This window comes from Brachyistius frenatus, unplaced genomic scaffold, assembly GCF_029030835.1.
Source record: "Brachyistius frenatus isolate BFR_SWC_R1_liver_20210118 unplaced genomic scaffold, ASM2903083v1 Contig_67, whole genome shotgun sequence".
Lineage (NCBI taxonomy): Eukaryota > Metazoa > Chordata > Actinopteri > Embiotocidae > Brachyistius > Brachyistius frenatus.
This window is the reverse complement of record NW_027210666.1, coordinates 717,950-778,897: the sequence shown is the minus strand read 5'-3', so window position 1 is coordinate 778,897 and position 60,948 is coordinate 717,950. Positions and strand designations below refer to the sequence as shown.

Genomic DNA, 60,948 nt, shown 5'->3' with positions numbered 1-60,948 from the left:
TGCACTGCAATAGTGTGTTAGAGACATGCATCCATTTACTGCACTGCACTATATATCTTGATTACAGTGAGTAATGCTACCTGGCATTATGACACACTTATGCAGCAAAACATTACACGATTGTGGGGAATTTGAAACTGTGGCTGACTATATTTTCCATCGAACATGCTTGCAAACATGTTTAGGCAGACAAGAGTGCTCTGTACAAAAAAAAAAAAAAGGCAATGTAACATCATTAGTTGATCATTAGGACGTTGGCTGATTGTTGTAATGTTATTTGTGGAGCCTGTTTCTGCTGTTTACCTTGTGAGTGGGATGATACAAGATAAAATTATCGTGGCCATTTTACAAATAACTGTCACATACAAAAGTCCAGCCAGCCTCTCACAGGCTCAAGGTTATAGATCATGGGTATTTTGTTGTGATTACTGAAACTGGTTAAACTGAACAAGAGATAAAATATTCTGGAAGTTCTGGGTGTATGTTGGTGTCTAATGAGCCTTCAGTCTCTGTTACTGTTGTTGTTCCTGGGTCAGTTACTCCAGATGGTTTTCCTGGATCATCAATAAATGTGTCACCAGCACTTTACAAAACAGGATTAAACTTTTGCACTAAAGAGAAACAAAAACTTTGACATTGCTGCTGCTTTCATGCACCAGCTCAGCCATTTCAAGGTTAAACATAGGCTACAATTCTTTTTTTAAAAAACATCCACCGAACACGCTGCCAACCTATAAGAGCCTTCTGCATGTTGCATGTTTAATGTCCCTGTTTGTCCTTGTTTCCCAAGGTCTGACTCACCCAGAACCCCTGGATCAGTCTCGTGATCAACTAAGCAACGCAACATCTTCCTACACTGATGGCAGCTGTTTTGGCTGGTAAGGTTTTTCAGTCAGCTCTTGTCTTCATGTAGGTATGGTGTTATTTTATCACTGGAAAGGGCAAAGTCCTCAGTTGTTGCACAGTCCCCAAAAAAATTGTTATCCATTGTTGCTGCTGGTGTAATGACACAGGACCCTTCTCCTCTGTGGGATGTAACCCTCCAGTCTCTTCCTACACTCACATTAATCTTTCAAACTAACCAGATTTTACAATCTGGTCACAGAAAGGCATGTGTGTCTATAATTGTGTGTTTGTGCCTTTGATTGTAAGCTTTACTCTGAGCACTGACAGTTTCATTTATCACAGAGATAGCATATGGATGCACAAATTATGTAATTTGAGAAATATTAAGGAATCACTGTGCAGCTAAATATGGAGAAATAGAATAGAATAGAATAGAATAGAAAAATACATTCAGAGCTGTTAATAATGTGAAAACTGATCTGGGATGTCATAGTTATATGATTAATGTGCAGTAGATGCGTGACCATAAGGAAGTCAGAAAGGCACATGATAATAAATTTAGAATCTTCCTCTGCATTAGTGTCGCAATGAGGCCTTTCAGTTCCTCACATCATGTTGGTCATAGATCACTGATTAATCCCCTCATAATTCTTCTGTATTGTTTACTTTGTATTGTAACTGTTATAATAGTGATTGATGAGCAATGACCTCAGATTCACCTCCAGCAGCTGTAATCCCTAGAGGCAGAGTAAAGCAGTTAGCATTCAGTTGTAGATATCCAGCTGGTGCTGGTGTTGATCTCCTGCCCACCATTAGTTTCCCATGAACGGATGAAGCAAGTTGTCTGTTGTACAATCTAATAACAGCAAACTAATTAGACTTTCTGGAGTTGCCACAAATAGCGTTCCCTCTTTTCACAATCAGCGTTTCCTTGTTTCCTGAAATGATAAGAACCAAAATAAGATGTCTTATTTGATGCATGTTTTTATTCACTTCCATGATTGATTAGTCCATGTTCCAGGGAGTGTATTGTATTAACTTTCTGCTGACAACCATCCAAAACAGGAAAATGATTTTCAAAAAATAGAACAAAAGTAGTTATGTAAGACCTTCATTACAAACAATGGGTGCCCTAATGACTGAGGCTGATACAGAAATATTTACTCATTCAAATACAATTAAGTTATTTAAGTACCCGATCAATATTGATTGAGGGAAATTCAATGTTGTTGTGCCAACTCATCCAACTTTCATTTGCAGCACACTTGTTGTCATGACCTTTGCACAGAATACTTGGTCCTCTGCCAGCATTTTTCCAGAACTTCATGCCACCAGTTTGTTTCTTTAGTTTTTGTATGGGTGTGACATTCTCAGTTCCCTATTATAAGTCCTAACTTGAAGAGAATTGCATGAATAGATTTAATCTATTTAAATTTAATTTAAAGGAGATTGGAAACTAAGTGATTAAATAAAATATCCCCATGTAAAATGTTAGCAAATTACTATTGTTGCACTTAAAGGTAAAAAGCACTTCTAATTATTGTTTGGGCCATGAAATCAATTGTAAAAACTGTCAAGTTAAAGACTATATAATATGGCTTGCTAAGAAAAATAACTTTATTTATTGTGCTGTATTTACAGAGTGGTCTGCACTGTTGCTGCTCAGAAATAGTTCCTATCATGGTTTGGGTTCACCAACAATTCAGTAACAATAGTAAAGCACTGCCAATGAAAACACTGATATAAGGAGTTTTACAGTTTGTCATGAAGTTGTTACTGGTTCTTGCCACAGAGTATTATGGGCTGGTGGAAAACTAAACTTCAGGGAAAATGATGCAGTTTTTCTCCATTGTTTCGTAAATAGTTTAGATTTTAAACTATTTTCTTCTGAAAATATCTTTTCTGAAAAAAATAAATCTGTGAACACTGTTTATCCTGGCTAGCAAACATGGTTTCTGGGAACTGCTTTGAGGTTTTCAAAGGTAATTTTTCCAATGATATGAGTACCACAAACAATTTTAGTCACCTCCATTGTTTTGGGGTTGTAAGTCTCAGTGTCAGAAGTGGTTATTTTCAAACCTTAGCAAATGAAATCTGCATGAAAGGTACAAAAATACAAATTGTTGTTATGTGATCCATTAAAGTATGCCTATGATAAATATTAATGTGTACATTTTAACAGTGTTGTCAGTTTAGAAAAACATCTACCCTTGCCCAATTCGGCAAAGGTTTATAGAGACACCCTCCATGAATCCTTTAGATTACAAATATATGAAGTGATATGTTATAGACGAGTAATCATAAAAAAGGACTACAACTCCGTGCGGTGCTGTTAGCTATGTCTCAGTGGTGTGCAATGAGGTATATAACAAATGTCTGGACATGGGGGCGGCAAAGCTCATGCTCCTCTTCAAAAATAATTCCGCTCACTTCCCGTCTCCTTCTGTCTGTCTCGTAATGTTTTTTTACAGACTGTGAGCTCGGTGAGATCCCACCCCTGTTTCCTCTTTCATAATTCCTCACAGATTTAAGGCAGCTCCTCACAAGTTAATGTATTGTTTTCACAGCTGTCTCGTACTAACAAGGCCTTTGTAAGGAAAGCCAGTGAAACTTCATAAGAGGTGGAATCAAACCAAACCCAGGGCCTGATGCGGGGAGCGGCCCCAGGCCTGAGCTAATGTCTGAGGCCACTAATGCAACTTTGACGAGCGCTGTGTGATACCACGCAGATGCAGCCAGCCAACACAAAGACAATTCTTCAAAAATCACAAATTTAACTAGTGATGCTCAAATGTTCCTGCAAGGAAGACACAGACCACCCAATTCTGCTGTTTTTGCTGTTGCTCTTCAATTCAAAATGTCTCATATTATTTCTATCTTGCTTTCTAATGAAGCAACAGAAAATGTCCAAATCGGTGTGCAACAAACCAGCCGTCAATAGACATGAAAATATTTTGAGTCAGCAGCCAATGGGCTGCCGTAACTCAAACATGTGTAGTTACAACACAGAAATCACCATTTATGGTTATATAAAGACCAAGCTGCATTTTTGGACTGAGTTACAATTTAGAGTAAAACAAGGGGGAAGTAAACAATATCGGAGAGAGACTCCTAACTGTGGATAAATATTAGATTTTTTTTCGGTGCTTGCTGAGTGCGTAATTATGATTCCGAATGTTTTTAATCAAACTACCGAACTTCTTAATGACCATCTTTTACCAATGTCTGCAAACGCAATTGAGCAATAACAGATTTTTGTGCTCCCATTTGTGCAATGCATCAGACCTGTTAAGTTTTTATACAGAGCATCTGAGCAACCTATTTAGTCTTACAATCAATGTGACCACAGTTTTCTTTAAAAAAAACAAAAAAAACAACCACCCTCTTTTAAGAGACCACAGTGTGCAATATTACACAGTACTAACTGCTATACAGACACGTTTATGTTTTCCAGTATTAAAATAACATCTGATCAATAATAACTCAACTTTAATGTAAGACAAGCAAATTTCTAGTCTTGACAGTTGTATATTGTCTTTTGCAAATATACACAGACTCAACTAGTCCCCAAACCTTAGACACACAGGAAACATCACTGTAGCGCCCTCATGTCTCTTTCTACTTGTTCATTCTGGTCAGCACCACGGAGAACTGTGCATCAAAACATACAGACAGAACATGTTTGTCATTTTGCCCTCACAGTGATGAACCGTAGTATGTACATGATATCAATTTAATGTAAAACATTAGCTCTTCTATGAACTCACTCCTCTGATTTACATATCTTACTGTGTACTTTGACTGTGTTGACTTAAAACTAATATCAGATTCCTAATTTTCTTTCAATAGAGCTTATTTTGACTTTAAAGAATGCATTAAGTAATGCATGTACTGTATTGCTTAATCCTCCTTGTTTGGGAAAACCAGCATCTGAATTTTTTTTATTTGGAGCCATCTACTGGGCAATATATGTAGTGTTCTGTGCCTTGGAAATTTGACATATTAAAAAAATCCTGTATGAAAGAAGACAGCTGGCCCTCCTTTGAAAACACATTAGAATGTGGACGGAAATAATGCACACATTTTGTGTCCATGTGACTGTCAGACAGTAACTCCAACTGAAACAGTAAGAGGCAGAAGTAGTACTCAGATCTTTTATTTAAACAAAAGTAGAAATACCACAGTTCAAAAATACTCTCAAGAGCTTGTAAGCATTCCAAATTTGACTCAAGTAAAAGTGCAAAGCACTAGCTTTAAATTAAAGATCAAATCCTCACTACACAAGAGCAGGAATTGATAAAATATCAACGCAATAGGTGTGAAATTTCAAAATACAACAGCAAACCCAAAATAAAAAGCAGAACCATGACAGGAGTTTGGTAAAAAGTGCAATGTGTGCTTTTGAGTTGTAGAGGACTGCAGCAGAAAATGAAAATACTCATGTACGTCAACATTGTATTTAAGTACTGTAAATGAGTAAAGTATCTTCACTTATATAACTTTAACATTTGCATTGTCCATTCTCCATCACAAGCACTTTTAATAGAGATGCCTTCAATACATTTTGCTGATAACACTCGTACTTTACTTAGGAAATGTTTTAAATGCAAACCCTTCATTCGTAACAGTATTTTACACCGTAGTATTGCTCGTTTAAGTATCCTATATACTGTTGCCTTTGAGTCACACAGAAACAACCTTACAGGTGCCATAAATCATAACTAAGATGGTGGATATAGGAATTTCTACAAACAGAAAACAGGCTCGCCGGCAAACTTGTCATTGTTTTAGAGTGAGCTGGAGATGACAGGGATCAGCGTCGATCAGTCTCTGGTCTGGTTTGAGAGAACACCTGTCAGACATTCATCACAGCACAGAGAAATGGACAGGGGCGTCCACTGTTAATCCCGATACTTTTCCTTCCCATTCTCTGGCATTTTTGCTGATCTCAATCATCCCGTCATTTCCCCTCAGCCTGTCCATCTGTCTCTCTATGTGTCTCTCTCTCTCCATTTACTGGATCCTCCATTAGCCCCTGGAGTGGTTTCCACTTTCAATTTTGGCCAGCAACCACGTCGGTGAGAGTCAGCTGTGTCTGCCAGTGGGTGCATCAGGCAGCTGGAGTGAAACATGTCAGTCTCCATGGTGACAGTCTGCATGTTCTGCATGCTGATATCCAGTCATATTCATTGTAGTGTCACAGCTGTGGGAGTCCAGTACAATACTCTTGAGAGTCACATTTAATGTCACATTATCTACATGAAGTCGTCACCTGGAAGAGTTTGCATTCAAAAGGTGTGCCTTGTACAAAGTTAATTGGTTGAATTTGTTGTCTTCTGTTGTGTTGTGTCGAGGTATTGTTGGTAGAATGTAATAAGCTCTATTCGACTGCTGTAGTAATCCATATTCTGGAAAGAGCCGCTCAACTTGGCAGTCCATCATTACTCTAACACATGAAGGTCAGTGAATCTAGAAAATTATAAGAACTTTGAGAGTTTCCCCATGAACACCCTCAAAAAAAAAAAAGAAAGTCAAACGCTGTGATGAAACTGGCTCTAATGAGGAACACCCCAGAAATGACAGTCTAAGAATTGTCTCGGCTGTATGAGGAAAAGATTATGAGAGTTACCAACCTCACAAATTGGCAATTAACGGCCCCTCAGATTAGAGCTCACATCAATGCTGCCCAGAGTGGACACTTTGTGTCTTTGTGAGACACAGAGAAAGTGAACCGGGGTTATCTGCACGTGTGGCTCCCATTGTGAAGCTCGAAGGAGGTGTGATGGTGCGAGGGCGATTTATTCTGAATTCAAGGCACCACTTCACCAGCACGGTTACCACGACATTTGGCAGTGACACATGATTCCATCTAGTTTGAGCTCAGTGCTTGATTTCCAGCAAGACAGTGACGCGAGGCACACGCTGAATTTTCCTACCATTAGTTCAGCATGTTTGCTGAGTAAAATGTCTCAGCAGCCGATTGGATCGGCTCTAAATCTGGCATCTTTACATCCAGCACCACGAGATTAAGTTTTCATACATTTTAATTTATCCGGACTATAGACCAGGAATTTTGGATATAATCCTCTCAGAAGACTGGATTATAATTCATTCCTACCAACTATTTTATTGTTTTCTTTTATATTTTATCTTAAAGCCTTTATGGGTCTTGTGTAAAAGATGCTCTACGAGATGCTGCACAGCACAAATATATTTACCTTGCCATAACTTTTCATCTATAGTGCAAACATAAGGTCAAAATTATAATTTCTCTAAAGCAGATCCCTTAAAAACAAATGAAAGTCCTTTTAGCTTAGCTATAGCCTGTGTTGCTAATTAACAAATATTAGCATGATAAACAAAGATGGAGAACATGGTAAATGTGATGACACCACGATGCCTCAGCACAGCTTTACAGAGATATTAACATGGCTGTGGACTGTAGTTTATACTGTCCTGAACTACAAACTGAATGCACTGTCAGCAGTATATGTCATAAAAATGAAAGTAATGTCAAAGCATATTAACAGTAATAGGCTTAATATGTTTGGGAGATTTGGCTGAGGACACAGGTGCGTCCGGGCTGCATCCATCTTGTTCAAAGGGCAGCGTCCTCATAAATTCCCTGCTCTTTCTAGGAATATTTTCTATGTGAGATGACAGGCCTATGCAGATAATAGGTCTGTCACCCTGCCTCATAGAAGAGTGAGAAAGAGAGAGAGAAATCCAGCCATCCACTCAGCAGCTATACTAAATCATAAGAATAGGGCTCCTGCCTTTTGGATGACGGGCGATGCTGAGCTCCCATCATGGAGTAACAGTAATGAAGCATTTTCAGTGAGGCTGCAGCAGCATCAGGGGGTGGTGGAGCTGCCGGGATTGCATTAAGACACTCTGTTCCCTGTCACACTTGGCACACTATTTACCATCCCATGTGAGTGGAGGTAGAAACGAGAGCTTAATGCAGAAATGGATTACACGTGGCTTCTTTTACATTTCGTCTGCATCTTGTGTCCCCACAAATGACAGCAAGGCTAAACTTATCAATTGGGAGAGCTTTCGATAATTACTTTTTCAGGGAAATTATCAAATTGAAAGTTATTGAGGATGCACGTCATCAGTTGAGTACTCTCTGTCACTTTTTGCAGGATTGTTAATGCAAACCCATCAAGAATGATTCTGTTTACAGAGATTATACTATCTTTTTTTTAATCACTCTGATTAAACAAGGTGAAAAGATGTTCTGTGCGTTGCTCATCAGATGATATTAGCTGAATTTAGAAGCATCTCTAATGAACATCATCATTAGCGAGGATATTTGTGGGTGGATTTGTGTGAGAAAGAGAAGCAGCAAAAAGAAGAGCCCACCTGAACCTGTTTTTTACCCACCTGTCTTCCTTCTTATAAGATATCAAGAGGCAATTGGACAATGGCGTCAATGATGACAGCTGCCAGTCAGTTACTTACACAGTCATTGGACCAGAGAATATAATTCCATCCTGCTTGTGCACTCAAGCGGTTGTCATCAAAAGTATATATGATTCCAGTGTCAGAGTCAGTAATAGATGATGCAAACGCAGCACAACTCATGTTATGCTCTGATGCTCGCGCCATATCAGTGCCTCTTTCAATCAGCGTTGAACAAATCCAGCGCGTTGTGGAGTAGAAGCAGGCTGTAGATCTGACAAGAACAAGCACTCTTTATTCCTCTTTGGAAGTGTGTGCGAGCAGGAAACCATGTGATCAAAAGCTCATTATTGATTCTAGTTACGACTTAATCTTATGAGTCAGAACAACGAATTAACATTAACCTGCAGAAAACCATTGTATCTCCATTAAGCTCCTTTTATTGTGGTCTGCTGCCACAGAAAAAAAAAATCATTCCCCTGGTGAACTCATTGCTGCACAGCCAAGTCCATGACTTCATACTCAGTGCTGGTAACATCATTGTAACGATTTCAGAAGAAGAAGATTCTAATCTGATTAGACACAAATGTTATAACGTTTTAAAATCACCTTAGAGCCTCAGCAAACTGGTGCCAGTGTTTGTTGCCTTTTTATAACCAGGTCTGGAACTAAATATATCAAAATTATTAGTGTTTTTAGTTGTTAGTTGCACACATTTTACACACAATCTCAATATTTGAGTGTTAAATGGAAGTAAAGTCTCATTGCGTTTCCAAATAATTGAGGCTGTATTAAGCTGATAACATATGAGGTGTTTACTGTAATCATTTTATTGACCGTTGCATGTATTATTTTCAAAGTAAATAAAATCCACTAACTCCTACAGTATGAGGTATACTGACAGTAGCCAAAATATATAACCTGGAGTGAATCACATTATTAAAATCAAATTGCAAAAAATATGATTTGCAGTAAAGTTTGTCCATCTACTAACCAAACAGCTGCAGCAAGGAACAGTATTTAGAGCCTAATGTTAACAGGCTAACATGCGCTGTCTACTCTTCGAGTCTGTTACATGAATGAATCTGGCGAGCCTTGAATTTCCAGAGTGTTCTCATTTGCATTCTTCAGGATATGCATGTACTGTAAATCATGTATAAGCATGTAATACGTCCGTCAGTCCACTAGAGGGAAGCGTCTCAGTGTCAAGTGCTTTAAAGAAATTCTTGTCACCTTCTACCAGACTTGGATCTGGGCCTCCTTGGCAAAAGTCCTCGACCTATGCCAACAGACCAGCCCTCCTGCCTTCAGCCTCATGACCTGTCTTTCACGCAGAGGCAAAGAAAACACCATAAATACACACTGCCCTCTAGTGGACTGGCGGGTTTGTTGCCTGCTTTGCAGTGATTCTGTGCTAGTTTAGTAGCCTATATGAGAATGTTGAGAGCAGTGAGTCGAGTATTCAGGCTTCAAGTACTACATATCGCTTGCAGTGCTCAGCAGTAAGCAGACATCTACATAAGCCCTGAATGGAAAACATGATTCAGTCAGTCACCACTGACACCAACTTTTTTTCCTTTCTTTTTCGCTGTAATACTATTGGGCAGTACCTGGTGAATGTGTGTGTAAAGCTGCAGAATTTTAATTTCTGTATGATACACATATTAGATACTGTGTACACAGACACTTGAACGCAGTGACAAATATTTTCTTGGACCTCCCCTCCTGGAATTACAATGACCTTCTCACACACACAACACTTTGCTGTTATGAGCACTTTTATGAGACACATTATACAGATGATGACCTTTGCCAATAGCCTTTGTTCAGGCATGGGGAAACTGTAGACACAATATTGTACATCCCCTTGTGTCTCTGAAGTGACAGTTTGATAAGATGTGTCTAAGCAGCTTGGCATATTTTAGCATATCCGGCACCTCATCACCAAGCTGTCACTCTCGACTGGACAGGACCCGAGCTGAAGTGTTACATTCTGTGAGACTGCGGGGCAACAGAGGAGGCGCGAGACAACCTCTCCATGGATCCTCTTTCACACATTTTCCTTTCCTTTCCTTTCCTTTCCTTTCCTTTCCTTTCCTTTCCTTTCCTTTCCTTTCCTTTCCTTTCCTTTCCTTTCCTTTCCTTTCCTTTCCTTTCCTTTCCTTTCAGACTGATTAATCTTTTCCTGGGTTAAAATTAATGACACTATCATTACTCAAAGGCAAAGTCAGCCTCATCTTGCTCAGACATTATAAATTAAGTCTTAGTCAATGTGGATTTCTCACAAAACCATCACCTGAAAGTCTATAATTACCATGAATTAGCATAGATTAGCCCAGCCAAGGTCAATAGTTTTCTAATTCAATCTGCCGTTCTAAGAATAGGGGGCTTTGCAAGTGGTACAGATTGTTAAACCCTCTGAGGCATATTTGGGATTTTGGGCTATATGGATAAAATGGACTTGACTTGACTTCTAGCTCTTCCTGAAGGATTGTTTGAGGCTCGAGTCAGTGGCTGTAGTGAAGCCCGTACAAGTTTTTGGTTTTCCCAACCTAGTTGCTTGATCAGATCCAAAGGAAAGGCACAATTTTGCGGGAGCAATGTGAAGGTTGTTCGAAGATCATGTGCAGTCGACTTCACTTCCAGCTTTTTCGCATCTGCTGAGGGGGATAAGAAAGGCCTGTGGCAAATTTGAAGGGAGCTGATCCACACATTATCAAACCGAGCTGTCTTTTCAGTTGGGAAAGGGCTGATTCAGTCTGTATGATAGCGTAAAGGTTGAGCAGTGCATGGAATTGTAAATGTGATCTCTAAATGTTTCTGACACCACCTTTCCCCGGGGTGAAAGGGATATGCTACCTCAAAATCCTGGAGGCAAGCTTCAATATGTAATTGTTATGGTTATAAAAGCACCTATGAAGCTGAGGCTCTCAGTAAAAGTGTAAATTTAAACTATATTATTATTGTGAGATGAGCTCACTTTTTATCAATCCACTAAAAAGTAGCCAATGCGAATTGGTTAAAGGCTGCTCTAGTTGTTTTAGAATTAACCCGAAGTCTACATCCAATAGTTAATGACTGGAAACAATCCTTAACGGAGAGCACTCAGACCCATACTTTGAAGCATTGAATTTGGGTCCAGTAACATCAGGCTAAGTTAGTCCTTAGTCTTAGTACAGTACTTAAGTTAGTAGCCTACCATTTTTTGTTACAATAAAAATACATTTCAGCAGTTAAGCCTAATTTGGGTTTCCATGGATTTCAGGTTTAATTATACTTACCTTTTCATGTAGACCCTTGTACAAGTCATTTCTGTTTAAAGTGTAAAACTTTCTGTCCAGTCTTCCTGTTTGTTCAGCACAACAAGTATGAAGACAGAGAGCGAGATGGAGCAGTGCAAGAGTGCACAGAGGAGTGAATCCAGGTGGTTTCTAAACAACTGCTGCCTGTGTCAAAATGACAGATGGTGCAATTTAAGTTAAGCATCAATCTCACCTGAAGGCTTAGCAGTGAATGGGGATGTCTGCCAGTGGGTTGGCTGTACCGAGAACAATGCCAGGTGATTCAGGTGGAAAAAAATGGAGCTAAAACACCTTTGACCGCTGTGTACAAAATCAAAAGTTTACATTTAGCCACTAAGGTTTCCAGTGAATAATTATTTGCTTGACACTTAAGCACCTGTTGAGCTGACTCTCTAAGAAGTGTGCCACTTAAGTAAAAATAAAATGTACATTAATACAGAAATTTTAATAGTAGCATATGTCTTTACAAAAGGAGCATTGTGTGTATGTGGTTTACAACATGTCTAAATATTTCTACATCAACCATTTATTAAAAATAACAGGCTTAAAAAGTCCCTCTTTGAACAATGTAAAAGTACACTCATAATAACAGATTATTGTGTCTCAATTTCTCTTTACATGGTACAGTAGATACAGTACACAAGTATTGTTTTTTTTTCCCAGTGTATGAACGGTTATGGTGTTTACAAGACAAGTTTATATCATTATAACATATTGGTATTATTTTCTAAATCCCAGGAGAAATATTAGTCCACTGAGCTAAGAGCTATCATCTCTATTTCTTTCTGTCTAAACCCTCAGACTAAAAATGGGAATCACTTAGTTTATCACTTAAAAAAAAGACCAAATGACAGATACTACAACTAAAACTAACATTTTGAAAAACAAAAGTATTAGTCTATTTATGAATGTTTTCTTTGTTGCTAAAAAAAAGGGACATAAAGCATTTGAAGCAAAGCACAAACATCAATTAGCAGACTTTAAACAAAGCTCAAAGCCTACCAGCTGTAACATTTGTGTAAATGCAGTGCATTGTATACCATGTTTAATGTGAAAAGCATTAATTGCGTCTTTGGCTGAAGGATAATGCTCGAGTCTCAGGGTAAAATTACTGTATCACACAAGGACTAGTTGCCACGGAGACAGCTGCCTCTAGCATCCACAGTAACACAAAACTAATTAACTGAACAGGGAACATTTAAAGGTACAACTTGATATCTATAAAACTAAATTTCAATCCAAAATTAGGAATCACTGCCCCACTCACAATAGTATAATTTTTTCTCCAAGTTCAATAGAAATCCAGTCCATGTTAGATAACTTTCCGATGAATACAGTTACTGTTTTTCTACCTCTGCCTGTTTGTATCTGTGACATAAGGACCTTCCACTCCTGCTGCTGAAGAAAATTCATTTACAGGCAGTGTGTAATGAGAAAAAAAAAATCAACTATGAAAATAGCAGGATAAGGAAAGAAGGCTACGTGTCTTTAATTTGTGCTTCTAATTCTATTGTGTTAATATCTGTCGAGATATGTCATCATAACTGAACTGATCAAGATGATCAAGATGTTGGATATAAGTGTGAGCATTTGACAATAAGTAAATAAAGTTTGTATTTAAGGTAGCACTGCAGAAACCATTTGAATGAGATTTTAAGTAGGTTTAATGAATTCAGTGTCATGCTCTCTTTTTCCTGTCAGTAAAATTGTTTATAAACATATACTTATGATTAATGTCCATACAATTCTTCATTTTCATAAATTAGCTCTAATCTCCTGGGCCTCAGCACTGCCTGACAAAAAAATAAAAAAATAAAATCCCAGTACTTTGTAAATTTTTTAACATTCACCATCTTAGTTCAGCCGCATAATTAAGCAGCATTGCTCTAAATTGCTTAGCAACTATCTGGTGGATGTTTCAGATGACCTGGTTCAACCCGAATCTTAAGCCCCATTTAATCTCTATTCTCCTTTCTACATGTGGAGTGAGAGAGAGAGAGCGAGAGAGAGAGTGTGTTGTCTGAGCAGAAACACGGAAACAAACTTAGGCTATAAAAAGTTCCTTTGATTAATGGTTGAGAGTGCAGGTTTGCTGTTCCTGTGCTTAACTAAAGAGCTGCCATGCACACAAGCTTCTCCTCAAACTTCCCATTGTAGCATTGAAAAGTGCTTGTTGCTGACAAATGCAGCCAAACTCCCATCTTTCCCTTTGATGAAGAAATATAGTAGTCTATATGTCATTGTCAAGTATCACAACTTTGACACCCTCAGGTCAAAAACCAAAAGTGAAAGAAAGAAAGAAAGAAAGAAAGAAAGAAAGAAAGAAAGAAAGAAAGAAAGAAAGAAAGAAAGAAAGAAAGAAAGAAAGAAAGAAAGAAAGAAAGAAAGAAAGAAAGAAAGAAAGAAAGGATGTGTCTACAAAGCCAAGTTCAGGGGTCCAGAGATCCAGAAAACGCAGGACAAGTGAGTGTGCGGGTTGTCTTTGTTGGCATGTGTTCATCAGAAAGTGCAGGCGTAGACAACGCCCACCACCACAATGTTTCCGATAGTGGCGACGATGGCAATCCAGAGCCAGATGGCATCGCTGGACATGGACTGCGAGTCGTCCGGCTGGCCGTGTACTGAGGCAACTGAGGCTGCGGCGTGGACGCTGGCCGTGGAGTTGAAGAGAGAGTGCTCACCGCTGTAGTCGTCATTGGGTGAGGAGTCCATGAAGGCTCCTGTCATAACTGGGATCTAGAAGGGGAGGAGATAAAGTGAGGAGAAAGTTTAAAACATACTTTTACTTTAGGCCTTGTAGACACCATGTGTTCGAAAAGTTAGAGGAGAAAAAAAGGGACATGCCGCATCAGGCTGTGCTTTTCCATTTAGCTACTGCTGAGGACACAAACATTATCTCTTCTGGACTTTATCTGGGAAATTGGGGGTTGAGGCAACCTGGAGGGAATCACATTTTACTGTGCATGTGATTGGTAATGGTCCAGTACATTTCGAACATATTAAAAACACCATCCTATAAATGGCAATATTGGTCATCAACCCAACGCTTTGGTCCAGAATGAAATATCTCAACTACTGAATAGATTGTCATCGCAGCTTGTTTGTGGCACCGGATGATAAATCCTACTGAATTTATTGATCTTTCATGGAACTTATCTCAACAACTATTGCATTAAGACGGACTGATCATTTCACCTAGATAAAAACAAACCCCTTTTACAGTCAGTGTAGTGATTCAAACCTCAGAGCAAGACCTTCCGTTTCCTGACAATCACAGCGTGCCTCATTTGCTCCTATTGGTCACGCATTAACAAGTTTGAGTGCCACATTAAAAGAAACGAGAAGTAACTGCTCACGACATCATTAGTAAGTGATTACAAGGTTTCCCACACAGGCATCCAGGGTCCCACTCTGTCTCACACGCCACGGTGTGTGTGCCTTTGTATGTGTGTATTCAGGAAGTAATGCTTGATTAACAAGGAATAAATATTTCAGATGTGGCAAAGGAAAATGATTTATTGCTTGGGACAATCTGAGCCCTGTGAATGTTAGCCGTGAATGTGCGTGCATGCGCGCGTGTGTGTGTGTGTGTGTGTGTGTGTGTGTGTGTGTGTGTGTGTGTGTGTGTGTGTGTGTGTGTGTGTGTGTGTGTGTGTGTTTCTCTGTAGCAGGGTATATGATTAAGAAATGCATGACAGACCCTTACCACACTCTGACTGGAAAAAACAATGCTAAAAATACCTCGGAGGGATGTTGAGCTCTCTCATACACAGAAATTCTCTCTTGCTTGCTCATTTGCTCACCTTTGCTTTCTCTCTCTCTCTCTCTCTCTCTCTCTCTCTCTCTCTCTCTCTCTCTCTCTCTCTCTCTCTCTCTCTCATGGACACAGCCTAATGCACAAAGACCTTAACACACATACAAGCACATACACACACATCCTCCTGGTCTTCCCTCACACAGGGGAAAACACTGTTTAGAAAGCATTCTGCTGCTCTCCATTCATTGGCCCCTGGTGGTGAATAATGACATGACACATCCTGTGGAGCGCCTGCTGTTTGCCTGCTGTTTACATAAGTATGATGAGGGCAGACAGGTATGCATGAAGTCCAGCAACCTGGGTCTCCCTGACCCCCCCCCCCCCTCCACACACACACACACACACACACACACACAGTAACAGTAATTGCTGATTCGACTATAGCATCTTATATGTACCTCATCCATTTGAACATTTCCTTTTATATTAGTTGGTTAAACGCAAACAGCATTTGGGTACAACACAACTGGGAATCATCATCAGTGAGAACTATGTAACAAATATTGTATACGATACTGTATGTCTAAGTATAGGTTCAGTAAATCAACACTTACAAGAAATGTTTTCTTTGTGCATGACACAGTAAATTATATAACCATCATAATTATTTAACTATATGACATTTAAACTACGTTCGGGTTGTAAATTCCTGAAGAGGTTGCATTCTGCAAAGAGGTGGCAGTAAGAATTAAATCTTCAGATGAATACATTTATCTGTCTGCAGAATTTAAGCTGGAAAGCAGGTGCACCTTTAACCTCTGTCATCAACATATGGCTGATTTGATTTCTTCTTTTTTTTTTTTTTTTTTTAAATCAATCCATTCTGTGATCTCTGGACACTGCAATCTTGAAAACCTTATCTTGCATTCAAAACTGCATCTTGCCTAATCTAACGTTCAGTCAGACGATAACTGAGGCTTTCAACCCCGTGTTCATTCTTTATATGTATGTTTTATTTATAAGTAACTCATTGTCCACAGGAGTGAGCTGTTTGCATAAATGGGGAAGTGTACCGAATAAAATGAAGTGGATACTGGGAGTGTGTGGAACAATATTCCAGTAGTAAGCCTTAATCTAAATATTTGATCGCCCAAGTTGGTTATTTTTGGCATTGATGGTGAATGAAAATGTATGAAGGTGTCTCAATTATATGCCAGTATATCATCATGTTTCCCAGTACTGCCTCTAAGCGGTTAAGGACTAATGGAGCAATGGGACGTAGAGACCTCGAGAAGTAGCATCCCAAAGTATCTGAACACTTAGGCAGGCCATGAGGGTCATTCCCCTAAGAATTACAACCAGGTTTGTTGACGTACATGGATGAGTAACTCCAGTAATATAGTTATACTGCAAACCAAAGTTTCTTGGAAACTGTAAACATTTACCGCTGCAGCATAACAGTAAAGTAGTGGCTAAATGGCTTCAACAACCACATCCAGACCAACAGCTTGGTACCCTCAGGGAGTACCACACCCTAGCAAAGGAGAAAGTGGTCTCATTTCCCAGGTTGCCTAAGATAACTTCAGTATTTCTTTTGTGTGTTGTTAAAAAGTAAAAAATAAACTGGTTCAAACATAAAGTAAGCAATATCATACATTTTCTGTATCTTTAATCTTTTGCGATGCCGAAAAGTAATTAGCATAAACCTTTTCTTCCTCTGGATCTGAAGCACCAGCCAAAGCATTCGTTCTTGGTTCCTTTTCTGAATTGGAAAAGAGTAAAGATACAGCAAATGAAAACTTCAAGAGACTATTTTTTTTACTGTGCGACCCAGTTTATATCAGTTGGAATTGCAGATCTCACTGGCTTAAATGTAAGAGCACAGTTCTTCCTTAGATCAAACAAACACCCCAGATTTTCTAAACAGAGACTATCTTGTGCTCTGTCGCTATAACTGACTATGAAACATTTACTTATTCTGCTGAGGCCCAATTTAAACATGTCATTCAAAGTGTCTCATATTCTGATCATTCGGATGAGATGTGACATCTCAGTTTCCCCAGTTAGATTCTCCAGTATTTATACCACCAGTTGACCATAGTGTCTTTGCCAGATTGTCTTCGTGCTCTCAGCCTAAGATTACTGTTGTTCCACAGCTTGTTTCTTTTCACTGCCTGTTTTTGACCCCGTCTGAACTCTGTTTTTGCCTGTTTCCTTCTTCTGCTTACTGCTCAGTTTTTACTCTTCCCTGCCTTGTTCTGACCCGTGACAATAATTCACCTGTTTGGTTCAAACAATAAGAGTTTAGTTAGCTACAGAAGCTAATGAGTACCCATAAATTTAGACAAACCTATTGATGATTTAGGGACCATTTAACCAGTCTTCACATCTACTTCCTGAAGTGGTCTTGAATGCTTCTCGGATGATTTTACATGCCTAGTGAATATCTAATATATCACATAAACTATGAAATGCATGAAGTGACTATGTGTAAATGGCTTCATCCCGTGAGGCGAAGCAGAGAAAACAGAAAGTGGTTAAAATTAAAGCGATTGAGAGTGAGGTCTGGATTATTCAAAACAACTAGTACATTGTTTTTGGAAAGACATGCAGTCACTGAATTTTTCAAGCGTCATTTTCTGTGCTTGGAGCGGCATAAGTTAACCCCTGTCAATTGGGAGGGTTGCAGAAGTCTCAGCAGAACTCTCTGGATGGCTAGATATCAGCATGGCATTATGGATAACATATTTGGGTGAATTGGCCCTTTAAAAATGCAACTATTTTGATGTTTACATCCTCAACCCACTCATATTTTCTGAGTTTCCATTTGATATCTTAAATGATGAGTGAAATCAACAAGATTAAGGTGCAATAGGAACAGCTGGAAAATAACTTCACTCCACTAACCAAAAATCTCCCAACTTGCATATTCCACACCTTCTTGGCTCTGAGTGATGGTTACACCTGTGCAGCACTCCACACAGCAAAAAAAACAACCTACAGCAGATGATACAGTGACAATTCCACCTGCTCTGCTCTTACAGCTTTGATTTATTCATCCCAGCTGTTCCTCGAGCTCTGCCATCCTACATGGATGATCACAGTAATTGTGAAATAGAATGGACAGTAATTGCCTCCTGTGGGATGTCGCCACCAGTAAATGCCCAAGAAATAGTTTTGCGACAAATAAGAAAAGCCCAAATAAATGTTTCTGGATTGTAGAGAAGCCAAAACCTATAAGTAAGCACAGAACCACTCCAGCCTGATCGTTCAGACAAAATGAGACAGAAAAGGTTGTTTTTCTGTGCTCATTGATCATGGCTGGTCTCAAATCTAAGTCGATTCTTGTGTCCTTGTGAAGGACAAACTCCAAGGTGTACTCCAGCTAACAAACAGGCACAGAGGTGGATCCCTGCTGTGTAAAGAATGGACTTTTTGCTTGACACTGCACGCACAATCAATGAAAACGTTTGATTTTCACTGCTGTCACAGTCATCTCAGCCCTCTTAACGACAGTTTCTACTTGGATATGGCATTTTTATAATGCAGTATGGAGCATATGAGGACATGTTTGGAGAATCTGTCTGTCCTTGTATTCTTTTAGATTGAAATCCAAGAGTTAAATACGTTTCTGTGGAGCACCAAAACTGACGAGACTGCACTTCAAGAGATAGGGTTGTATTTGCTGAAAAAGCGTATTGATGTCAGTGACTTGTAGCTTCTGGGTTTTTAAGGCTTTGATATAAACAAAACTCAAAGAAATCTCAGCATACCACTGATTCATTTGAAGTTTTTTAAGACAGTATCGGCAAGCCCACGCAGCAGTGCTGTACACAGCAGTATTAAATTGTCTGTGCTCCAGACCCATTTGTGTAGGGATCCCAGTGTTGTAACAGAAAATCTTTTTAAAAAAACTGCTGGAGTGCTTTGAAGAGGCTGCATGTTAATTGCCAGTCAAGGTATGTAATGATAACTTTGTGCTCTGCTGTAGCTAAGTGTTGATTGTTTTGTTGAATTGTATATTGTAAATGTATTTAATTCTTTCCAGTAAGGAAACATCACCACATCACTCTCGTGATTATTTCTCCCCGTTTTCAGGGGTGTAACATAAGCACGAGTGGCAAGAAAACCCCACATCTGTCTGATATTCACGCTGAAGTTAAACACTGTGTGAAGCTTCTGAAGTCACTGAGGAGCAAGGACCATGTCACTTGAAAATAATCCAATCTGGGCTTTTCACCTAGTGAAAGTGGTGGTCGAGTGGATGAAGCAGCAGCTGCTACTGAGTGTAATTAGACACACATGTGACTTGTTGTCTGAAAAGGCTTGCTGGCCTCTCACTGTCTCAGCCACCTCCAAGCAGCCACAGGTGTGTATCATACTGCTAGTTAAAATATCAAATGCTTTATCAGCCAGACACGGGATAGAATGGATCGCTTATAATAAGCTTTGCTGTTTAACGAGTATCTCAGCAGCACCGACGAGTCTATTGACAGAACTAATCCTGTTTAATGAACACATACATGAGCATTTAATCTTAAACACATAATAGCACAGTGTGACTGTCAGAGTACCAGTGATATGTGACAGGTTGTAATGTCTGCTCGCTCTGCAGCTGAACTATTGACTATATAGCTACACAGCTGTGAATGAGTCAATCATTGTAGAGCATATTTCAAACAGCTGGTGCTGATCAGCCATTACAAGCTCAAATTTGGTGTCTATTTGGCTCAAACTAATATTATACTTCATTGCATGGATACTACCAAAGCATGTAATACACCCGTCAATCCATGACAAGGTAATGTGTCAGTGTCATGTTTTGCTTCATCTAGGTATGAAAAGTAGCGTGCCTTAGATTTAGCCACCAAAAACCACAAGGTTAGGTTTAGGAAAAAACTACTGTGTTAGGGTTACATGACCTTTGTCACTTAATTTCTTTCTTCAACCCTGGTCATTTGTTTTGGCGTGGCAAAACATGATACTGATCCTCTACTGGACTAACAGTTGTATTACATGTTTTGGCAAGATAATGCAGGGGGAAACATTTGCTGCCTATTTTGGACAATAATAAATAATTTATTTCCTGTCACCACTGACATTACTGTAGTTTTTACATTTACAAAACCTGACCCATTGCATTGTGGGATTGTTGGCAAAAAGCGGCGTAGATGACACTACAAATCAAAACAAAACAAAAATCTCAGGATTAATCTCATGTTTAGTTGCTCGGAGAAGATAGAAGCCACTCTATTGCTGCCCAGAGAAAACAACACATTTGGCCTGTTCCACAGCAGACGACAGCAGATTGAACTAGTCATGCCATAAATCTTGGGGCTTTTAAAGGGGGCTGGTTCACCAGTCGTGTTGAAACCTCTAGTTTCAGGCCTGGTTCCTACTGGTCAGATTTAGAGCTCTGCTTTCATTGATTTTCCCTGTCTCAGCAGCCCAGCAGCATTTTTTTTTATAAATCTTATACCTCAATAGAACAAGTGTAGTCAAAGTGATCCTCGCTTGACACCCTGTTCAATCTGTCGGCTCAATGGAAATTCAGCAGGATAGAAGAAAGTTTATTATACTTCTTGGATATTATGATTGATCGATGTATCACCTTCATGGTTTTTTTGGGGTTTTTTTTTTTGGGGGGGGGGGAGTTCGTGGTATACTTGACATCGACATGGTAGATTTTCTTTTAAATTATTTCACTCACAGTGGTAAAAATAAAAATAAAGGCTTGGACATTTTTTTTTAGAACAGATCATGTGCAGAAAATAATGTATGCTCACATCTGGGATTATTACTTGCTGACTGTTACTCAGAGGCTGTTAATTAGCATTTGCATGATTACTTAAAATGCAAGGCAAAACTAAATCCATCAGTTTATGAAACATTAAAATCCACCACAAACAATGAGTGATTTCTTATTCTAACCAGATGAGACTGAGAAGCAGAGCCAGATGATCCCATGGAAAAGGATGTTTATAAGTGATGAGACAAGGAAAGAGCGATAAAGAGATGGAGACTGTGTAAATCCAAATGTCTGTTTACACATCTGGGCATGTCTAAATGCTTTTATGCGTCAGCGTCGAACTTCTGACATGCTTTAGTGTATATCTGAATCTGTCTTGCTCTCATCTGTGACTCCCCGCGCTGCAAAGACTCAGTTCGCACCGGAATAAAGAGAAATCCTAAAACTCAAAATGACAACTGTTAGCCGTATCTGAAACACAGCACAGACAGAGGATAAGAAGGGGGAAAAAAATCAGCTGAATAGTTAAAAGGCGAGTCTGTATTTCATTTTTTATATCCCTCAAAACAAGTCTTAAAGAATTGAAGAACTCGGATCATAGACTATACAGCACTGGTATTAATCTGCCAGCCATCAAAGTCCTTTCCATTTTTTTTTTTGGTCATATTATTCTGATGATTATTGGGCAGAATAACACAGTAGACGTTAAGAATACACTGATGCAGCTCTATTTATAGATTATTTATTGTTCTTGACACAGAACACCTACACTTTTTTAAATCAATTGTTTCATTGATCTGCACTAAAGTCTGAACCTACTGAGACAGAGTGTTCTTGCCATCACACACAACATGTTGAACTGGATCGCAGGATTAAAAACAAAGTAGCCAACGAGTCTTTAACAAAACAAACGTTGCCTTTCTTTTCCTAATAATCTTTTCCTAATTGTCCAAATTATTTAACATTAGGTTACCAACTTTATACATATACATAAATTACAAGATTTTAATATGACTGCGTTGGGACTATTGACTGTATTGTATATAAAAGTGGACGTCGCTTCCAGGTCTGAAAAATGTGTCCAATGCGAAAGTGCCTTAAACTGCAATACTCCAGAGGGCCACTAGGGGTTGACTCCGAGGAGCCTCCGGTTCCATAGACTACCATTCAACTTGTTTCATGAAATACAAAGTCAGTACATTTTTTTCTACAAGTCATTTTGGTGTCGTTAGCTAAAGTTATTCCTTCCTTTTAGTTTTCTTGCAGTCCATCTGAAAATAATCCTGTCATTAATTAAAAAACAGGCCTCAAAAAGCCGTATTTTGGGGTCGTGCCTGTTTGATTGACAGGCCTGTGGATCAGAATGAGTCCCATCCACCACTCCCTCCCCCCAGCTGGCCCAAAAGTGGTCACATCTACCTGCAAATAGCTCCGAACTAGCAAGGCCTCATAACGGCAATTTACAAACCAATGAGTGACGTTACTGTTGGTTGCTGCTTGGGCATAACTGATGGTGGCTTTAATTGTAAAAGAAACTATAATGTATCCATCATCTTGCAGGTCAATTAATGTGAAAAGTACTGCCCCCACACTGCCATAAACCTGCACTAAAACATACTGCTGCATGCGCATGTATGTACCTAATTAACCATTCCCATCATCATTTCAAGATCGTTTTCAAGATTTACAGAAAAATGCATTTTCACCAATGCCAAGGGTAATTTATTATTCATAGGAGCAGATATATTAAATATGCATCAACTGGATTATGTGCAGCATGTGTTTTATGGTACACGTCATGCTATAGCAACAGAGATTTCTTGCTGTACAGTATCACACCATTTAAAAATTTATATGCAGATCCTGCTCATGTATTTTACATAGTAAGCAATTTCAGTTAAAACGCACCCAGGGGAGTCGCATGTCATCTCTTTCACGTTAAGTATCTGTGGCGTCAGATGGTTGGAATGAGTCCCGGTGGAAGACCTCTGAACATGAGAATAATCATACAGCAAAAATGACTTTTTGCACGAAAGATGTTTCTAATGTCATTAACAACACAATACCTGTAACTCATTAATTACTCCTGTCCCTTTTCTGCTGTAAAATATCAGACAGTGATGCATTCAAATTGGCCACTTGTTAACTATACAGTGTGGTGTATATAGTGGACAAGTGAACAATCCTAACGCAGTTTTAGTTTACTCTGATTTACTATGGAGAGACTCAGGAATCAGGAAGATTCGACTCACCTGTGCTGACTACCCATTATACTATATAACCATGTGGGAGTGAGCCTCTCTCTGTTTGTCTTCCCTGGCATTTTTGTTTCAATTATGCCAAACACAAATGCTTACTTGACACTTGAAAGCTGTTAGATAACTATACTGTTAACACAACTTGCTGTAATTGGGACTCCTGATGCCATTTTGGTCTGCACACTACATAACGGATCAGTAACAAGGGGTAAAACATTGCAAGATCTTTTGTCAGGAGGAAACCTGAAAAAGACTGTCTTGTCAAAGAACATTTTGACATCTAGACACGAGAGAAGTAGCACAGGAAATGACTGAAGTCAAGTTTTTTCCATTAAAACTACCAGGAGTAGTGAGGCACATGTGCCTCACTACTCCTTCATTGCTTTGCATTGGATCTTAAAATTTTAATTCCAACTAAATTACAATACAGTATCATGTATTTTCCCAAAACATCTACTTTATGTATTCATATTTAATCGAGTGTTTTGTTTGATAATTATCATTATCAAACCTGATAGGAAGGCACAGTATTTGGGTTGTGTGTGTGCGTGTGTGCATGTGTGAAGCTGTCTGAGAAGGGGAAAAAAAAAAAAATCCCTGTTCGCTCAGTGTATCTGTTGCTAGCGTCAGCCACCCCTACGGCTCCATCCATCTCTGCTCACTCTCTGTGCTACACAGAGAAATTTCAGGCATACAGATGGAAGCCCTTAATTGAATCTCCACTCATGTAAGACTTAGTTTGAGGTGAGGTGCAACAGGGGTGGCCATGCTTCACCCCAACTCTTATTATACAGAGCGAGCAAAAAGACCCAAAAGAAAAATCCACTTTAATCTCTGAAGTGAGAAGCAAGATGGCAGTAATATGATGAAGAAACACTTTCTTTGACACTATCTAAAAGATGACGAGTAGCTTTTCCTCAGGGCCTCTCAGGCTCTGCGATTCATGGTGCCGCTCTCTCCTGCCCATGAGTATACTTTCTTTAGACTTGAATATTTATATTCCAATTTTTCTAATCCTGGACCAGCATCAATATTGGTCCACACAAACAAGAGTCTCATCTGAATTACTTGCACACAAATTATACTGCTTTTTGCCCAGCATCAAAAGCAAGTTTCACTCCAGAGAGATGCTTCCTGCTTGAGGGGACTAATCCTGTGTTGCACTTAAAGAAGCAAAAGGGTGAATGTCTCTAACAGTGCTTTATACTGCTAATGCTGGCATGGGCTCTGCAGACTATTTGGATAACCTCATTGAAATGCACTTCCTCTGGTTTAGTACTTGAACTGGACCAAAGCTAATGCTTGAAGGTTTACACCACATCAAACTCTATTTTTGAGAATAAGATGATAAAGCTAAAATAAATAGACCCTGCTATTTCAAAGTTAATTACAATGCACAGAGAATAGTGTCATGAATATTAACAAAATGTCACCTCGAATTCATCCCCCTCAATTTCTCCTCGGCTCACTTTTCTCACTTCAAAATCTCCTGAGGCTGAGAAGTGATCCACGCACACCTGCATGCCCAGCAAAGCCCCCCAGGTCCTAGATCAGTCCTGGACCACTCTCTCACATCTACAGTAGCTCTCACTGCTCTGACCTTGTCACTGGTCTCCAATCTTCTCCCTTCTGGCTCCCCAAAGGCTTCAAATACCAGAGTCACTCCTCATCTCATGTAGGCTGAAAAGTCATCTCCTAAAGCATAGTACCATCTCTTGCCACCCTCCACTTTCTAAATCATATCCAGTATCATATCTTCTAACTGTATTTCATCTCAAATCCTTTTTGTTTCCAGTTTTTCTTTTTTCAGACAGTGATCTCAGGGACCATATAGACGCCCTACAGATGACTCTTGCACTCTCATATGGCATGCATGTAATATGTATAATTACGGTGCCACAGTGACTGCAAATCTCTGTTAAAGCATCTGATATATCATCAACCTCTTTTTAATTTTTTTTTTCTCTTGCTGGATAATTTGTATTCACAAATTTAGTCCCTCCTTAATGACCTGCCTGATTCATTTCTGTATTACACAGCAAAGGTGATCTATTTTCTTCCCATACCATAATATGTTTGTATTTACATTCATAATTATAGATATTTATAACCACTGCAACTTCAATTTGCAAAGTCTTACTGTAACACAACTCCACTGGCAAATGTGATTAAGAGGCAGCAGGAAGTATTCATACAGCCAGATGGGAGGAATTTCTTTCCTTTGCACATAGACATGCAGTATGCAAGTTAGTCAACATGCACACACACGGCAGCTGGCACATAGACTGTTTACGGACATAATTCATGTGTTTGCTTTTCTGCTTAATGTTTAGGATTTGAAATAGAATTTTCATTATATAACACAAAAGTGGGTAGACTAGAGCAAACTTCCTCTAGCTTGTCTTTGTACGGTTATAATCCGGCTCGCATGAAATATATCACCAGAATATATCTACTCTAAATACGTTATCTATGAAAATCCCACCCCGCTTTTCTGTTCAGCTAAACTCTTCCGTTTTTATTGTTATGCACAAACTGTATGTCACACCCTTTCAGACCTCTGTGAACCACCACACTTCCTGCGCATAACACGTTTAAATTCCTGTCATCTCTTTGTTTGTTTTTTAAAACTCTATTTCATAAAAAAGCACCCTAACAATTATTTTCCCCTTGATCTGTTCCTCTCTTGTGTAATTCCCTGCCTGCTGCTGTCACAAACTCTTAATCTCATGGAGGAACATGATTAATTATCTTCCCTGTTAAATCCGAGAAGTCGTGGAAAAGCTGGATCCCACTTCCATACTAATCCCCAGCTGCTTTTAGAATAAGAGCGAGAGAGACACATTTAAGTATACTCAAAAGTCAGTATGCATACTAAAAATGGATTGATTTTCCCACAATACAATGTCAAAACGAAACTGACAAGTTTGAGTTGGAAGATCTTGAAAAAACAAGCAAACATTTGTTTTGCAAATTTCCAGTTTGATTAATGTTCATTACATTGAAATGCATTAGACTGAAAAGGCATATGTAAAAAAAAAAACAAAGTGGCCTCAGGGTTTATATGAATACAGAGAATATAAATAAACACATAAGGCTCAATATACCAAAGTTTGATTTCCCTATTTTAGTCACTGTGTTCTCATGATGCAGGATGACCATTACAAAAACTGTCCAAATAATGAGTCTTGGTTGAATATTGATTCATTTGTAGAAAGCAAGTGTACCCTCTAAAAGGTTTCAGTGTATCTGATTCTTTTTCTTTTTAGAGTGTAGTGTTGAATTGGTTTACAGCACATGAGAGTCATATTTTTTTTACAGGCTCTATGCCGTTCTATAATCTCAATTCAGTTTACTTAAACATGCCGCACTTTGTGGTAAGGAGAGACTCAAAAACTACTTGCAACAACCTACTGGCTCTTAAAGTCTCTTGAAGCTGTGAAGAACAACGTTTCTTCAGTGTGTAGATTGCCAACAGCACAACAACACAACAGCTGTAATATGACATTAGTATGCCGATGCCTACACTGGTGTACCGTAGCTGCTCCAGTGCCGTATATGTCGCTGCAAGTTGGCATCCACATTTATGAATGGTGGCTGTATGTATTGTCCCTGTGGGAGGAGGGGGTGTTATGGATTTGTCACGCGTGTGCCATGTTGGCCTAGTTACAGTAAAGTGTTTTCAGATACTGTAACAGTTGATCAGTGCTCACTCGCTCTGCATGCCCTTAGTCCTGAATTAACAGGATTCTTACAGTATGTGCTTGTATGTGTGTGTGTGTATGAGGCATCAACAAAAGAAATTGTTAGTTTATGGTCAATGTGACCAAACACATGTAGGCAACAGCCAAATGATGTGTGAATTATTCCACTGTAAAGAAACAAAAAACAAAAAACAAAAATCCTAATTCATCCAATTGCACATATTTATACACACAAACACACACATGCATTTAAAGGCCTTATTTGTTTATTGTTCTGGGCCTTCACCAGTCACTGCTCTCAATGAATAGATTTCCGTGTGTTTCATACTCTTGGATGGATATACATTACAGGGAGCAGTGAAGTGGGTGCCACGACACAAAATTCTGTTTGTGCACAAGTTGAAAGCCTCACAAAAGCGAGCCAGAGTCAGGTTTGAAATTAATCAATTACCACATGTTCAGGCTTTGATTGGTAATTGCAGCAATAAACAGTATCGTCGCTCTTAAATGACACAAGTGTCTGAATTTTTTTGTTACATGTAGGTGGGTAAGTGGTAATCAGACATAGCACTGAAGCTGCAGAGGTTATATAATGCTTATAGATATGTGACATGCATACTGCATGGCAGATTGTTGTTGTTGCAATACATGTTGCAACCTGGAGAACCTCAATACTCATTCACTTATTCTGGCAAGACCAAAATACCTAGAACTATGATAATAAACTAATAATGTAATGGGATGTTTTCTGCTTCTCTGTAAATCCATAACTCAGACTGGTGCAAGTTTAGGATTGAAACCGGTGAATACAACATTATGGTGTGTAGCTCGAACACACCACAACATCGGCACAAAGAAGCTTGACGCTCAAGCTGTGAATTGATTCACAACTCCTTTTAGACGTCATAAACAATTCAACATTAAAAATAAATAAATCAAAGTTAGTGTACTTCTCCACCACTCATGCATAACAGCAAGCGTTGCAAATGATTTCCATATGTACTACAACCGACTGTACAGTAAGTGCCTGATTCATCACCCGGGCATGAAAGTTGCATGCATCTGAAATGAGAAGGTCAAAATCAAATTTGCTTTATATAAAACATCATGGGAGCTGGGGAGGCTTGGGTAGTTCTGTGGGACAAAAATAACTCATAATTTGGATGGTGTAAAATATCAAGCAGTTGGTGTCAAACAACAGCAGCAGAGGGGGGGGTGTAATTTACCCTTTGAGAAGAACATCAGCAGGGAAATTGAAACTAGCCTAAATTATCAGTTAAATGTGACACATGAACAGTGAGACTGAAATATAGTAATAGAGTTCTAATGGGAGGCTATGGTATAATCTCCAATGATGAGATGCTGCATTGATATAGTCGGCCGAGCTGTGGCTGCAGCTACAACTGAGACTGAAACAGAAACCAAATGGCTAATCTAAAGACAGCTTCTTCTACAGCAAAAGTATTTATTGGACAATAAAGGAACATTATGTGCTATACAACCTCAGGTCCTTTGCAGATTGAACAAGAGGTGAGTGCCAGTCAGAGAGAAAAAGGCCCGTCTGTGCACTTCAGGGCAACTTTCTATGAACAAACCCAAGGTCACCCTGGAAGAGTAAAGACTCGGGAAATAGATCAAATCAAAAAGCAGGTTTGGCTGTTGGTGTTGTTCAAGAGTGGGTGTAGGAAGTCAGACGTGTTTAAAAGTCTGAAAAAGGTGAAAACTGGTATCGATTGTGGAAAAAGAACAGCAAAAACTCTGCTGTCCAAAAATGGAAGACAATTAAGTCTAAGAAAAGTGTGCTCAAACCAACAAGAAATCTTTTTTTGTCACTCTTTGTATTTGCACTCAGGGATACTTCACTGAAATTGCACCCAGAGATGAAAACAATTTAACTGACATCTCCTGGCAGACTGGAGAGGCTATGTTGGAGACTCACTACATAACACACTTATATAGTGTCTGGCATGCTAATGATTCCAAAAATGCATAATGATCCCAATAAATTACAGCAGCCATGGTGGTGTTTAACTACAAACATAATTCATCCCTCCTTCCTCGCTGATAGTGTGTAATTAGCTGCTGCCATTCACCATTTTGCCAGCCCTCACCAAGGCAGAACAACCACCCACTGTTTAACTCTTCATAATTTCCACCCATATTTCCTTTTCATCAGAAAACTGCTCATGAGCTAAATTCAAATGTGCAGTTTATGTGTGCTTTAATGGCAGGAACCATTAAAATACACGTTAAAGCTGGGAGCTAATCTTTGATGAGGCAATACCCTGTAAAGTTTTACCCCAAATCGTAGCTCAATTTTATTTGCAAACATATCAATACAAGGAATAAAGCTGCTTTGAAATTATCTCAGGATGTCGGATAATAAATTATTTATATAAAAATACATAATTTATACATTCAGAATAATGGAGGCATATTTATATAGCAAGTATCATGCAGTTAGTGGGTTAGATCTATCAGGCAAATATGTTGTTACTTCATACTTGGCTGTCACAGTCCATCACGTCTCCCTTTCATTATTTCAATATGCAGTCACTCATTTCAGGTGTAAAACAGCTGGCTGATATTTTCCTCTACAGTGCAAACATGCTGCAAATAAGATTGCACATTGTATGGGAAATTGTATAATATAATTTGGCTGCTGAGTCATATATTTTCATTCATCACTTGGTTTCCTATCAGTTAATGACAGTTCATTAAGCTCAGATGCAGTTTTAGTGATCATGGCGGATTTACAATTTGAAACTCACTTTGGGCGAAGGTCGCCAGTCTATCACAGGGCCAACACTTATAGACAGAAAGAAACAAAGACCATTCACACCTAAAGGGCAATTTGTAGAACCACCAATTAGCTTGAGGTGCATGTTTTTGGATGGTGGGAGGAAGCCGGAGGACCCGGAGAGAACCCCGCGGGCACAGGGAGAACATGCAAGCTCCGCATTCGAACCCGGAAACTTTTCTCTGTGAGGCGACAATGCTGACCACTGCACCACTGTGCCGCCTCCATTTTGTTGTTATTGTTGTTATTTCCTACTTTGTGCTGCAGCCTACAGACAAAGTTAATATACAGCCCGCTGTGTTTTAGTCATTAAAAACATGAATCCTACTATTTATTGTTTAACTATTTTACATACTGTGTCTGTAGAATACCACTCCAGTCAACGTGCTTATCACCAACTGAGTCTTTTTATATGTAACTTGTAACCCCACAGAATAATGTCATATGAAATGTCCCTGCACTTGGAAGTATGTTGGGTTGCTACTTAATCAAACATGGCAACCTTTGCAGAGAAATACACTGTGAAATCTAGCCATAATGTTTTTGAATACACGCATGACATCACGAATTTCATCACAAATAACTTGTGACTTGTCCATATCAGCTCTATACCTTGTCTCTCTCATGGAAAATCGTACATATAGAATTATTGATCGTGGATAGGGCAAATTTATTGTACAATTATAATGATTATTGTGGCACCACTGAATCAATTTGCTGTGCTTATTTAGTTGCTATACGGTTGGAGAAAGGGGGGGAGGGCTTACAAGCCTGTTTGGCACCTGTTTCTGAGAGAACTCAGAGACAAAAGTTGAGACCTGTAATTTTCATTGCTAGCTTGTCCATTCTTCCCATTGATAGAATAAAGATTTCCTTCTTTAGCAAAAAGAGAGTGCCCCTGTGGGTGCTCATTTAACGCCATCAAACATCCTGCAGCAGCAGCAGCAGCAGCGACTCTTCACTGTTTAGTCTCTCCACTTCTTGTGATTCTTTAATAATCTTTGGTCTAATTATGGGGAAGATGGCACAAAAATCAGTCCGAAGAATCAACCTTTCTGGGGGGCTCGATGTGTTTGTTCTGAATGCTCTGGTCTCCTGTGGTGGTCTCTGTTCTTGCTGCATATCCATATTGGATAATCCTGACCACCCTCTCCACCACCTGCTGCAGGAACAGCGGAGCACTTTCTCTAATAGACTCCTCCAGCTTCGCTGTCACCAGGACAGATACAGGAGATCATTCCTGCCCACCTCTATCAGACTATTCCCAACAATAATACCGTTGGTTGTTTGTTTGCTTGCGTAAATCCTTGCACTATTGTTTAGTTAGTTTAATTTAATAGTATTCTATTTTATTGTATATATTGTGAATTTTCATATTCAATATTTTTTACTCTTAATTCTCTTACTCTTTTTTTTTTTTTTTTTATTGCTTTACCTGTATCTATAATGCTGCTGTAGCGAAATAATTTTCCCTTGTGGGATTAATAAAGTAACTGTCTATCTATCTATGACGGACGTCCGTCAAGTGGGAGTCAACTATGAAGTGGCCCTTCTGTAAGGAGTCTGATCTCTCCTTCAACCCAGCAGTGAAAATCCTCTATTAATGGAGATGTGTCAAGCAGGGTGACATCATTAAGTCTTTCAGTGGATTTTGCTCATAAGCAACTTTTCATGTTGCTCTCTGCTCCTTCAATGTCTGTACACCACTGTTAATGTTCCAGCTGGTTGTATGAAATCACACCATATACCCAGAGACACACAAATTTTGGTAATTTTGGTTCAACTGGTCTGAACAATAATAGAATAAAGACATAAAGGGATGCAATGTGCATGTTCATCCATAAAAAGGCATAATGTACTAAAGTAGCTTTTCTTGGAAAGTGGTTAATATAAGACACCTGCTTTACATAAATCATTGATTTCTTGTTTTTCTTGTGCATACAGCTCCTACTAATATTTTTAGGTGATTGTTGTTTACCACACTGCAGGGCCAATACAAGTGGAAGAGGACTGAGAATTGGGTCTGTTGCAAGTTTTCATAATCTCAAGACTACAGCTTTCATATAAAACCAATTGCTGAAAAAGCAGACAAAAGCAGACCGGAGGGGAAATGAACTCCTCGAGATGAAAAGGCTGCTGTGCCATTATTAGACTCTTCAAATAACCCTACACTATAGAGACCAGGAGATTTTCAAAAGGGACAGTTAGGGCGTGAAGAATTCACAGTGAGATAACATGATTATGTAATTGAAATTTTTTTGTATGCAATTGAGAACAAAGATGGTCTTGATTTAGGCCTTGTGGTGGTATTGTTTTAAAAACTGTGATAAATAGGAAAATATTCTCTATTTTGAGCTATTCAACTTGCATTTCTATATTCGGCTTCCTATCAGGGGGTGGTGGTGTACAACCAGATCTTCTTGCTGTGTCTTTCTAACTTTAAATCATCCGCACAGCTTGCATTGACTTTTGAGCGCTTTCTGTTTTGTGACATCAAGTAAAACATTTTTGGCTGTTCTTTTTGATCCCGGTCAGGGAAGGCCTGGTGTTGAGGGTAAATTACAGATGGCTCTGTTTGTCCCAGCTGTCAGCCACTCCCTCCATCTTCATCCTGTCATTCCCGTCTGTCCTCTTTAACACAGGATGAGATGGAAAAACCTGTCAGGTAGAATGACTGAGAGCCACAGCATTACTAAATAAGTGAATAAGTTTTGAGAAATGTTGATGGCCTGTCATGAACAGACAAAACATCTGAAATGAGAAAATTGAAATATTGCTAATATTGCTTCTCCAGTGTCTGTTTGGCTAAAAATATAAGTACTGAAAATGTTTTAAAGGAAAGGAAATAAACATAAAGGTAGCTGTGATTTTCCTCCTGTGGATGGGTTTTTAAATGTTGCTTATAGTTTCAAAAATCCTGCAAAAAATGATCAAAGGCAAAGGCCAGTGGGCCACCTTGTACTGGATAGATAGAACCTAAAGGCTTTTGCTGCCATGTGTGGCAGATCTGTCAGCTGAAGCAAATCTGAGACTGGCGACATGCCCAGGATGGCTCTGCAGCCTGTCTAAAACACATCAACGCTGACCTCAACATCCTGTTACTAACACATTGGCTCACTTGTCATTCCTTAACATCTGCCTAAATAACTGTTCTGGCAGTCCCAGCCTCCACAAGCTACACACAGTAGACGTACACAATGTGATTAACTATGACGGTAGCTGATCTGGAAAAAAATAATCATAACTGAGTGCAAGTTAAAAAAAAAAACACTCTTCCCTTGGCTTCCATATGGATATTATGTGAAACATTTATCAGTTCAGTCTAATTGGAAACAGAAAGAACAAATCGCATCATTGCTCTCAGCTTAGTATTCAAAAGCTTCACTGTGATTGTCACCTATTAATCCATGTTTTGCAATGCTTTAGGATGCCACCACTTTCAGCCTAATGAAGTATGCCCTTTTTCATTTCAAATCAGTGAGGCAACGCTGCCAAAATGCAAATCATTCACCAAACACAAAAGTGCAGAGATTGTTTGCCTGAGCTGTTTAGCATGTTTCGGTGACATCATACAAAACTATTTCAACAGGAAGAGCACTGATAAATGCAGTCAAACAATGATCAATTATATCAGCAGTTTGAATTGTGTATAATGGTACACATGGTGCATGTTCCTGTCTTGCAGGATATGTTTTTGCTGAATGCCAAGCGAGCTGCTTAGTTTCTAGGGGAAATTACATTCTAAAAAAGATACGTCATTAAATATGTTTAATGAGCTTGGTTCAAACTGCAGCAGTAATGACCAGCACATCCTCCGAACTACTCATTCTTCATCACCCTCACGGAGAAAATCAGTAACCAGCTCCTTTGAGTTAGCGTTCTTTAAAAACTTTCCCTGTCTTTAGGAGAGAACAGTTATGGCAGCATCCGTCATCTTTTAGAGACAAAGTGATGACGACGGTCCAATGATTTGCAGACAGTGGAGCTCCACTGAGATGGATGGGCAAAAGAAAAATCAAGCATTGTGAAGTCAGTCTTCAAAACTCCAGGGACATTTCCTTGACTTCATTCACAGTCGCCATTATGGAGTGACTCAGGGCACTGGAATGAATTTCACTTCAGCTAAATTAGCCATTATGGATGTGAGAGGGCTGCATTCTTTGATTATAAGGTACGTGGATGCTGGGGAAAAGGTGAAGCGGAAAACCAGCAAAGAATAAGTGCGATGTAATGGGTACATGAGAAACTGGAAGCAAACCAGAGCCTAAATTAAGCAAACCTCTTTGCATCGACAAGAAAATTCACTGAAAAGTTTGGTCTCATCTTTAAAAATTCACTCCCTATGGACTACATATATTTTCTGTCACCATATTTTTCAAGTATCTGAATTCTGAGTGTAAACATACTCACTTAAAAGTGTCCTAAAATTGAATTTTAAATTGGAGCATTCAAAGCTTGTACCCTACTTTCTGATAACAATCCCACGATGACATATTCTGCATTTTGTAGATGCAAAATTTACCGTTCGAGGACTCCAAACCTGGCGGTGAAGATTAAAAATGGTTGTCAAAATCTCAATTTAGTGCTTATTGAATGTCCCCGAGCAGTGAATGAGAAAAGAGAGGGGTGATTTTGAAAACATGAACATTCTTGTGCTGGTAGGAGCCACATCGGACACAGTTCCCACAGCAGGTAACAGATTAACCCAAATTGTTACATCCACCAATTTAATCATATCAGTCACCAAAGAAAAAACTGAGAAAGATCTTTTATCTACTTTCCAAACATCTTGGGAGCAGTAACCTGCATGAAAATACTTGTGATTATTTCGTATGGAGTTTAGTTCATGCTAACCCAGCTTGCCACTATTTTGGTTATCTGAGACTAAAGCTTTTTGAAAGCAAAATTCTGTGTAAATTTGGCCTCATTATTATCAAAGTAATTTTTATTATTGTTGTTTTGTCTGATAACGTCCAAAAAAAATAAATAATTCTGGTCTTAATTTTGGACAGTGTTGCTTTGAAAATGCTTAATAGATTCACTTATTATCAAATTTGTTGGTTGATGTCTGTATTAGACTAAATTGACAAATCATTTCAGCTCTAAGTGTTATTTGATTAATTACTGCCTTCCTTCTAATGGGGACTTGAGGGTAATTTTCATTGGTGGCACTTTGAGCTTCACACCAGGAAGAAGCAATCTAACTTATCTCACCACACTTACGTGACTTGCGAGGTTTCATGCCCTCAACAGTTTTTCCTCCAGCTCTCTTCCAATCGTGTCATATTGAGCACCAATGTCTTCGCAAATGGGTCCATGCTCCAATGCATTTCCATTTAGAGGTCCTTGATTTAAAAAGATTTGGGAGCATTTGGCTTTGTCGGGCCGCAGAGCAGCCCTTGGCAGAAAAAAATAATGCTATGAACGCTTTAATAGCAGTTGCACGGAAAATGGCAAAGTATATGGCACCAGACAAACCATAAGCAGACAGAGAGAGAGAGGGAATGAGACAGAGAGAGAGAGAGAGAGAGAGAGAGAGAGAGAGAGAGAGAGAGAGAATGAGGGGAGAGCAGGAAGAATATCTCATTAGCTCCTAATGAAAACAAACCACATGCCCAAAACAGATGCACAGGAGCACATGTTCTCTATGGAGCTAAAAGCAGTTGAGCACATGTATAAATATGCTGGGCATTCCCAATATGACATTTGCATAAATTACAAAATATAATTTTGTGCGGTTAAACTGGTGCATTTTAATTGCTGAAAATAGAAATGAGGTAAAATAAATTGCAGTATGAAATGCTTGTTGTTCAAGTTAAAATGGTACTTCAGTCACAGATAGTAACAAAAGACACACAAAAGTACAGTATGTTCAAGACAGACATGGCATGATGAGCAACCATAAATCTAAAGCAAAATAAACTTCAAAAAAGATCAGAACTATTTATTTGAGGACTACTACAAGTATATCTCCATAAGTTCCCCATAATGAAACTGCCATTACTTTAAGTATAATTACAGGATATTAATTGATATTTTTCATATGAAGAAAATAACAATAGGATTCTATTTTTTGATCCTTGGTGTTCAGATATTTTAATTCTGATAAACTGTCAAAGTGCGTTATTAACTTGTTGACCGGCTACGCCCATGAAATGGGCGAGACGAAATGTATTGACAAAAAAAGTTCACACGAGCTGAAAATCTTTAAGCAGCCTGGAGGAGGAAATGTCTCACCTGAGCAGCCATGAATGAGAGATCCATACTGTTGCTCCGTTCAATCCAAGGCACTCAATGAAAGATGCGAAACTGCGTGGCTTTTTCTCTTACTCCCCGTTTAGAGCATTTGCCTGCTGCGTGTTCGGTATCCACCGGCTCTGCAAGTTGGCGGACTTCACGTGAGCAGCATGTCGCAGATGAAGAGGCAAAATAAAAAAAAAATAAAAAAAATTTAAAAAAGGAGGAGGAGATAATGAAGGGAAATAATAAGAAAGGAGGGAAAGGAGCGGAGCAGACGGAGTGATGAAGATATGTAGCTGCGAGAGACAGCGTGAGTGAGAGGGAGGCAGAGGAGGAGGAGGCGGAGAAGCTGTTTAATATAAGGAAGGAGGTGCAAGTCCTCTCTCACTCCCACTCTCTCTCTGCCTCTTCTTTCTTCCTCTTATTGTCTTCCTCTGTTTCTTTGTCGCTCTTCCATTTTTTTTCTGCGCCTTAATTTTCATCCAGTCCTTTAAAAAAAAAAAAAAAAAAAAAAATCCCTCTTACTAATTGTAATGTACATCATATGCCACCAAAGTATTGCCTTTCTGTACTTGGTCTGGTTTGGGTTACCCCTGGTTTCTGCCTCATGTAACAATAAATTCCAACCTCAGTGCAATTGTTTTATCTGAGAAATAAATACCCAGCCTGCATTGTTTTAAAACCCCACAAGGGTGTTTCACTTACCACTGATCTGAAGAAATTTCCTAAATTCTTAACGACTCTTCCAACCGCCTGGGTGAAAAATAGTCCATCTGCTGCGAGGAAAAAACAGCATTTTTAATCCATTTCCCAAGTTGCAACTCTATTTTTAATCAAAGATGGCAGCAGCATATTATGTCTTTTCTCAATTTGTGTGACATTATATGGGGCATATTAAAATACGTCAGTTATAACTATCTATACTAATACTGTTGTATTATTTTTATTTTCACACAAGAGTAAGATGCCTATTTTTGTGCTTCAAATTGTGCCTTGCAAAACAAGAAAGACATGTCATTTTCAGCTCCCTGGATATGATATACAAGAGTCAGAGCTTAAGAAACAAGTTAATTGGATACAAATATATTTTAGATGATTGTGTGTTTTCAATCACGGGTGATTGTTGTTCCCTTTTCAATGGAGCAATAGCCCCATGCATAAAGCCAGGCCCGTTAAATTTTGGAGTGGATCCAAATTACGTGGCGGTCCGTAAGTAGGTTTTCCCTTTCATTAACATATTGAAATATGGGCAGTATAGTTCAATAGCGACAAAACATAGGCCATTCTAGAAATACTCTGTCTCCGTATCACAATCCACACCAGTAATCCTCTGGGATACACATATAGTTGCTCAAACTTCATCGCATTCATTGCAAACAGTCACTGTGGTGCACCAGAGGTGAACTGGGAAAGAAATTCAGACTTATCCGCTGAGACCAAACTGCCGGCAACACACTCTCATGTGCACCCTGAATGACAGACACACATAGAGGGCTGATAAAGAGTCAGACATGGCAGATAAAAACTGTATCGATTTTCTGGTAGCCCATCAGGAATTATTCTGTTATGCCTGATGGCAAGCATGTGGCTGTGGAGCATTCAAGGACAGTGGTTTCGTAGGGTTTGAAGAGAAACAAGTGCAATTGTAACATCACCACAGTTGTAATCCAGATGTACTGTATATACTGCTTGCGCTTCCTGATTTGGATATCCGAGAAGAGTGGACAATTAGCCCCAGCGGAAGTCTGTGCTCTCCGAGTTCTTGGTCAAGACATGAGCTCACAGTCCTGATGGCAGGCGAGCACCTTGCATGGCACTGTCTTGCCAATGGTGTGTGAGTTTATGTTTGAGTGGGTGAAAGGGAGGCAAAAGGGTGCTATGTAAGTTAATTTCACATTTACTTTGTCCACTTACCTTAAGTTATGCAGTGTAATATTCACATAGGTATCTTAAGTCAGCCGGGAGCAGAGCAGGTGCGTGACTGCGACGTTCACAACTAAACTGAGTCAGGGGATGAGCAGATAAAGGAGCTGCAATCGTGTGCAACTGAGTTGTGATTCTGTGGAGCCCATCCAAGGCTCCATTGAAAATTTCTGACCTAAAACTAAAGACACACTGTTGAATTAACTAGGCCTGCTGAATAAAGGACGCTGCTATTATTCATTGGAGAGTCCCTTCAAAGAGCCAATTAACAAGTTCTACTTACAGTAAAGGGAGTGATTAATTTAATGGTGACCTGGCCAACACTGTGAATACTAAAACTCCTTCTTTGCTCGAGTAAAATCAGACTTCACATACAAAGCAGCTTCAAAAAGCTCACAGCATTTTGACTTTGCCTGTTGTTTGCCTCAATTTTTTTTTTATTCTTACAATTAATCTTACAAATGTAAAGTGATGTCCAAAAGAAATAGAGCAATGGGTTTACAATTAGTAGGACAATCAATATTTTGATGATTGTCGTTTAGTATAGAAGACCATATTTATGGATTCTGGCTTGGGCTGACATCCATAGCCTCATCCCAGGTTTTTTTTTAAACATATTTTTAAATTTGTTAAATAAGAGCTGTAGAGAAGTCAAGGAAATGTGGGGAAGAAGGGCAGGGGGATGGCATGCAGTAAAAGTCCAGGGAATCAAACTGGGAAATCACTGCTGAAGATATTTTCTCCCATGTAGTCCATGCCCTAACCACTTTTCTATCGGGTCGATGTTACGTTTTTTTTTTTATAGTTTACCATAACATCTGCCATGGGGGGGATGAAGCACATCTCCTAGATCAGCAGTTCAGACTCCTTCCTCCTGTCGTTTTTCTTGCTGAGCAGGCATACACAACATTCAGTCTAATCGTCCAATGTGGGGGATTTTACTTTACTCCAGTTCACATCTTCACTTCGAGTTCCTGCAAACCGACCTGTGCATAAATGTAACTACTTCGTGAGCTCATTACCCCATAAAAAAACATCAAGAATAATAATACATGCAGTCATAACAATAGATGACTTGTTGTTTCTCTTCTCATTGAGTTTAAACAGTCCAATAGGAAAATCATTAAAGGCCTTCAATAACAAGAATACATCTTCTTACGAACAGGAAGCTAACAAGTTTACATTTTCTGGCGTGTTTACAGGTTTCTCAGCTGTACCTACATCTGCACCAAAAGCAGTAGAAAGGTGCAAAGTTCAGTTCAACTTTTGACTCAAGAGTCAATACCTCACTCATAAATATATTAAACAAGTATAAAAGAGATAACCCATTAATAACTCACAAAAGCATTGAAAGTGGGTCAAATAAAATCCAACACCGGGATAAAACATTAGCACCTGTCAGGGAATTAGCAGCAACATCAAACGACCCACAGAAGTGCTTTAAGTGCATTCAAAACATCTGCTTTATTACACAATAATTTAGCACTGCAGTGGCCTGTAGTGCTAAATTTAGAGGAGGCAAACAGCTTCAGGAGATGTGCTGTTCTGAAGCCTGGAATCTCTGGTCCTGATGCTTCACAGCAGGCTCCTTTGGAACTTTAATGTCCTTCTTTTCTAGTTTAGCCTCGTACATTTCTTGTACATTTCCACTAGTTGTGAGAGATTGCATCTGATAATCCTGGATGCTTTATGCATCACTTTGTCTAGCTGTCTCCTGCCCTTAGTTGATGTGTTGCCAAACCACAGTTATTGTCTGGGATGCTCACCACTGCTGCTTGATAGAACTGCACCACACCATCCCTGGACGTGTCACATTTTTAAGCCTTCATGCTTGCGTCAGCTGTGGCTGGAGGATTTCTGTTTTCAGGTTATCCATCGGTCAGTCTGTCTCATTCTCATGAACTTGAAATTTTAGGGGTCAAAGGTCAACGTGTTATCATGTTGTTCCATCACCCATCCCATTCTCATGAATGTGATATTTGAGGAATGCCTCAAAAGAATTGATTCAAATTTGTCACAAAGGTTTACTCACACTCAAGGATGAACTGATTCAGTTTATGTGGTCAAAGGTTACTGTTATCTCACATCTATCACATTCTTTTGGATATGATATTTTAAACACCTTGAGGGGCTTCCTTCATATGTGGCACAAACGTTCACTTGGACTCAAGGGTGAACTGATTAGATTTTGGCGATTAAAGGTCAAGGACATTGACGTAACAACTGTGATGCCATAACACAGGTACAAAAAAGGAGATCATGATCATTGCTTTGAAGTTGGATACTGAATTGGTGACATTAATCTTTGATGTAATTGTAGTTTCAGTTGTCTTAAATCAAAATGTCTCTGATGTGCTTTCTTGAGAATAGTGGTATAGATGGTCTCCGCGCCTACCGCTCCTTTCTAAGCCTTTGACTATGAAAACATTCAATTCCAGGTTGTTTGCGCCGACTAAAGATAAAACCAAATTTTTGCAAGCTATTTTTGATAAGAAGTCATTAGTTCCTTAAAGAAGATACAGTGTGTGATCCTTTTGATCTGAACTACAGATATGCATGTTCAAATTTATTATGGGTTTCGAGGCCCGAATGATTTCTCCATTGGACTCTTGGTAAAGAAGCTGCAGCAGAGACTTTCTCAAACAGTCGAAAGCAGATAATTCATGCTTTGATGTGAAATCAGGGTTTCCACTGACAAACACTGAATTATTTTGCGACTGTGTCGCTTTGATGATTGTAATATTTCTAGAAACCAGACCAGATATAGGATCAAAAGAAGCATGTACTGATTAGTGCCTTTCTGAAGATGAACATGTCTCTAACAGCTTTTGAAAATGCCAACACTTTTTCTGCACTGTGTGAGAAAATTACAGTTTAAACAACACTGATAGTGATATTGTGCTGTGTCTAATATGTATCTCTGTGGTTGTCCTACTCGGTATCAAGCCTTGTCTGTTCTGCAACCTCTTGTTTTGTTATGGACACGCCACTGGGCATTCTCTGGCCCCAATTCACAGCAGTATAATCTCGGTAAAAATAGATTAACAAGCATCAAGCTGGGTCTTGTCATGTAACAATATTCCAGGTTGATAGTAATGAGTTGGAATAATGTCATGCCACCTACTAGGCCGGCCTGCTCAACTTTTATGAATGCCTATGATGTGACTGATGTGGTCTGTCACCCCGGCCTTCCTGACAGAATGCCCAGAATGGCTTGTAATCGTATGATTTCATGTTTTTATGTATATGGTGTGTGCATGTACGGGTGGATTCTTGGGAGATCAGTCATGCTCTCCTATTAATCCCTAAATATCCTTAATCTTGGGTGAATGTTGTTGTAATTTTGACTGTGACGGCTGCTTGTCACAACCTATGAATAGCATTACTTCTGCCAAACATCTATGCATAATCAACCAAAAGGCAATGTATCAAGAATCAAACAGGAGGATATTTGAACCAAAACCATCAGAGAAACAACATATAATGAGAACAATCTCCACGGCCCTCCCAAACACACACATACACACACACACACGCACACACACACACACACACACACACACACACACACACACACACACACACACACACACACACACACACACACACACACACACACACACACACACACACACACACACACACACACACACACACACACACACACACACACACACACACACACACACACACACATTCACACTGATGGTTTATTATTTGTCCAAGGAGATATGAGTCCACTCATGTTCCTCCTCCTGCACAAACACATAATGCATGTATGCACACACACTTTTCAAGTGCTGCATAAGGTCTTTTTTCAGCTTCATGCACTCGCTGTACAGTATGTCTTTCTCAATTGATGCATAACCAACAAGGCACGTGATTCATAATTAATGCTCAGCTGAATATATTTAAATTCATCATGTGTGTATTTGACCGCAGGTAACCCACAGGGATGCATTCTTAACATCGCTTTACACACAATGTTTCTCTCCACACTTCTCATATGAGCTGCCAGCAAGTTATTGGAGACATTCACTCAAGTTTCTCTCTCGCTTATGAACCTGATAGCCTCTATGTTGCTTTCTCTCCTTGTTGTATCTTATGTGACCACAGAGTCATCTATCACCACAGTGCCTTTTTCAACTCCAAAACAGTTTCGTTCTCATCAATAACCGATACAGATGGAGAAGCCGTTGTGAAAAGCCGGTTTGCATTTGCACGCCACATCTGATCTCTCAAAATGAATACATTTCAGCTATAACACAGTCTAAAAGTCCATTTCTCTTGCTGGGTTTGATTCTGTGACAGCAGCTGTTATTGGCCAGTCAGATGTGATAAAACACAGTGGCACCACCTGTATTGTACGTGCTATTGTTGTTGATAAAAGTGCCCAGTTCTACGGCCACATGGACACAGACACAGGAGAGGTGTGAATGTATGCTTGGATGCTGTATGTAACTGTAAGAAATAGCATATACCTCTGGTATGTAGTTTGTCATGCTTGTTATATGACGGTATGACATGTATTATCTAATTCCATTATGGACAGAATTAGTTTGCACATTTTTATTATCTTTTAATATTCAGGTTGAATTTTTTTTTTAAAGGAAATACATCTTGTTGTGTTAAGCCTCATTTTCTGCTTTCTGCCTCAGTGTCTAGTTTGATATTGATATTGAGGGGTGCCAAAGTAAAAGCATTTCAATTTGTGTATGTACAGTAACGGCCTGTGTGCTTATCTATAAATACTACTATGCTAAAAAAAAAAAAAAAGAAGCAGACCAATGACTGGGATGCAGCAGCTTGTAGGTACTTTCAGGTTGGATGTAGAATCCTGATAAAGCAGATACATTGAGTGACATTTTCAAATGCCTTGCCAACAGAAACACACAGAGAAAATTAATCTATGTAACACTATGAGCCGAGCGCCTCGTGTGCCACGGAGGCTTTGTTGTACTTTAATGCTACCAGGCAACTTCTCGGGCATCGGGAAGATTCCCAGTCAACATCAAAAGCCCCAACTGTCAATCTCATTGTGATGAAAACAAGACAGGTTTCTCCCTTTTACTTCCCAGAGGTAATCTACCCTCTATCTTTTAACGTGTAGTAGGATGCCTTCACTTTTTTCTTTTTTTTTACCTTTATTTCTTTTTACAAATTTTCATCAAATGTCAGTTCCTAGCTGTTCTTTTGCTAAAAAAAGATGAGTTTATGCTCAGGGATTATACACATTCAACATAATATGTGCAAATACATATCACTTCAGTCAGTGGCTGCGAAGAGGGCAAATGGATGCATGTGTGTGTGTGTGTGTGTGCATTCACTTTAGGTAGGGGAGAAATCAGCACAGTGGTTTGACCCCTGACTGTTTATCCTTCAGCTCTCATTGCATCAACACGGCCAGAAACACTCCTTTTTCTGTAGCAGCAACATCAAGGTCCCACAAATATAGCCATGGTCTTGACAGCTGCACTGGGGCCACACACACGCACACATATGCACACACACAAATACCCATAAACATACCTGACCTGACTAAAACTGTGATTTAAAACCCCTTTAAGGTTTTAATCAGCATGAAATACTGCATTTATCACATCGCATTACACAAAGATTTGTCAGGTACACAAAACTAAGAGCATGATACAGCCAGCTCCTTTGTTTTATACTAAATATTAAATTACATTGTATTAATATTGAAATAGATGTATGATGTTAAAAGGGTTCTGGCATCTATGGAAATTTAAAAAATAAATCCAGAATAAGGTTCAACTTAGTACAAAAAAGTGTCAAGTTCATCCTCTGTAAGTCCACAAAAAGCCTTGTTTTCAGTCTCTCTTCTTTTATTCTGTCACATTTTTAGCAGGACACACTTTCAACAGAATGTGGAAATCATTGTCTTTGTTTTCCCTGGGTTAGTGATGAAATCGATATGTCAGTCCCCTTAATGTAGGTCTGATGAGCCCGAAGGTGATGAGACAGGTAGAGGACCAATCAGTGCACACACAAATGCAGCCATGTGACGAGAGGACACTGTTACTTAATTTCCAGGGAAGTGAAGGTGTCACACGCTGTTGTTAGATGTACTTGTATTTTGTTGAAAGTACTTTTGAATTTCCAGCAGTGAAAGCCGTTCTTGGCCAACTGCCTTGGCGCACATTGATTTGACAAAGCAGACGAGAGGCAGTGCAAATTCGAACAAGAGAAACAATCAAAAACACTTCAAGTTTGAATGCGTATACCAAATGAATGGAGCCTGTCTGGATGTAAACAGAAGGTGTCCCAGCATGATGAAACGATGCAAAGCAACAGAATGAATGTTAAATTCTATACATGAGCTGTATGTGAGCTGATGTAACTCTTTTTGAAGAGTAACTGTATAGATATATATATATATATTATATTACATGTAACTTGTTGCTCCAACAGTAGATGCATATTACCATTAAAGTCATACTGTAGCTCTGTTTTAACAACACTATACAGACAGCTTGAAACTTTCTCAATAAGTTTGCTCTACGTTTGGACGGGTTTCATTTTATAGTTCAGGTTTATCTCGTGCCAACTTAATCTATTGTAACCTGGGTTCACACCTCCACAAAAAGTCCACACGTAACTGTGATCTGAATCCCTGTCCCTACATACTGAAGTGCAACTAACTCCTTACTCTTCCATACAAGCTTCTCTTCTGCCTCCTCCCCTCCTTGTATCTCATTGTAGTAAATCCCTCCTTCGGTCCCTCACTACCACACCTCTGGACATGTAACTGATCCCCAGTTGACATCCCTTCATGCTTGACCCCATTTCATCCAATCCTTCATTCCTTCGTTTATCCACCATTTACTTAAACGGCATGGTCTTCATTAGTGAATTTTTTTATTGAACCAAAGAACCAGAGAATTAGCCATGTGTTTGGTACCTAATATGTTGTAGTGTGGGTGCTAGATTTCTTCAATGGGATTGATAAAGTGTCACATACTATGAATATCTGTGTTGATGTTTAATATTTATCATAAAGGGTATATCACACGACAATTCAAACATCATTAGCAAAATATTTGTTTTTGATCCACATATCTTTTACTGCCACTCTGGTAATAACTGCTCCTTCTCCTCCTGAAGTCATATTTAATACAGTCTCAAATGTATCTGCTTTCATTTAATGCAATACTCAAGACATCCTCACCCTCGGGGAACCATGTGGCACTGCAAAACTAATTCATTTTATTTTATTTTTTTGGCCTGGCTCTCCTCCCACGTCCTCTGTGCGCTCTCACCCATCATAAATTAATGGAAATGAGCTGCTCCTCCAAAATCTACTTCAATAATCACCTGATTAATGTTGTGTATGTCTGTCTGGGATATTCATCTTAGCTCAAGGCTCATCTCACTCTTTTTAAATAAAATTGACTTTCAAATGTCTTCCTGTCTTTTTTGTGCTCCTCCTTGCACTGATTGCTTTGTCCTTTGTGGTAATGTATTCAAGGCGACCAAAACAAATTATTGTAAAAAAAACAAGCTCTTGCAACAGGTTTTGTTCAAACCACACACACGCACGCACGCACGCACGCACGCACACACACACACACACACACACACACACACACACACACACACACACACACATTCTCTCATGCCTGAATGACACGGCAAACTGCCACTCCACTGGGCCCTTTGCCAGTCTGTAGAAATGTGCACACATTTGACTTTTACAGCAAATGTGAGGCAAACTACGATGACCTTTTTGGTATTTCCTCCCTCTCCCTCTTTGTGTGTACAACACATTCAAGTGTGAAAGGAGATCAACGCTGAACATTGAATGACTGTCACTGCTCAGGTGGGCGAGGTGCATGTCATGTGACTAGAAAGTCTTAGTTTCTCTTTTAGATGTTCCCCTCTCTCAGACCACCTGACGTGTCTATTATCAGACTATTGAATACACAGTTATTATCAAATATCTGTCCTAAATATATTGTTAACATCCATTTATTTCATTGATCAAATGTTCGAACTGGGAAAACTGTACCTACTAGTCAGCCAGATGGTAACATTTATTGCAAACTTAAGTGGTTAAGGTAATTATGACAAGAGCAAAGGAGGCGGTCAGGTGACGTGCAATGAAGGTTGTCCATACAAGGATGAAGCCGGGGTGGTTGGACGGTTCAAACACACTGTTGTTTGTCACCCGTGTATAAAAAAAAGTCAATATATTCTAAAGGTTCACATAAGTTCAGGCTGTGTGTGTGTTTGTGTGTGTGTGTATTTGACGGTATATTACCAGTGTACATATATTGCATGCATACGTATATGTATATTGCCCAAATGTGTGCACAGACGAAGGAAAATATGTTGTTTTATGTTGTTTAAGAGAACATGTCAAGGACTTTGATTTTACATCTCCATACAAAGGTTAATTCAACGCCTCTCCTGAGATCTATGTCTATAAGAAGTGACTGTAATAACCTTTACTAAAGCAGAAAGTGTTGTGTGTCCTGTTGCATTGTGGAGAAAAACAAAACCACAGATGGGCCGAGGTTGATTGAAATGTTTACAATGAACTACTCCAGTTTTGTGTCCGATTTCTTTCAACAATTTGTGTTGTAACCAAGCTTTCAAACTAAATCGATGGTCTATAGTTTTAGGACATACGGTGTTGTGTGGCTGACTGAGAATCAAAGCAAACACTGCTCTGAACGTAACCGACTGACAGGCAGCCAACAGTTCCTCTGCTGCTCGCTGCCAATCTGATTTTACACTCTGTTGCATTTGTTGTCGTGTGTCCACATGTGTGTGTTTGTGCGCCATTATAACCAACAACATGGTTATACTTCCCTTGTGACCTATGGAAACATGCTGTCACAACACACCCAGGTCAGAGGTTGCACGACCACTAATTGCTTTTAAGGACAATGTGGGTGATTCATCTCTGATCAAATCAGCTACAGTAAATGTCATATGCTGTTTTTTTGATTAGAAGTCCATTTTGGTATCAATTTCTTTTATTACTCTGTGTGCCGTCAAGAAGAAACCCAGTGTAACCTGTTCAAGGACATTTTATAAGAGCCAGACTTTATTTAGAAGCTACAAATAAATGTCAAAACACTGTGCTCCTCATTTAATGATTTAAATTAATGTGAACTCCTGTAAAACCGTTGCACTGCTGATCATCATTTTTGAAAGTCACTTAATTACATAATTAATGATAAAACCTTTATTATAGCAATAGATTTAAGACGTGCAGCTAATAGAGTGAAATTATTTGCTTTATTCAGAAATATTAAAAAAAAAAAACTACAATCATGGCAGGGAAAGGACACTAACCAATTAATACATTGTTGCAATCAATATGTAAATAAATATAGTAACAAGCTTGTAACCATACTGAAAAGAAATACAATTTTCTTTAGAAATATGACATGAGTACAAGTTGGAGTCGGCCAATAGGCTTTTGTCTCATCATAAATTCCTTTCATTGATATCTTTGGTTTTGGTTTGAAAAAAACAACTAATTGCATTACACATTTCCCTGTAAACAGCCTAAAAACTGTTGCCTCTGGAGAACTCCAAATCCTCTTGTAGTAGTTTAATTCTTTAAATCAAGTAGATTAGCTCCACTCTTTAAACCATTATGACAATAGAATAACAATGCTGTAAACTTTAATGTTGCTAACATAAAACAAGCATTCTTATGCAAAAAATCATTAGCTATTAACTTTGCCACTACAGTCACCTCAGTGCTGTCGATGGTATGTTATGATCTCATGGAAACTCTGACAGACACATCTGTAATGTGAAACTTGTTGAGTCACAGCAATTCAATTTTACTTGTAGTGTGCAAGTTGCTATGTGTAGATTTTAGTTCATTTGTTTAAAAAGATAAAGTATTACCTACTAAGTTTTTATTATCAGCCGCCGCATGACCCTGTTCAGGATAAAGATGGTTTAAATTATGGGTGGACGGATGGATGGATTACTGTAACACAAATGACTCCCAAAGACACATAGCCTTCGATGATTGTTTTAATAATCTTCTTTTGGAGCTGTAAAACTAATCAAATATATAAAGACTAGAAAACATCTGTTAATTTTCATCCACCTGGTCCTCTTCAGTGTCTCTGTGAGCATTTAACAGCAAGATGGTCACAACAGAGAGACTTTTTGCCTTTCTTGCTGCACAGCAGCGCTCACAAGCCAGACAGACCATTTATCCAACAGAGTCACCGTTATCCTTTGTGGTTTAATACAAATAGCACGGCCTGTCCATCAACAGGCACCCACGAGGTCACCGGCAGTCCTGCTCTGTCCTTATTGCCTGTTGTAAACCATAAACAGCAGCCATTTCTCAGAGCTATAACACGCACCTTCCAAACACGCTTCCACAATCGTACTGCTGTGCTGTCACCGCTAGCCCACGACTTAACCTTTCACTTCTAATTCTCCACAGCCACTCTTCTTCTCCCTCCCTGCATCTCATATTCAGATTGCTGCCAGGTGCACGGGGGAAGTGGAAGGTTATGGCATTGTGCATAGTGATAGATGGGCCGCGTAAAGTGTCACAAAGCACCCATTGAACACCTGAGGGCAAGATGTGACAGGTGTTGATGTGCCCACTCTTGAGGTTATGCCCTTCAAATGGTATACAAAGGTCAAGTCTGCAGTGCCTCTTCCGATTTGTTTTTATTTGAGCACAATGCATCATGATCCAGCTCACAATTGTCATCTTATGTTTCAAATACAGCATTTGATTAGCTGCATTTTACACCACACCACGTGTAAACATTGGATAGCCAAAGATGAAAGAGGAACGGCTCATGAGGATTCTTATTACATTATTGAGGAAATACGTTTCTCAGACGATAGCAGGCTATCATTCATGTTGCAGCCTGTGTGTGTGCCTGCTCATGTGGCTGATTGTGAGTGCTCAAGTCACACATTGGGGGTCTTATCCTCCCCCTGAGCATCCTTCCCTTCAGCAGATTTCCCCATAGACTTACCTTTATGTTTCCACACACTTGTTTTTTGCTGCCATTCGTTTCCAGGCTTTTCACTTTCACTTATCAGCTGCAGGCCACTTCAGCTCTGTCACTTTGATCCCGTGCACCAGCAGGCCCTCTTTGTGTTTGCACTGGATGAATTGAACGTAGTAATTTAATTTGATCATTTTAGTTTGAAAGCGTGCGCTTTGACTTATTACATTATTCTGCACGGTATGGGGATCGAGCAGGAACATTAATTAGATAAGCACTTTCCTGAGGTTGCGTAACTGAACACATTCACACATAATTACACGATGATTACTCTGTTGAAACTGTAGCTGCACTATTGATTTTGTATACATCATGCTGTATTGGTTCTAATTAAATCATTGTTTCTGATACAGTGTTTGGGTGTGTTGTTGTGGTATTATTATGCTCTAAAGTGTAAAGCTGATGTATCAAGATTTTAACGTTTAACTGTTATTGTTAGAAATGTGCCAAAACCTGGAACAATCAGCAGATGGTCATAAAAGTCATTTGAAAATGGCTCTTGTTGTATTTATGATATCAATATATTTGTGCTTTTTCAGTACCAAATGTGGCCTCTTGGGGTCAGTGGGAACAAGTTCTAAATACAACATGATCATCATGTTGTATATTAATATGGTAAGCCTTTAAGTAAACAGTTGCTTGCACATCCAACCATTTTGGAGCAGCATTATCATTCATCTGGAGTCATGTTTATGTCCACCTGTTGAATGTAAGTCTTTTATCCAGCTTTTCGACTACCCAAACCACCACGATGTTCAGCGGCTAGTCGCCAGCTTTATGTCCATCTGCTGTTTGGTGCTGAGGAGGGGTGCAGTGAGTTTTTAAAACAGTCACCTTCTGTTGCTGAAAACGATTCTGTGAGAGGGAACCAAATCGGTCAAGCTGTGGGCAGCTAAAAACTGAAACTAAAGCTCGTTATAAAGCTGCATTAATCTCTGCAGGTGTATCAAATCAAATGTCCCCCCTTACATTGTTGTTTTAACATCACTATTTATTTTTTTTAAATTAAATTAAACTACAGATACTGATGTGTGAATATACAACAATTAATGCTTGTGCGAGTACATAGATACATGTTTGGATTATTCTGGGTGTTAAACAGCCCTTGAGTACTCCTCCTTGTGCCTCCAGAGCCACATAAAAAATAATTGCTGTTTCATTTTTCTTTACAACAGCATAAACAGGGTTTTTTATTTGTGGACATAAAAAGCTCTCCGGGGACCATTGCTTCACAAGAATGCAAAGAAAGAGTTTAGCGGTTAAAGTGTGAATTGTAGGATGATTCTTGTCCAATGTTTGTGAGCAGAAGCTTTGCTCTTTAGTATTTAATTAAAAATCCTTCAACCTTAAATGTTGAAAGATTTGATCTTTACTGTACCTTGGGATTTCTTCTGTGCTTTAACTAACCTTCCATAAAGTGTGGCTGGTAGTTTCTCTGTGATTCATCACATCAATCAGCATATTGTTCTCACAGTCACAGCAGCAACCCGGCTGAATGACTTAGGATGCAATCGGATGATGACGTCTGGAGGAAGCTTCGGAGAACAGTAATGAGCTGGTGCGTCAGGACTGTAATCTCATCTACATGCAAATGTATTCTGGTACAAGTTGGCCCACTAATTTATTCACCCAAATGTAACACAATCAATTTAGCCTTCATCTTGCTATCAATGCGCTGCACAAATCTGCCTGAAGAGAAGAGGGGAGCGGCTGCAGGGGTGTCTGATTCCACCTCGAGCTGTTGCTGAAGTTTTTCTTCTCTGCAGGGGAAAACATGGAAACCAAGAGGATTTTTCTTTTTTCTTTTTACTTCAAAAGCGAGATTGAGAAGCAGTGTGGCTTGTGTAATTGCTTCATATTTAATATGACAAACATGCATCTGGGTGGGTGGCTGCTATAGACGAGCGGGGCGGTTGCGTGACCCATGCTGGCGCTCTTGCTTTTATCCTTGTCGGCCTGTTTCCGGTATGCACTTCTCGTGTTTGCTGCAGTGGTGCATGAAACGTGTCACCGGATGAGTATGGCCAAACACTTACTGCACCTGTTTCAGTGGTCTGTGTGTGAACATGTGTGTGTGAGTTTAGCTGTAGTGGGTTAGTCATGTAATATTGGTCTTGTCTTGTTGCACAAGTGAAATGTAGGCCTACTTTAACTATTTTTGGAATATTATTTTTCTCAGTTTCATGTTCGTTTTCTGTACGTTGGAAGTCTATTGGAGGGCTGTTTCTGTTGTTGTCCTCAGTTTAAAACTTAACTAGTTTAGTTGGGTCTTTTCTGCATGGAGTTTGCATGTTGACCAATGGCTTATCCACCCACCCAACTTCCATATTCATTATTATCCCATGAAATGGCCTTATCAGTTGTCACCAGGACCTTAGATATGACCTTAGGACCTTCCTCCCCCTTGTCAGCTCAGTGGACCATTATCAACTACGTAGGCTATATGACCACGGTCAAGTACTAGAAATGGGCGTGCTGGACTTTTGTTGTTATGGCAGTTAGTTGCATTTTAGTAAAATTCAGGAAAAGATCAAGGTTTAAGTTAAAATGGGGATGTTACTTACGTGAGTTAACTGCATAAGTTTGTCAATAAGTTTGTTAACTTACACACAACTTCAAATAAGTCAGTGTTTACTTTTGTTTTTAGGACACAAATAGCTGAAAGTCCTCTGTTTAAACTATCCAACCAGCCCTGATCTCCTCTGTGCACCAACCTTCTCACTTATTATACCACCTCAACTTTCCTTCTTCTCTTTTCATAGTGGAATCAAATGTCTGCAGTTGAGGTGGAGATAAAATGATTTGAATATCCCTCGTAAAAGCCAAGCATCCAAAACACTGGTTGCTACACTTCCCATCATTCAACTCTGTATCCTCCCTTCTTAAAACAAGCTTTTAATTAAAAACTTTAATCCCTGTGCTCAAGCTGAGATAATCCTGATGACATTATCAGTGTGGTTACCTGACTTTTAATGCTCCATAAAGAGACACACAAGATATTATAAAACTGTTTTCACATGTGATTAGTATGAAAAGTAATCTAGCCCTGATGTGTGGACTTACTGAGGCTTTAAGATGTTACACTTGTCATGTCTGTCACAACTTGTACTGTAAACTCAGGAATCATGAAACTTAACCAAGTTTCCAGATGATATCCAGTCTCAATAACAGATCAAGCTCATGTGTGTTAGTCTTGTTATATACTGGTGACCTGCTCAGGATGACCAACTGCATTACGGAGACCAGCCCCTTGCGACCCTCCATACTTAAGCATGTATAGAAAATGGATAAAAGACTGTTGCATGTTGCTTCCTGAATTCCTAAAATATGAACTCTCACCACAAAAATATTGATTTTGTGTTTGCTTGCTGTCACTTTTCCGTCTCGGGACAATGATTCGATCACTGTGTACTTCCACTGGCGGGCCTAATCTTGTAGACCAGATGAATGGTAAGTGGTCTCTAAAAGGCTGTCAGTGTTGATTACATGATAGCTCTCTGAAAAGGTCACCAACCCTGTCTCTTCACACACACACACACACACACACACACACACACACACACACACACACACACACACACACACACACACACACACACACACACACACACACACACACACACACACACACACACACACACACACACACAAACATAACCATCATTCCTCTTCTGTCATTCCCTCCGGCAAGGAAGACTGTGAGCCACAACATTAAAGGATAAACATGAAGGCCAATGTCACCCGTATCTGAGCTCCCAAATCATGGTTTACCATTTCGAAGATATTAGTTTTCCTGTACTCGATAGATGGACAATGAACAGTTGATGATACAATGATAACACATCATTATTCACATAGATTGCATGTGTTCATGCTGTTTTGTGTTTCTTTCTTGGTAAATTAATCTAAAAAAGTTCAAACATGGACCTCATTTAAAAAAATATCTAAATCTATAAAATTAGATATGCAAATACCATAGTTTTTTTTATTATTATTATTATTACAGTAGTTTGGTGCATGGACAAGACTTGGGTTTAGTAAAAACATCTATCCTTACCATGATGAGCCATTAACAACAAACTGCATGTTGTTGTATTGAAACAAGAAACACAATATTTATTTGGATGCTAGAAATTATAAGATTGGGAACATAAAATCAATCTACTTCATCAAATATTTTACATATTTGATTGTTAACAATAAACATAGATAGATGTAACGTTTCTTTCCTGGAAAAAATGTTGTGCAGAACCACATCACAAGTCTCACCAGCTAAGCCAGTCTGAGCAGCAGTGACCCAATGTGGCTGAACAAAAACAACCACATCACAGACACCCAAAACATCACATACAGATGTCACCGAACTCTTTACTTGAAAAAGAATTAAGCAGGTTTCAAGTGCAGCAGCACTTCTGCACCAAATACGAGATCCAACATGTGAAAATACGTCTTTTAATGTTAAATATCTGCGATGTTTCACACTTCAGACTGCTTTTATTTCAAGCGTTTCAAGTTCTGTTTTTCAAAATCCAAATTTAGAAATATAATGGTCCAAAATGAAATGTATAACCATGTGGTTTCTTTTTGAGGGTTGAATAAGGCCGTACAATGGGTGCAATTAATGATTATGAATTATTCATGTATACACGAAGACGCAATACATTAGCCTTTCATTCGCAGAAGGTGACACATGCTAGGCCCGAGCTAATGGAATAATTGTCTCCTCTAATTTCTTTCAGCGGAGTCAAAGACACTTGAAAATTACCAACTCCAAAGGTTGTATCTTATGCAAGACCCATATTATACCAGACATATACTGAGAAAGTGAGGGCGATTACAAGGTCACGTCCATTTGTCGATTTGTTAATAAATTCTTTGGCTGGTTGTAGTGATGACATGTTTATTGTCTATATTAATGTGTAAATCTCTATAACGCTGGAGCCCCTGAAAGTTTGATGTCTTTATTGTCATTTGCACCCTGGGAAGCATTAAGTGGAATCAACTTGGGATCTGCCTCTTTAATGATGTTTCATGTGTGAGTCATTCTCTGTCAGCTTAGCTTAACTTTGCATAAGTACCACGTGTGCTGCATTGCTTCATTTTGTGACAGCATACAGATGAAACCTGCTTATTTCACAGTGCTAAGCTGCAGCCGCTGGATAAACGATACTGTGGTTAGTAGCTCACTATAAATCAATAAAACAAATAATCAGCTTTTGCCGAGCATTCTGTGTTCAAGTTCATTTCACACTCACTACACTATTTCCTGTTTTCTGTGTCAGTTGTTTGAGTCCCTTGGTTCACCGTTGTGGTTGAAAAAGACCTGATTGCCTGCAGGATGAGTTCAACGCGTGGAGGGGGGAAGGGAGCTGAGTAAGCTGGAGTCTTGACACAATGCTTGCAAGATTGGTTAAGTGCAGCCTACTCAATATCAGGGTTTAATGGTAAAAAAAAAAAAAGAAAAAAAAAGAAATACTGTCTAGAGACCCAACCTGGGTTTCCTCCAGCATGGTCCCACAGTTGACAGAAACACTCAGCTGTCACTGTGGATTTCATGTGATCGTGTCATTGCTAAAATGCCCGGTTTAACTTTAATATTACAGAGAACACAGATTCATAAATGAGATTTTGTTCTGAGCAGAGCACTACCTGTTTAAGTCAAACATTCACCTTGTTGAATATCAATGGACTCCGTCAATATGCCGCCAACTGGAGTGGACACCATTGCAAAGGACTGAATACAGATCAGATTCAAAGTGGCACTTTTCTGTTGCTACTTTGGTCTTTTACTCTTTACCCCCATTACAAGATTTTTATACAAACAGTGGGTCTAAGGATAAAAGATGGTACATGCTTATTTTAAATGCATTTTGAGGCAAATTTGTGATTTTAAATTTTTGACTAAATAACATTGATTTGACTTGACTTCACTGGTCTGAATAGAATATAATTGCTTGCCCAAGTCTTGTGCAGAAATAAATACATTTCTTTGCACATTTGGGGTCTTTCCATAATAACTGTTTTTGTTTGAAAAATAGTTTTGTCAGGATAGTCTGTTGTTACCTTCTGTATCAGCTAGAGGTCAGCAGCTAACAAATTTTGGTTCATGCAGATCACAGAGAAATGTTGGGATGACCTCATGTTGAATGTAAAAGGACAAAATATCAAACAGCAACCATTTACAGTCTTTTGCAACTCAATATGTTATCACTTCCCTACATGGCTGACTTTTTTGGACATTTGGTTGACAATTAATTAAATGTTGGAGGCTTTAGTCTGTGGACTTTTTACATATTATTTCTTTCTGTGTTGAGAGTATTGGTTTTTTGTTATAAATATGGACTATTGCATTGCAGCGTATGTCAATTAAATATAAATTTGTGTATTGATTTACCAGTGTATGATGAGCATCTTACATTTAAACTTCTGATATGTCTTCCACATGTGCATGACAACTGTCTGACTGTTGAGCCTCTCTGTGACCATCAGCAGAGGGCAGTGTGTGTCTACTCTCCACGTCCCCCCTCTCATTAGAAACCCACTTCAGTTTGGGCCCCTGAAATTAGTCTGGCAGCTCAAATGAAGACATCCCCTCTGTTCTTTGGCAGTCATCTGCATACTTGTTTCTTCTGCCTTTGTGTCCTGGGCCTGTCCTTGCAGCATTGTTTGATGTTGAACAAATCAATGGTAACCCTGTGTTTTCGGTGCTCGAGTCCAGCGAGCAGACAGCCGCTGTGATGATTGTGACCCCATTAAAATGTGACTCTGTGCCAAACTGGAGTGGACTGCTGCTGCTGCTGCAAATACACTGCTCTAGTAAATACTAATTAGTCATGTTGCAACTCATTGATGCAACATTGATTCCTATATACTGTTTTCTTGTATGGGCAGCATTTTTATTGTACAATTCTTAGCTTTTCAGCCTAGAGAAGTCACGCGAAAATTATTTGTAACCTATAGTTTTGCCTTGTGAACATAGTGGCTTTGTGTTCGATATTATATGTTAGATATTTTCCCTGCAGCCATGAAAAACCAAGCACAGAAACATCAAGACAAAATTCTATGATTTTAGTTTTGACATGTTTAAAGCTGATGCTCATTTTTACAAATTTTACCTCATCTACTGAAACATGGTTCGCTTCTTTTTTTTCTGTGGGTACAGACTTAGTTTTTAAAGAATGGCTAGCAAGTGATTTTCAAAGAAATATTTCTCATTTTTACTCAAATATACTTAATTTTAATGTTAATTACATTTGCAATGCTGCATAACCCAATGTGCGAGAGAGAGGTCTCTCTTCTCTTGGGAGAATGAAGCCAGTGTTGTTTTGAAAAGATAAATAATTTCTCCAAAGTGGGCACACGTCCTGCCCTCCGTTTTTAATGTGAAGCTATAACACATGGAATACAAAAAATAAATGCTCCTTGGATGTCCCACAGATATGCTATAAACTGCAGGACTGAGTGAATGTACATTCAGCAACTGCACAGCATGTGTGTGCTACCTCAACAACTGGGCTGATTGAAGTGCACTGGGGTGTTTCAGTCCCTGAATACGACTGTGTCTGGTCTGTGGGTTTTTTTTTTCTGCTTAAACCTCGCCTCTACCCAGCCTTAATCATTTGGCCAGGGAGTCATCCATTCCTCTCCTGGGTACAAATCAGACTCAAAGTGAGAAGTACAGTAAGAGCAAAGCCCATTCTGCTGAGCTTATCCACTACAGTGTAAGTAGTTAGCGAGCATTGATTTCACACCAGATCAGATCTGTCTTGTACTTTCTGATCGGCCATCTTTGCAGTTTAACTCTGAAGTTTCATGCAAAAAAGCAGAAAAGGTTTTCATTTGAATCTGTAGTTTTTGACTGTGTTCATGAACAGATATTTTACCGCAATAGTCATTTTTACACAAGCCCTGTGGTCTGCACTCTTATCGATCAGCTCAGCAGTCTTTGTTTAAACAGTGACAGATACTGGGAGCTGAGTCGTCCAGCCTCAGCTTGAAATAACAGCTGTCCCTCCCTCCCTCTGCTTCCACTTCTTCTCTGACCATTAAAAAACAGCTCGCTGTGATCTGTCTTTCTCTTTCTTTTTTTTCATACCAAAGTTTGACTCCACATGTCCTGTCCATTCTTATTCAATAATGAGTCTGTAGGGTCAAGTTTGCCACATCTCATTCATATGGAAGTTCTTAGCTTATGACCTATATTGCATATTCTTTATGTTTAAACCCTTAAATTTGCATCACAGTCAGATGAAATCCTGCGTGATTCCCGAACCACAAGCCAAAATCTTCCAACTTCGTGTAAGACTTTCCAGTTGGATAACTCTATGGTATACTTGGGCAGATCAGCCTGGATTTAGAAGAAAGAAAAGAAGAAAAAAAGAAAAAAAAGTTGGCTCACACTTGACAGGAGAGCTACTTAATCATGCCATTCTGTGACACCAGGCCCAAAATAAATATTAACACAATTAATCATAGTCAGGACATCACATGTGGTCAAAAAGCTGCATTTAAATTATTGTACACTGGTGGTGAATAGTAATGAAAGCAAGGTCACGTTTCATTGAACAGATGTTTAACCTCTTTATGAAGAGAAAATGTTTTATTATTGTTAGTTTTATGGCTTGAATGAGAAATCAAATGTTTCTTGATTAAATGTGTATTTTATTTAAATCCTTCCAATAGACTAACAAGTGCAGTTTAATGTTTTAAGTTTAAAAACACAGAAGTTTAATATTCTGTTCACTGTGTTGATCATGATGACCCACTTTTTAAGATAAAGATGACAACAAAGTGCGTTTGCCGAGGACAGTGAGCATCCTTGGCTCGTGTCCTAAATGCAAGACAAACTGCTTTGAAGCAGCTTCTCTTTCTAATGACTTTCTCTTCCTCGTCTTGTCTGCTGCTAATAAAGCAGCGTGAGGGTGTGTGTGTGTCAGTGTAGAAATGTGTGTGTGTGTGTGTGTGTGTGTGTGTGTGTGTGCGTGTGTGTGTGTGTGTGTGTGTGTGTGTGTGTGTGTGTGTGTGTGTGTGTGTGCGTGCGTGTGTGTGTGTGTGTGCGTGTGTGTGTGCGTGTGTGTGTGTGTGTGTTGGGGGTAGATTAGTTAGATAGGTGGGCGTTTAAATGTTTTTTATGTTCTTAATAGAAACATAGAAGCGTAATGAGAACCTGTTTGTTCTCATTTTGAGGTGAGAGGAAAACCAATAAACTTTGTTCTCATTACTCTTCAATGGTCAGATTTTGGTGCAAAATTTTATTTACTTTAAATAAAATTAGATTTTGCCTCACTTTTGTGTGAAGAAGTATAAACTATGAGGATACTGTCACTACTCTTTGCACATTTAAGGAAGTTTTTGAACATATTCGTGTTTCAAACCTCTGGGTGGGTGTTTGTCATTGTGGCATGTTGACTGACATCTAGGGGATGGCTAAACAAGACATTTTTGTTATCTTTTGTTGTGTCTCTATGCTTGGAGGACTCTGGTCGCATTAACAAGACAGGGATTCCACTTTTTCAACATGCCCACACCGAATTATGCAATGATTAGTCAACATTTAGGGGAACCCATTGTGCTGTCAAAGGAATAGTTTGTTGTTGCTGAGGGACAGCTTGTATATTTGAACGCAGCAGACAGTTATCTTAGTTCAGCATAAAGACTGGATTCAGGTAGAATCTGTAAACCAAAGTTGCCTCATAATCCCCTAAACCGTAGACTAGCTTTTTTTTTTTTAAAACTTTCATCCCAAATTCAGTCAGTAATAGCTCCACAACTGTAAAATGAACAACTAGGATTTATGGATATGAGAAACTTTATGTTTATCAGCAGGCCAGAGCAATAGCCTAATTGAACTCCAGCAAAAAAATCTGACATTTTTACTTCCGCCTACAGGTGGCGTGCAGGTAGGAGCTACCTGGGTGAAGTAGCTACAACTAGAATATTTGATATGTTGTTGTTTTTTTTTAATTGTGTGAATGCCATGATTTATAGCCTAATTAGAAAACTAATTACAGAAATATGAATAAAACAAACTAATAGTTGAAGGACAAATAAAAACACGCCAACACACGTGACGTGATTCAGCCAATGGATGCAGCCCTCATTAAAGCCTTGACCTTGCTTGTTTGGCCATCTGGCGTTGGAAAGTGGCTGTTTTGCAGGTTGTAATGGGTCGTTTTGTACTCCACAAGCATCCGCGCGTGGAGACTCAATCAAAACTGTGTTGGAGTGACGGGTGAGCTAGATGACAAGAGTTTTCACTGACCCAGAGTTACCATCAGGGTTGATACCATCAGGGTTGATACAACAGCAGACTGGATCAACATTGCAGGGTGAGAATACAGCGGGTCCAAAGACGAAGCCTTTTGAGAAACTACTTGAGGAGCAGTAACCTGCACCGATGGCTACCGACACTGGGAGAACACGGGCCCCGCTTGGACACGGACAACATCATCGATGTCTTCGCACTCAGTCGGAACAACAGATGCGTTGCTGATGGTGAGTGCACGATTTTCTTTCTCTCTGTTGCATTTTATAGGTTAATACATTTGGAGGTTGAGGCATAAATTCTGACGTTGTATGACGCTCAAGATTTAACATCAAGTCTTGGGAAGGAATAATGTTGATCAATTAGTCCATGTGTTTGTAACTTGCAGCACTTTGTGATGTCAGAATCGGAAGCTGAAATGTGTCTGTTTTTTTGTTTGTTTTTGTTTTGCTGCTTGTTTCTTCACGTTGCTTCACCGTGTGAAGTTTCATATTCAGAGTTGTGTTTATGTAGGCGGGCTTGTGAACCTTACATCTGTATACCTTGACCTGAATATCTCGCATTGTATTTAACACAGACTGGCATTGTAACCGCACATTAATGGCAAATTGTAGAGCACTCTATGAAAAGTCATGCAACGCCATAATGCCAGCAAAAGACCGTTTTTGGCTGCTTTTGCCTGCTCAAAACTGGCAGTAAATTACATCCATGAAACACTGAGTTTGGTAACAAGCATCTCATTGAACCGGTTAAAAAAAACTCGCAACTCTACCAAATTTGATGCAATAGAAAATTAGGTTACATCCATTCTCAACCTGTGAAACACTATGATCTCTCAGCATTTTTCCAGTTCTCGACACAAGAGTTTATTATTGAATCTATACTCACTGAAATGTTATCATAAATTCTATTCTTGTGCCATAACCAACCAAATCTAAAGGAAAGGAAAGAAAATAAGTACATTTCAAAAAAGTTAAGCTTTTTCTGTAAGTTATTCTACTCTGAAAATGGATGCTAGTGTGAGCGTTAACACGGATTCCCACCAGATGGGTTTTTTTTTTTTTTTTTAATACATTTCAGCAGCAGTGAACAGCAACCCCAAGCTGCTGTCCTGCACTAAAATGAATCAAATGTAGCCTGCATGCTTTTCTGTTTTGTAATTGCACTTCAGAGGAGTAGATACTGATGCATTTTGTTTGAGTTTGACTTTGAAAGGAGAGACTATCTCCCACCACCATGTTCAAATCCTTTGAAAAGTATCCTCGTGGCTCCCCGTGTACCTCGCTAATCCTTTCACCTCGCTGTTACAATAAGATCTACACCTAAGCGCCAAAACATTCGTGATCCGAAGCAGCATCTTTGGCCGACAGGTTGATCTCCAGAATAACACAACTAAACGTATTTCCCATTCGGGAAAAAAACAAAACCTTTGTAATCTCCAACAGTCAAGCTGAACCTGACACTTTGACACTTTCCCGTCTCAAGTTTTACATTTATATCAGGATTTGTCACGGCTTTCAAGCCCGTTCCCTGATTTTGATCACAGGATTTATTTCTCTGCATGAATAAATGTGAAGAAAGGCAGCTGGATATGTGCACCCTTTGTGACAAGAAATCTATATAGGACACATGTGTTGGGGAAATCCTCTCAGATCTGTAATTGAGGGA

General features: G+C 39.2%; 1 protein-coding gene across 1 annotated transcript; it reads right to left on the bottom strand.

Moving 5' to 3' along the window:
• Positions 1–11,981: 11,981 nt before the first annotated feature.
• On the bottom strand, positions 11,982–36,408 carry LOC138625882 (uncharacterized protein C14orf132). Its single transcript, XM_069707133.1, has 2 exons — positions 36,061–36,408; positions 11,982–14,291 (listed from the first exon to the last, which is right to left on the bottom strand). The coding sequence occupies exons 1-2, from the start codon at positions 36,085–36,087 to the stop codon at positions 14,055–14,057; spliced, it is 264 nt and encodes an 87-aa protein (XP_069563234.1). The 5' UTR covers positions 36,088–36,408; the 3' UTR covers positions 11,982–14,054.
• Between the last annotated feature and the right edge of the window lie 24,540 nt (positions 36,409–60,948).

Excerpts from the sequence above, each read along its gene's own strand:
- LOC138625882 (XM_069707133.1), bottom strand. The coding sequence starts at position 36,087 with ATGGATCTCTCATTCATGGCTGCTCAG. Across the intron at positions 14,292-36,060 it reads TCTCATTCATGGCTGCTCAG|ATCCCAGTTATGACAGGAGC; the intron begins GTGAGACATTTC and ends CTCCCCTTCTAG.